Source organism: Salvia splendens, chromosome 16 (genome assembly GCF_004379255.2).
Source record: "Salvia splendens isolate huo1 chromosome 16, SspV2, whole genome shotgun sequence".
In the NCBI taxonomy this organism is placed as follows: Eukaryota; Viridiplantae; Streptophyta; class Magnoliopsida; order Lamiales; family Lamiaceae; genus Salvia; species Salvia splendens.
In genome coordinates, this window is record NC_056047.1 from 30,656,854 (window position 1) to 30,728,942 (window position 72,089).

Here is a 72,089-nt window from a genome sequence, read left to right on the forward strand (position 1 = left end):
CGGGGTCGAACCACAGAGACTAGGGACCTACTCGAGATTGTTTCTACGACACAATCGGAGAAGTGATCGGCTGCTGCCACGCATTCATTAAGGGCTGAGTTTTAACTACTAGACCTGGGAATTTAAACCTAATCTATTGTATCTACTGGATCCAGAGAACTTAAGGTGCTTCAAATGTAATTGCAATCATGATTTGAAACTGAAAATTAACTTTAGATCATTCACCAAATTTCCTAGGTCAAGCAAATAAGTTTCCTAAAACAGCCAGACAGCAGAGCATAAGAAAAGCAACAGAACAGATTTCCCTAAATAGATACTGACAAGAAAGCTGCAACTAACAAATAAAGCATATCTGATTCTAACTACCAGCAAACTTCATCTTCTTCATGAATCCAACGGGAAATACAGAACAAAACAGAGCATTAAACACCATGAAAACAGAGCAATCTCAGATCTAAATTTAAACATGAAATTAAAGCCTAAACTAACAGATCTAAGCTACTGGGTCGAGCAGATGCGAGATCAAACAGTAAACAACCATAATCATGCATAATAGAAACAGAGAACTTCAGATCCAACAACACAGATTCAGATCCATAACTTCCAATCCCCGATTCAACTCCGAATCAAGCCAACAACCAACAAATCAACTAGATCTCTCCGATCTCAGCTTCAAACGAACATTCAATTGCAAAAAGCATCCAAGAAACAAGAGTAAATAGCATCATCAACATGAAATTAAACACCGAAGCTTCATAAAACCAGAAATAGGTCGAGATCCAAAGGGGGAGTCGTCAATTCCACCGTCGAAACCATTGAACTAAGCTAAGAAAGCATTTAACTATCTAAACTAAGCTAAGAAAATAGCAACTCAACTAAACTAAGCTAAGAGAGCAGTGGCGTTAAGCGCTTATGAGAGTTTCCTACCTAAACTAAGAGAATGGTAGCATTAAGCGCTACCGAGAACTTCCTACCTAACTACCATAGCGTTAAGCGCTCCCTTATTCATTCATGTTGGTCCTTTTATATAGGGAGGCTTCAAGCTCGAATCCCTATGGAATGCTCTTCATGATTTGACGTTTGTACCCTTAAAATATTATCTTTTAAATCTGCTCCTTTCTTCACTTTTTCTGCTCCATTTTCCCCGCTCCGGGTAATTTGTGTGCGTTCTTAGGTCCGGCAGATTTTTTACGCACCTGCTCTCCTGATAATTCTCTTCGACCTAGCGGATTTTTGACACTTTTTACTCCTTTTCTGCTCATTTTGAATCTGCTCGGTCAATTTGCAGCATCTACTTGACCCAACAAATATCTGCACACTTAAGCTCAAATTTGATCATTATCTCCCCAAAAAAGCATGTAATATCACCCAAAACCAATGCATGAAACGAGCCTTATCAATAACTAAAGTGGAAAAATAAAATTTAAGATCATGCAATGCAAAAATCATGAATTTACTCATTTTTTTTTAAAAATTAATCCAAAAATAAAGAAGTAATAAATTTTATTTTACATAAATATTTTAAATGAAATGAAATTATAATTATGTTAGATCATCGACTGCACGAAGAATCGTCAAAGCCAGGGGTGGAACTCGCTGTGAAGACCATGCTCTTACACGCTCAAAAGAGCACAGTGGATTTGCCCGGTCGGGCAAATCGTGGGGGCCCAAATTCCGCCCTATCCAGCGCTGGGCGAATGGGAGCATACCTTGCGGATTACAAAGAGTTCGGCCGGGTCGGGCGATTGAACACTGCCCGAATGCCCGACCGGGCGTTTTATCCGATGCTTTTATTTTTAGATTTTTAGGACTCTTTTTCTTGGGAATGAAGCCTTAACTATAAATGCTCTTTTGTATCATTTTGAGAGGGGACTTTGATGATTTGATATTGTATCTCCTTTGTGAGTTTTCCTTTATGGAAGGGTTTATGCAATTCCTACTTTGTAAGCTGCTTGTTTTCTTTCTTTGATTGAATCAAGTAGAAGTATGCATCTATGATAGTGTAACGATTGAGTAGTGGAATCAAAGAGTGATTAGAATTAATGAAAGTTGCCTAGGGTTGTCTCCATCTTTTTGGTTAATGTCATATGGTTTTAATCCTAATTATTCATCATTTACACATTCTTCCATTTCTCATCTTCCATCCAATTCATGTTTTGGGTCTAGTTTTTTAGGCTAGATCCACCTTATCTGTGCTTGATTTTGTCTTTATTTGGTAGATCAACACTTGTGGCATAATCTTGGGTAAATCACATAGATCAAATCACAAGGATCCTTATCAATTATACACACCTTCCAACTTCCCTTCAACACCCAATGTAGGATGGGTTTGTAACCCAACAAACCTCTTCTCAAACCGAGACCACATCGAGAACAGACAGTCGACACATCGAGACACTACGAGCCCGACTCAAACTTGAGTCATCCTGGGCCCAACTCGATCATGGGTCATCCTGGCCCGACCCTTTAGTCATACTAGGCCCGACCCATGACTCCTGGGCTTTGATAACGATTGTTAGGATCGTCGATTGCAATATTAGTTAAAAATTGTCCGCTTTGGGTCAAGCTCAAACAGATTTGTTTTTTAGTCACTCTCAAAAGGCCCCAAACTAATTGCGGTTGGACATGAATTATATACACCTTTTAACTTCCATCTAATACCCGGTGTGATATGATTTTGTAATCCAAAAAATTAAATATTTAAACCGGTAAAATTTTAAATTTAACAACTGATATCTATATCAAAGTCTAATTAGTGGATACCTCGAATATTACAAGCATTATATATGACATTTAGGCCATGTTTGGTTGGCGGGAAAGTAAAGTTGGCAAGGAAAATGATTCCTGGGAAAATGAATCCCGGGAATATGATTTCTAATAACTTTACTTTTCCGTGTTTGGAAAATATCAAGATTTGAAAGTATATATTTGATTTAAACACTAAACTAAAAATATACTTATCATAATATATAATAATAAATAAGATTATTATTATTATCATTATATTTACTTAATTTTTAATTGAATAAATTTTATAATTTAAAATTTCACTACAATTTTATTGTTAATTACTAATTTATAAATTAATAATTATTATATTATTATATCATTATAATTATATTTAGTTATTTAATAAATTATTATTATTATTATTATTATTATAATAAAAATAAAAATAAAAATAAATATTAATAATATAGTTATAATTTTAATAATATAAATTATAGTTATTTATTATCCTGAAATTAAGTATGGTTTATAATTTTAAATTATTTTTAAAACATTGTAATAAATAATAACAATAATAATGACAATAATAATAATAATAATAAAAATAATAATAATAATAATAAAAATAATAATAATAATAATAATAATAATAATAATAATACTAATAATAATAATAATAATAAACTGTACTATATTGCATTAAATATGTAAGAATCCTAAAACTAGGAAAAAGAATACCTAAGAAAAGTTAGGATTCATAATCCTGGAAAGTTGTACTAACTTTCCTTGTTTCAGGATTTTGATTACTTTTCCAGTTTGATTAAAAACGGAAACAAACACAAGAATTTAAAATTTAAGGAATCAGATTACTTTACCAGACAGAATCTTGGCAACGAAATATGGCTTAAAGTGTAAGTTCAGCATAACATTAAAATTTATGCAAAAGGGATTTCTTATATAATTTGATTTCGCATTGTGGTCAATCACCTAGAATTGCTAAAGTATGCGGTGAGAATATAAAGTATACTTGAAATTTAATTCAATTATTTTTCAAGTTAATAAAATGGTCGTTACTTGCTTACTTTCGCACTGTGGCGATGCATAACATGATTTTTGCATGGTGATTATACCAAAGAATTTAATTTCCTCAACCCATTCGTATCATAGCAATACCATAGATTGACCTAGGGGTGTGCATTCGGGTTTCGGTTCGGTTTTTTGTCAAAACCGAACCAAAACCGAAAAAACCGAATTTAGTTCAAAATCCAAACCGAATCGAACCCGAAAAACCGCAAAACCGAAACCGAAAAACCGAAAACCGAACTTAAAAAACCAAAAAACCTGAACAAAACCGAAAAAACCGAAAAACCCGAAAAAATAAATATAATATTAATATATATATATGTATGTAATTTATTTTATTTTATATATACTATTAGAATATTTATATATAATATAAAATTAATAATACATATAATATATATAATATAGTAGAATTTATTAAAATAATATACTATATATTATATATAATATAATATATTAAATTAATAGAATATATATATAATTCGGTTTTTCGGTTTTTTTCTTCGCCCGAACCGAACCGAACCGAACCGAAAAACCAAAATTTTTGTATTTTCAAAACCGAACCGAACCGAACCGAACCGAAAAGCCGAAATAACCGAACCGAATTTCAAAATTTCGGTTTAGTTCGGTTCGGATATTCAGTTTCCAGTTTTTTTGCTCACCCCTAGATTGACCCCATGAACCATTTAGCGGACTTCCAGCGAAATAAATTAACTCAATTATATTAAAATGAACAACAAATAAATTCACGGCATGAAAATCTACAATCCTTAACTTCAACTTGAGAGTTAATGAAGCAACTCATAACTAAATCAACATCCTTAATCACGTCATCTAATTGCATACATTATAATTAAGATTTGTAAATGACTAAATAAACTTAAAATAATAAGCTCTCTTCATAACCGTCTTTCGCAGCTAGTGGTCGAAGCCGTGATCCCCTACTTCGCGTGCACGTGGCTTATTCATCACCTAGGTATGCAAGAGGCGCACGAGTATATTCAGTTCTCATTCACGTACCACATAACATACTCCCTCCGTCTGCCATTAAATTCTTAAAGATGGTAATCGAGAGAGGAGAGATTGGTAGTAGAAGACATTGTATTGTATTTCTTTTTCTTGTTACAATTTGTGTACAATACATCCCCCTTTTATAGGTAAAGATATGAGATAACTAAGGAAAAGATCAATCTATTCTAATTATATCAATTTCCTATTAATCTTGATTCTTCTACCTAAAATAGAATGGTTTATTCATCTTTCCTTTCTTAGTGTGTAGTTTATTCTCTTTTCCTTTCTTGACACACCCCCTCAAGTTGAGTAACGGCATCTTCGATACTTAACTTGGTCAGAACTTCCTTTAAGACATTGGCATGTACCGCCTTAGTTAGAATATCCGTCAGTTGTTCTTCGGACCGAACGAATAGAAGTTCGATGATGCCCCCATCTAACTTTTCTTTGATGAAGTGATGGTCGACTTCCACGTGCTTGGTCCTATCATGTTGGACTGGATTTTCAGAGATACTAATGGCCGCTTTGTTGTCACAAAAAAGTCGACTTTTCTCTTTCGGAGGGAACCCAATCTCTGTGAGTAATCTTCGCAACCATAAGATCTCGGTGATTCCACTCTTTACTCCACGAAACTCTGCTTCTGCACTAGATAATGCCACCACTTTCTGCTTCTTACTTCTCCAAGTGACTAAGTTTCCACCAACGAAGGTGAAATATCCCGCTGTAGATCTTCTGTCGTTCGGGTTACTGGCCCAATCAGCGTCCGTGTACCCCTCTACTTCCAAGTTCGCTTTCCTTTCGAGCAGTATGCCTTAAATTGTTGTCCCCTTTAGGTACTGTACAATTCTGAGGGCAGCTTCCATGTGTTCTTCCTGCGGTTTGTGCATGAACTGACTCACCACTCCTACAGCATATGCAATGTCCGGCCTTGTATGCGCGAGGTAGATCAGTTTCCCTACAAGGCGTTGATACCTTTCTCGATCAGTCATTGTAGCCCCTTCAGTGATTTTCAGTCCGTGATTCATCATGATCGGAGTCTCGGCAGGTTTACATTCGAGTAGTCCAATTTTTGCTAATAAGTCCAAGACATATTTTTTCTGTCTCAGGAAGATTCCCCTTTTCGATCTCAGGACTTCGATACCCAGAAAGTACTTCATTGTCCCAAGGTTTTTCATCTCAAATTCCTGTGACAGACTCTTCTTCAGTCCTTCAATTTCTTTGATGTCGTCACCCGTGATGATCATGTCGTCAACATAGATGATTAGACATGTTATCTTCCCTTCCCTTTTCTTCAAGAACAGAGTATGATCTGCATTACTCTGTTTATAGCCATATTTTGTCATGGCTTGGCAAAATTGCCCCGAACCACACTCTGGGTGACTGTTTTAACCCGTACAGCGTCTTCCTTAGCCTGCAGACTTGTCCTTTTCCAAACTCTTCCGAGAATCCTGGGGGAACTTCCATATACACTTCCTCATTCTTCTTCAACTCTCCATGTAGAAAGGCGTTAGTTACATCAAACTGATGTAATGGCTAGTCTTTACAGGCTGCTACGGCCAACAAGGTCCGAACTGTACTCATTTTAGCTACTGGGGAGAAAGTTTCATCGTAGTCTATCCCATAGGTCTGGGTGTATCCTTTTGCCACCAATCTCGCTTTGTATCTCTCGATTGATCCATCTACTCGTCGTTTGATAGTGAACACCCATTTGCAACCTACAGGTTTCTTTCCCTTTGGCAAGTTACATTTTTACCATGTATCATTTTTCATTAGAGCATCCATTTCTTTCTTCATGGCCTCTCTCCAGTACTTATGCTTCATCGCCTCTTCCCAAGACTGAGGAATATAAACTTCTTCGTATAGCGCTGCTTCGAAGGCCCGGGCCATCTCCGTGTATTGCCCTCGAACAGTGTTTGCTATTGAGCATCTAGATTTCCGCCCCTGCCAATCTGGAGAGTACCGTTTTGGTGGTATACCCCGGGTACTCCTGGGTGGTAAGTATCCACTCGATCTACTCGCTCTTGGATCCTCCTGTGGAGCCTCACTGTTTTCCTGTCTCACACTGTCAGTGCTAACTTGGGAATGTTATGGGTATTGGAGCTTACCTCAGGATTTGAAGACGGAGATGATGGTGGGGTAGAAGCATTGAACCTCTCGGGCTCTACATGGGATGAGGTCGGCTCGGCGGGTATGCTAACCTCCTCTGGCGGGCCGACATCTAGTGCAGATTCTGGCATTGGACTGGGAGGAGTAAGGGCTTGGTTTTGGACTTGGTTTAGGTTTGGGATAGGTAGGGATGATGGTGTATGGATCCAACTTAGCGAGTCTCTGTTCTTATTCTCCCCCTGACTGCTAAGTTGGTGGTAAAAGTATTCGGACTCGACAAAGTCACAATTCAAGGTGGTATGGAGATGTTGTGTTTTGGGGTCATTGCATCGGTATCCCTTTTGGTTTTATTTGTACCCTAAAAACACGCATTTTACAGCATTTGGGGAGAATTTGGACCGGTTTTATTTCGGAATATGGACGTACACTGAGCATCCAAACACTTTTGGTTCGAGGGTAAGAGATGATGGTATATACTTGTATAGGCTGAGAGATAGTCTAAGGGAGTTTTTAAGTGTAAGGCATGGGTCGGGAGTCGATTGAGGTGGTACACTGCAGTGGCTACGACTTCGGGCCAAAAGGAGTTTGGGATATGGGATTCTATGATTAGGGCTCGGGTCATTTCTAAGAGTATCCTATTTTTCCTTTCTGCTACCCTATTTTGTTCAGGTGTATAAGCACAAGTGGTTTGGTGGACAAGGCCTTTTTCAAGGAAGAAGTTTTTCATTTTGGTGTTTACATACTCTCCCCCATTATCTGATCTAAGGATTTGGATATTCTGTTTGTATTGAGTTTGTATGAGGCTATAGAATTGGGTAAATTTGTCAAAAACTTCGGATTTAGAGTTTAAAAAATATACCCATGTCATTCTAGAACAATCATCAACAAATAGCAAGAAATATCGAAAGCCATTATCACTAGTAACAGGTGCGGGACCCCAGACATCAGAGTGGATTAAGGAAAAAACAGATTTCTCACGAGTATTATTGAGTTTATATGAATGTCGATGGCTTTTGGCCAAAAAACATGTCTCACAATTCAAAGGATGTGTAGTGGCTAAATTTGGAATAAGGAAACGTAAATATCCTATGGATGGATGTCCTAACCGACGGTGCCAAAGCCAGGCCTGTCTGTTAGTCAGCCTTTGAGTCAGCATCACGGTACCCTGTTGAGCCATCCTGTCCACGTAATAGAGTTCTCGGTGTTCAGTGCCACGCCCAACTATCTTCCCCGTCCTCGTATCCTGTAAAATGCAAAATCCAGGTTGCATTAGTAAGTTACAGTGATGGTCCCTTGTTGCTTGACTAACATACACCAACTTATAAGACAAGGAAGGGACGTATAAACAATTGGAAAGGCTCAATTTAGGTGAGATGTCAATAGTTCACGCCCCTTGAACATGTGCAATTTCCCCACTAGCAGTTCGAATGTATTTTTTTCGAGTACTAGAAATTTTCTTAAAATCAGAGACATCAAATGACATGGTATCCGTGGCCCCACAATAAAAAAATCCAATGATAGTCTTTTTCTTGGGTTTCGGTGAAGGTGGATGAGAGTGCTAAGGCTTGGAAGGAATTTGTACATGTTATATTGGGCTCAGTATCAAAGTGTGCATTGTCCTGGGCCTTAGATTTCAACATGTGGGTTTTTTTGGGGTTAATTTGGAGTTTTTCGGATTTTTTGGGGTTGTGGAACAATAAGTGGGTAGAGTGGGGCTGATTATATAAATGTGGAACATTGTGGGGGCCGAAACTGAATAAGAAAAAATTATGGGGTGAGAAGGAAGATATTTGAAAATCTGAGGGGTTAAAATCGATTAACCTCTCTTTACCTCCAGATGCCCTAATTGACATCGCCACTCCTTCTTCTCCGGGGTGACTCCCCGCTGGTGGTGCGCCGCTGCTGCTCGCCGGTGTCGCACCAGTCGTGCCGGCGCTGGTGGCGCGGTTCTCGCCTCCCCAGCCCCCAGTCGCTGCCGGCGATAGTCCCTGATTGGCGGCTGTCCAGGCTTGATTCCCGGCGATAGACCGGTGGCCGGTCCTCCTTGCATCGCCGCCTGGCTGTCGTGACTCCACGGGTGGTCAGTGGTGGCGACGGCAGCCTGTCCCCCTTGGCTCCGATTCCGAGCGGCCCTCGCCTTCTTCATCTCATCCCACCACTCGGGATAGCCGATTCGGAGGAAGCATCCTTCTCGGGTGTGCCTCTTTCCCCCACAATGGGAGCAGGTAAGCTTGCTTTTGTCTTCCTCTGGTTTTCGGCCGTTCCAAGATCGATTGGATGTGTGTGGCGGGTGGTTGGGCTGCGGTGATGGTCGGCTTCTGTCGATGGCAGCGAGTCCAGAGCCTATTCCGTTGTTTGGTGGTTCTGTGGCTTCGAGAATGCCGTCGTTACTTGCTTGCCTTCGTACCATTCCGTAAGCTTTCCGGACTGATGGTAATGGGTCCTTATCCATGATTTCCCTCTTGATGTTTGCGTATCTGTCATCTAGAACACTCAGAAATTAGTATAAGCGATGACGCTGTTCTCGCTTGTTATAGTTCCCCACGTCGGTTGGGCTGGGGTCTTGGGTATCGATTGATATCCACAAATCTTGCATCTAGTTCCATAGGCCTTCCAAGGTCGAGTTTCCCTGTTTTATTGTCATAGCTTGTCTGTGCAGATCGTAGATCTGAAATGGATCAGACCCACTTCCGTAGGTGACCGCCAGACCTTCCCAAAGGTCCCTGGCTGTCGCGTATCTTGATACCTCGTTTACAAGTTCTGTCTCGAGGTTGTTGATGATCCAGTTGAATACACAGTGATCCCGTTACTGCCATTTCGTGTATCCGGGATCGTCAATTGGGGGAGGTTTTGAAACTCCAGCAATGTGAGAGGTCAATCCCTTCCCCCCCAATTGCTCGTTCCATGAGATTGACCCATAGGGGGTAATTATCCCCATTGAGTTTGGTTTTGATGGAGATTTCTCCAAAGGATTCAGGTTGGTTTGAGTTTGGTGGTTGGGAGGTCGATGATGAGTCCGGTTTTCGGGATTTCTGAGACTTTGTTTGAGGAATTCTGTGAATTGGGCAGCAAATTCCATTGGAAAGTTTGTGTTGGTTGAATTGACTTTTGGTGTGTTGTGGGGTGACTTCGTGTCAGAGTTTTCGGAATCTGACATGGTGATTTGGTTTTGCAGGGGTTAGTAGCTGAAAAGAAAGGAGATAACCTGCTCTGATACCATCTTACAGATGGTAATCGAGAGAGGAGAGATTGGTAGTAGAAGACATTGTATTGTATTTGTTTTTCTTGTTACAATTTGTGTACAATACATCCTCTTTTATAGGTAAAGATATGAGATAACTAAGGAAAAGATCAATCTATTCTAATTGAATCAATTTCCTATTAATCTTGATTCTTCTACCTAAAATAGAATGGTTTATTCCTCTTTCCTTTCTTAGTGTGTAGTTTATTCTCTTTTCCTTTCTTGACATAAATGTCCCGTTTTTTCCTTTTTCGTTCGTCCGCCAATAAATGTCACATTTCATTTTTACTATTTTTAGTAAGTGTACCCTAATTACACTAACTTATTCTATTCACCTTTTATTAAGACCAATACTCCATTAACTTATACTAATCAATGGAAATATATGGATATTTGCATTCTCAGCCTAGGAGGCGGTAAAATAAAGTTTAATAAAATACTCCCTCCGTCCCTAAAGAATATACACTTTGGGTTCGACACGAGTTTTAATGTAAAATTGGGAAAATAAGAGAGAGGTAGATAGAAAAAGTAATTAAAGTATTGTTAGTGGAGAATTAGGCCCACCTCATTAGAGTCAAAAGAGTTTCCAAAATTAGAAAGTGCATATTCTTGTGGAACGGACTAAAAAGAAAAGAGTGCATATTCTTATATGATGGAGGGAGTAACAAATAATATATTAGAGACTAAACAATAATTTGTTTTTCCAAGTAGATAAAAAAAATGCATCATAACTCCTGTACTGAAAATTCAACTCTTTTTAGACACTAAAACAATAAAAAATGCATCATAACTCATGTACTCAAAACTCAACTCTTTTTAGAGACTAAACAATAGATTGCGTGCTGCATTTTCATATTATTCATACAATAAAAGCTAAATGACTAGTTACATGAAGCAAGATAGATTATTCATTTAATTCATTACACTTACGTTCTCTACAACCTCACTTTGGGTTCGACGCGAATTTTAATAGAAAATTGATAAAGTAAGAAAGAGATAGAGAGAAAAAGTAAAAAAAAAAAATTTTTGTGGAGAATGAGTCTCATCTCATTAGAGAGAAAAGATTTTCAAAGTTAGAAAGTGCATATTCTTGTGGGATGAACTAAAAAAGAAAGAGTGTATATTTTTATGGGACGAATGAAGTATTATAAAATCAATATATAAAAATGAGGTCCACATTCTACTAACTCATTTCTCATTTTTCTTCACAAAGTTAAATGCTTGCACACATATCAAAACAAATGTCAATGCGTTCATAAAAGCAACAAATGTAGATGGATTCAATTAAAGTTAGTTTGTATAATAAACACTGAATAGTATTCCCTTAATTGGTAATGGAGACAGTTTTTTGGGCACGCGGTTTAAGAAAAATTGTGTTAAGTGAGTTAAGTAAAAGAAGAATAATGAAAAGATAGAGAGATGGAGAGAAAATAAAATAGAAAAGAGTAAAATAAAAGTAAATGAAAAAAAATATGTTGATTTTTATTTAAAAAAAAAGAAAATGACTCCACTATTATATAATATATCAAAATGACAAATTGACTAAAATAATATAAAATGGGGGAATAGTGGATCTTATACAAAAGTTAAGTCAAACATATGAATTACCCAACTAAATTAATTAGATTGGCAAGCCGTTGCAGCATTAATTACTTTTTCCCAAAAAGAAAACCAACTTTTTGCAGGAGCGAAACTTCAAAACTGACGAGCATATATTGAATACCGGATCAATAATATAAGCCCGTGGCATTAACACTTGATTCACATATGCGATAGTTACAAAACAAAAGACAAATACAAGTACAAGTTGCCACACCAACAATGAGAATACAAAGTATATCTTGAATTTGGTATTAGGCATGGTTGAAGGGACGAAGTGTATATGGAAGAAGATTATAGTAAATTGTGTTGTATTATTCACTTTGACTACCACTCTTTAAATAGAGTTTTACATCACTTGTACAAGGTAAGATTTACAGAATCATAGGAAATAAATTACCCAATCAATACTAATTGATTTATGATGATTTTATTCTTGTTTCCTTCTTTGGATGATTCTGATATCTTAACGTGATCTTCTTCCTTGCTCAACACTCCCCCTCAAGTTGAGTGGTGGGATCTCCAAAGCTCAACTTGCTCAAAATATTGGATAGACTCTTTTAGTTGACTGCTTTTGTAAGGATGTCAGCCAATTGATCTTCGGATCGTACAAATGGGAGTTCAACAGCTCCATTCTCAATATTCTCCTTGATAAAGTGCCAGTCTACTTCTACATGTTTGGTCCTGTCGTGTTGCACTGGATATCTTATTGCAGCTTTGTTATCGCAAAACAATTGACTTTTTCCTTGTGGTAGTCCGATCTCTTTCATTAGTCTTCTCAACCATAATATTTCCATCAACCCACTTTTGATACCCTGAACTCCGCTTCTGCACTCGATAAGGCAACTACTTTTTATTTCTTGCTTCTCCAAGTGACTAGATTTCCTTCGACGAAGGTGAAGTAGCCTCCTGTTGATTTCCGGTCAATTGAAATGCTTGCCCAGTCTGCATCGGTGTATCCATAGATCCCCTTATTTTACTTCTTTTGAATAGTACCCCATGCCCAACTGTTCCCTTTAGATATCTTACTATTTTCAACGCAGCTTCATAATGATTCTTCTGTGGTCGGTGCATAAATTGACTTACAATGCCTACTGCGTAAGCAATATCTGGTCTTGTATGAGACAGATATATGAGTTTTCCCACTAAGCGTTGATATTTGCCTTGGTTTGCCGGTTCTGCTCCTTCCACAATCTGTAATCCGTGATTCACCAGAATTGGTGTGTCGGCTGGTTTGCAATCTAATAGTCCTGTTTCAGCAAGAATATCTAGGATGTACTTCTTCTGTCTTAAGAAGATACCACTTTCTACTCTCAGTACTTCTATCCCCAAGAAATACTTGAGATCTCCAAGTTCTTCATCTCGAACTCTTGTGATAAACCTTCCTTGAGTTTCTCAATTTCTTCATGGTCGTCACCAGTGATGATCATATCGTCTACGTAGATGATTAGAGATGTTATCCGACCGTCCCTCTTCTTCAAGAATAGTGTATGATCTGAGTTGCTTTGTTTGAACCCATACTTTGCCATAGCTTCGGTGAACCTTCCGAACCAGACTCTAGGAGACTGTTTGAGCCCGTACAAGGTTTTCCGTAGCCGACACCCTTCTCCCTTTCTGTAGCCATCGGAAAAACCTGGGGGAGCCTCCATGTAAACTTCCCTCTTTAATTCTCCATGTAGAAAGGCATTCGTAACGTCGAACTGATGTAAGGGCCAATCTCTGTTTGCAGCTACTGAGAGTAGAACCCGGATGGTATTCATTTTTGCCACTGGGGAAAAAGTTTCATCGTAGTCGATTCCATAGGTCTGCGTGTATCCCTTTGCTACTAGCCGTGCTTTATATCTATCAATAGAGCCATCAGGTCGGCGTTTAATTGTAAATACCCACTTGCATCCGACTGCCTTCTTTCCCTCGGGTATCATGCACTTTTCCCACGTACCATTTCTTTCCAGTGCCCCCATTTCTTTCTGCAGTGCTTCTCTCCAATGTTTGTATCTCCAAGCCTCCTCCACTGTACACGGGATTTCCTCTTCTTCATATAGTGCTGATTCAAATGCCTGAGCCATTTCTGAGAGGTGATTCTTGACCAAGAAGGCTCTTGAGTATTTGGTCTTTGTGTGAATATCGGGGCTGTATCTCTTCGGTGGAACTCCTCTGTTTTCTCTCGAAGGTAATTTATACCCCCCAATCTCTTCACTGATCTGTTCTTCCAACAAAGTACAAATCTCTGTTTCGCCTTGGTTTTCATCGCCTGAATCTGTACTTGTCTCTTGATTCTCATCAGTAACAATGTTAGTGGAATCAAGTGTGGTATTTTTTGGTGTAGTAACATCAGCAGAAGGACTTACAGTGGATATCAGGGAGGGAGAATTCTGGACAGTGGTATTGAGCGTTGGGGGCTGTATATGTGAGATCTTGTCGACCTCCTCTACTCCTTTTGTAAGGTTTGATGGTGTATGATGTAGTGGTACTGATGGCCAACTTAGTGAGTCGATTCTAGTATCATTCTCCCCTTGACCGCTAAGGTGGCTAAAGTAATAGTCTGTGTTGAGGAAATTGCAGTTCATAGTAGTGAACAGACAATTAGATTTGGGATCAAAACACCTATATCTATTTTGGTTTACTCCATACCCGACAAACACACATTTTAGTGCACAAGGGGATAGTTTGGTTCTTTCGTGTTTTGGAATGTGGACGAAAACTGAGCAACTAAATACCCGCGGTCGAAGAGTTAGAGGTAAGGGAATTTGAGCTAGAGTCGAGAGGATCTCTAGAGGTGTTTTTAGGTTTAGTGAGCTTGATGGCAATCTGTTTGAGAGGTAAGCTGATGCGGCTACTGCTTCTGGCCAGAATTTTCTTGGGGTGTTGGATTCAATAAGCATAGCACGGGTCATTTCCAAAAGGGTTCGGTTTTTTCTCTCTGATACTCCGTTTTGTTCTGGTGTATAGGGGCATGTAGTTTGATGTACAAGGCCCTTGTCGTGGCAAAACTGTTTCATATCAGAATTCACAAATTCTCCGCCATTATCTGATCGAAGGGTTTTTATGGCTTTTTGAAATTGAGTTTGGGCTAGGTTGTAAAAATGTGTAAAATTCTGGAAGGTTTCAGATTTTTGTTTAATAAAATATACCCATGTCATACGAGTACAATCATCGATAAAGAGAAGAAAATATTTAAAACCCTGCCCCCTAAAACTGGTGAGGGACCCCAAACATCAGAATGGACTAGATCAAACAAAGAATCAACTCTAGTGTTATTTGATTTGTAGGTTTGTCTGTGGCTTTTGGCCAAAACACAGGTTTCACAATACAAATCTCGACTGAATTTAGGAAAAAGCAGTTTTAAATAACCCGATGAAGGATGTCCTAGGCGGCGATGCCACAACCAAGCTTCCCTGTCCGCTGTCCCATGAGCCACCATCGCATGTCCATGTTGATCTATCTCATCCACATAATACTGCCCATTTCGCTCAGTGCCACGTCCAATAATCTTCCCTGTCCTGATATCCTATAGCAGGCAAAAATTCGGTTGCATTAGGAGAGTACAATTCAGTTCCTTGGTCACATGACTAATAGAGAGTAGTTTATGTGACATAGAGGGAGCATACAGGCAATTAGATAACGTTAAACTTGGTGAAATTCTAAAAGTTCCTGCTCCCACTACCGGTGTCAACTCTCCGTTTGCATTTTGAATATAACTCTTTGGTGCCCTATGCATGCTAGAGACATCAGATTTATCAAAAGTTACGGTATCTGTGGCTCCACAATCAAAAATCCATTTGTTATTTTTTGTACTGGAGGAAACGGACAGAACATATGATTCGGGCAGATTATCAGATAAATTCTCGAGTGGCTGAAATTTATTTTTGCAAACTAATGGGGTAGATTTGGGAATTTTTAAACTCGTAGGGTGCCTTTCGGAATTCATGATTTGTTTGGGTTGAGAATGAGGATATTTAATGGGGTGGGGTGGGGTGCCTTTCCTAATTTCTAAAAAATGATAGGGCTTGGGAATAAAGCCCCAAACCCTAGTTTACCTCCACCATTTCCGCCTCCAATTTGTTGTGCCGTGTCTTCTCGGATTCCTCCGTGAGCGAAGGAGACTGTTCCGAGGGTAATTTCCTCCGGCTGGTTGTTGCCTCGGGATGTCGTGGCCTTAGTGTTGCCCCTGATGGCGGCGGCCACCGGCCCTCCTCTATTCGCGACGGCCACCGGCCCTCCTCCATTCGCGACGGCTGCCATTCCTCTTCCTCGAGGTGATGGTTTTGATTTCCGCTCCTCCCACCATTCTGGTTAGCCGTGGAGTTCGAAGCATGTGTCCCGAGTGTGTTTTTTCTTTCCGCAGTGGGTGCATGTGAGTCGTAGCTTCTCCTCCTCCGTTTTCTTGTTCCAATTCCCGCCTGCGTTGCCACTGCTTCGGTGAGGGGAGGGGCGGTGAGCGGATTGGTTTATCCATGGCTGTCTTGCGATAAGTCCAGCCGCGACTCCCTAGGCAGCCCCGGTATCCCCTGCCTTCAGGATGTTTGCTCTGGTGTCCTCTCGCCGGAGGATTCCGTATGCCACCTCTACTGACGGTAGTGGTTCTAATCTGAGTATTTCCTTCTTAACTCCCTCGTACTTGTCGTTCAGTGCAACGAGTAACTGGTACAGCGTCTGTTATTCCTTCTCAGCATTGTGGATTTCGATATCTTCTGGGTATTTCATTCGACTGGGTTGTTTTTGATCGATTGAAACCCATAGATCATTTAGGATTGTCCATACATCCTCCAACGATTCATCTGTCTGCTTTAACCTGTTTGCTCTTGTGTATAGATCATATACTTGGATTTTATCGCCTCCGCTTACATATGTGACTTCCAAGCTCTTCCACACGTCTCGGGCTGTTGGGTATTGAGACACCCGATTCACCAATTTCTGATCTAGGTTTTGGATTAACCACGTGAACACGCAGTGGTCTCCTTGCTGCCATCTACCGAAGGCTGGATCGGTTTTAGCCGAAGGGGTTGGGACTCCAGTTATGTGAGACATCTTCCCCCTCCCGCTGATTGCCGCCGTCATGTGGATGGCCCAGAGTGAGTAATTCTCGCCATTGAGTTTGGTTCCGATCAGCAATGGTGAGGTATCGACTCTCTGTGTTTCAACTTTATTTTCTGACTGGTTTGGTATTGTGGTTATGACTTGCTGGCTTTGTGCGATGCTGGTGCGCATAAACTCAGCAAATAGTCGAGCGAATTGCTCATTTTCGGTTGGTTTTTGGGGTTGGTTTTTGTCGGAATCCGACATGGTATTGGTTTGAACAGAGGTTGCCGAGTCTTGGCCTTTTTGGTTTGGGTTTGGTTCTGAGACACTGATGAGACTTCTCTGAGTCTCACCCCTGCTCTGATACCATCTTGAATTTGGTATTAGGCATGGTTGAAGGGACGAAGTGTATAGGGAAGAATATTGTGGTAAATTGTGTTGCATTATTCACTTTGACTACCACTCTTTAAATAGAGTTTTACATCACTTGTACAAGGTAAGATTTACAGAATCATAAGAAATAAATTACTCAATCAATACTAATTAATTTATGCTGATTTTATTCTTATTTCCTTCTTTGGATGATTCTGATATCTTAACCTGATCTTCTTCCTTGCTACATACTACACTGACATACTGCACTGACACAAAATGAAAGAAAAGTAACAAATTATTTTTATGCTGATAATTATTAATTCTGTGAATCTGCAGTCTATGATGCTAACTTTAACATTTTCGTTTTAGACAGATTTGTGGGTCAAACCTTTCATTTGATACGCGACTTAAGAATATAATCCCTTTTACAATTATATTCCCTCCTCAGTTCTATAATACTCTACTAGAGACATTTATTTTCTCCAATTAATCTATTTCTATGTAAAACTGAAAACATATACAAGTGTACACGAAGCTCACCTTCTACTGTGTGAAAATTAGTGGAAAACTGAGCATCATTATTATATAAGTAAAATTGGAATTTCTCAGAAAAAGTAGATTCCATCCTAATATATTTAATTAGTAATCCATCTGGGTCTTATATTAACACAAGTTAGAATTGAACACATACACAAATAATTATTCTTTATAATTATCATTCATAATCTCGTCAATAATCATCTTATATATATATTCTTCCAACTCCCACTTAAATCCCACACATCCTTTGTTGGTAATTCTTTAGATAGAGAGAGAGTGATGGAGATTACTACTCAACACAGTCTCTTAGAGGAATTAATGATGGCACCGATAATCGACAATTCATCTTTCTCAACCGAATTCTTCCAAAACACTTGGAACTTCACTCAATCCCCAGATTTTTACATACCATCCACCAATCCTTCATTCGTAGACCTCTTCTCGCCGCAGGAATTCGGCAATCCTTTCCCCTTTTTCGATGCCCTAACTTCGCCGGAGTTGGGCTCCTTGGACGATACTCCCCCAATGTCGTTTCACGAAGACTACGCGGCGACAATGGAAGTGAATACACAAATTAGCGGCGAGAGGAAGAGCAAATCGAAGAAACCGGAGGGGCAGCCGTCGAAGAATCTGATGGCGGAGAGGCGGCGCCGGAAGCGGCTCAACGATCGCCTATCCATGCTCCGGTCGATCGTACCGAAGATTAGCAAGGTAAGTAATCATAATTAAACTTTTTCTTAAATGAAAATACCATATCTCATACTTTTTCATTCTCTTTGCTTTATTTTTTCTTCATAACTTACGAACAACCTTGTCACATGTTGAAAATACTTATGTGTCTACTTTTCTTTCTTATTTTATTCTATTCACCTAATTCACAAACAATGCAATTCACTTCGTCCCTAATAATTTGTCACTATTTTATTCGGCATGAGTTTTAAAAAATGTAATAAAAAATGGTTGAAAAAGTTAGTGGATCGTCCTACTTAATAAAATATGAGTGGATGAGTTAGTAGAACACGTGATCCACTAGCAAAAATAACAAATAGCCTAATTGACAGGTGACAAATATTTAGAAATTGACAAAAATAAAAATAGGTGACAAATTTATAAAATCACGTGCCAAAAAAAATGTTTCATATTTAAATATTGGACTAAAAAGTGTGTAGTGAATCAGATGGATAGGACGTCTATACTGGGAGACTCCATTGATTACATGAGAGAGTTGCTTGATAAGATTAACAAGCTAAGGGAAGAAGGAGTGGATGCGAAAGTGAAGGAGCACCAAATGCAGCTCAGGAACCCTCCCAAGGTTTATTCATACTTCATATTCCAAACTCATTTTTTTTCAGTTGTGAATCGCAAGTTTGACATGATGAATTTATGAATCAAGTTTGAGGTAGAAAGGAGAAGCGAGGATACTCGAATCGAGGTGTGTTGTGCTGCGAAGCCGGGGCTATTGCTGTCTACGCTTGCCACACTCGACACTATAGGCCTCGACTTACAACAATGTGTAATCAGCTGTTTCAGCGATTTTTCTCTCCAAGCTTCTTGTTATGAGGTACCTTCATTCAACAGCCACTATTTTCCTTTTTAGTTTTTAATGGAGAATTGGATGCTTCATTTCAGGATGCTGAGCAACGAGCAATGGTGAGTTCAGAAGATGTAAAGCAGGCATTGTTCACAAATGCAGGCTACAGTGGGAGATGCCTCTAGAGGAATGATTGTGTATTGTTGCGTTTGGGAATTCTTTTTATCTGGATCATTATTTGCTCATCGAATATCAAAGTAATTAATTGCCATCTGGAGTTTGCTCTCTTGCTATCGACACGTTTTAGAATATAATTGGTCTATGGCTAGCAAATCCGTAACATTTGGGAATGACAAATGTTTGCTAGTGTGTGGATATGCTAGAATATAATTGGTCTATCGATATACTGTATTAAATAAAAAATTAGTAAAATAGAAAAGAGGAAAAAGTAGAAATAATAAAATAACAAATAACAATAAGTATAAAAAATGTGTTAGTTTTTATAAAAAGAAAATAACTTTACTACTATAAAAGGCTAAAAAAAATGACTTTATTACTATAACACACGTAATTAGTAGTTTGCTGGTGGCATCCCAACCCATTAATTAGTCAGCCCAATAGGCAATTAGTGAATTACTCTTCAAAAACTTCATTTAACTAATCTAAATAGCAGTACTTGTAAAATGAAGCATTAAATAGGAGTATTTTTATTTTTTTACGAACATTACGAATAATTAAATTCATCAAATATACATACGCAACATGTGCAACAAAAAAATATAAAATAATAAAGGGTATTGAAATATACGTACCCGAAAAAATTCCAGAGTTAGTCCATCGAATTAAGATTGATTCTCATACAGTGTAACTGTTAAGAAACACAAGATGGATCATTCCTTTTTAGTATCAATTGAATAAAGTAGTACTACTTCATTGTCTTTAGCTCTTTTTGTCCCACTAGAATATACACTTTTGATTGGATATGAATTTTAAGTCACAATCTATCCTAATCTAAAGTGCAAGTTTGATGAAAAGTCCTTAATGCCCTTTTCGGAGGGAAAATGAAAAGATGAGGTGTCTTCTATTCAAAAATAATTTTTAAGGCAAAAACAATTGGACAAATAATAGCCCAATAAAATGCTAACTTCTTGAAGAAGTTTAAAAACACATTTAAATAGTGCACTACCATTAAATTTTTTTATAATTAAGTTATTAAATTTATATATTAATTAGACTTATATTTGAGTTAAATTGGAATCGTGCTAGAGAGTTTAGTTTGCCTTCCATTTATTTAGGTTAAAATTGAGATTTAATAATTTATTGCAATACTTTTTCTCCGAATTAATTCACAAGCTAAACGACAACTTATATATGTAATTCTTACAATTTCCATCCTATATTTACTCAATTACAGTTTTTAGTTCTTATATTTTAATTCGCCTCTAATTAAACAATACTACTAAGTTTATAGATTAAACTAAGGAATAAGATGCCATTATATATATTTAAAATTAAATCTAACTTATAAAGTTTGTATAACTTCTTAATATAAAGAGTATTGTAAATTCTCACATTATTCAAAACAAACAAGATGCATAAAATATTATCGTTATTTTAAGTGATAGTAGTAACTTACTTTTTATACGTATTTGTGGTGGGAAGTAAGAAATTTATTCTTTTCAATATAAAAAATTCATTTAGTCTTTGGCAATGTATATCAAGTTATGCTATGGTCTGAAATTAAAAGAAAGAAATAAACAGTCAACTAAAATGTGATTATTGGATAATACAAATTTTCTAACTTGACTTCTCAAAGAAGTTTTAATTTTATATGATTTAAATTATTCATATATTTAATGTGGATATGTTTAATATTCCATATATTTTTTTCAAATTAATTTTTTATAAATTAAGCTATTAAATTTATATATTAATTTGCCTTTTATTTGGATTAATGACTTGCATAGCACTTTCAATAAACATCTTTACTAACACATATTTTCTTTATTTGTATAGCTTATTCTAATTAATTCATACTCTTAGATCATTGGTCACACATCTTATTTTTGTCATTAATTTTATTGCTTTTACTTCACTTAGATTATAAATTAAAATTTCATAAATGTATCATTCACTTGGGAGTAGTAAATTCTTCATTTTGAGTGAGACAAGATAAGTACATTTCTGTTTTTTTAAATCTCCATATTGCTTCCAATTCTTATTTTCTATATATTTATTATATTTTATATTCATTATTTGAAACTCTTATGTCCCGTGCATAGCTCGGGTGTTAATACTAGTTAGCAAAATAAGAGAGAAGTAGAAAGAAAAAGTAACTACAATATTATCAGTGGAGAATGAGTGTCATTTTATTAGAAAGAATTTTTTTTTTCAAATTTAGAAAATATGTATTTTTATGGTACTAACTAAAAAGAACAAAAACATATTTTTGTGAGACTGATGGAGTATTTTTTTATCATATTAATAATATTATACTCTCAAAGAGCTGACAATTAACGCGAAAGAGCACATATTTAAAATTTTAATTATTTTATAAATAGTTGTTATACCGTTTTTATGTTTAAATAAGTTATGCCCAAAACATTTGAGGTTCCTTTTTATGCCTCGGTAAGTTGCACCCAGTAATTCTTTTAGGGCGTGTTTGGATCATACGTTTGCATTTCATAAGAAATGGTTATGAATGGTGTTGGGCAAGAAATGCTAAACCATTTCTTAATTTACAAAAATTGATGCTCCTTGTTTGGTTTTCCATTTATCATTTCTTGATATTTGGTCTATGATGTTTGGTATCCATGATACCAAAAGTGGGATACGGAAAAGACATTTTTACCCATAAATTTTTTTTGTGTTTGCAATTTTATCCTCCAATAAATAAATTAATTCCACTCTTTGTAAATTCATGAATCTGAAGACTAATTACATTCTCCCAAATTTTACTCTTCTCCCATCACAATTTATTTTCTTATGTTATTGAGTACACAAGTAGCTTTCATAGAAATCTACATACATTTCTCATTTATCTGACAAAATTGAAATGAATGGCATACAAAGTAAAAGAAATAGTGTATACAGCCTGATACGACTGCTTAAAGCTTAACACATTATTGATACATTAGAAAGTTATTCGGAGATCTACTAGTGTCCCCGGTAATCAGCTACATTGAATTAATTAAAAGGTCAAGTCCATCAATTCAGATGGCAGTGAAGATAGAGTATTAAAAGATCAAGTCCTTCAATTCAGATGGCAGTGAAGATAAGAGTATAGCAGTTCAAATAAGTTCTCATTCTTGCTTCCATACGCAACAAGTTTTTTTGCCGAATAATTGATAATAATATTTGCAAACCTTCAACGGTGAAGATAAGTAAATAATACAACACCCAAAATCAGAAAGTAACTGTTCATGTGGCTCGCTTGTGTGTGCATTCTGCCAATGATGCTATAAGGTAGTACAATTTGAGCTCTCTTCCTCTTCTTGTGCTGGCCCAATCGTGTGAGTATCAGGTGTATGATACATAGTCGAACAACAAGATAACTCTATATAATCTCCTCCAGCATTTGCACCACATTTTTGTCCTTTTTGGAAGTTCGATCCATCTTACACCAAGAAAATGGAAGATGCATAGAAATTAGGTAAATAAATAGAAACATTCAAACATCATGCTGAAATACAATGTTATTTGCTAGTTAGAAGGTATAAATGCAATAATATAGTATAACCACTTGTCTCCACAATAGCCACTGATATCATGTAAAGCACACACCATGGGAAATACTTGAAAGATGAACTTAAACCGTTAAGTAGAGGTTGATACTTATACACCCAATCTGTTCTGCCTCAACACTCCTAGGCTGGGTGAAATTTCTTAAAATTGAGTTTTTGGTCTCCAACAGACAAAAGCCTTAATTGAAGCATTTCCACTTCTAAATTCAGTCTAATGATTAATGAATAGCGTTTGTTTGTTAATTTCATTAGACTACAACTCATGAATCAAAGCACTGCTACCAAATATCCACACAAGCATGTAACAATCTCATTAATCATGTTGTTGCTATGTTGTAACAATCAAAACATTGGAATGAATGTTAATCAAAATGAAATCAACACCGAGCATCTCCAATGGCGGCGTCGTCACCGGTACGCCGATTTTTCGCGGACGCCGGTGCTGACGCCGAACCATTGCGAGCGGCGTCGGCGAAATCAGCGTCAAAATCGGCGTGCCCACGCCGATTCTTGGGCTGACGCTGATTCTCACGCCGATCCTCACGGCGCCATTATAGGCCCTGGATCGGCGTCAGACCGGCGTCAGATTTTAATTTTTTTTAATTCCGGGCAGGTGTCGACGCTGGCTGACCGAAGAAGCAGAAACTGAACTATACCGGTGATTATAGCGGCAGCAGCGGTGGTTCCCACGACCTCCCCGAGACGGCCCAGGAACCCCCAGAAACTGTACTTTTTAATTTTTGTACTTTTTTTTAAAATTAATGTACTTTTTTTAAAATTATTGAACTTTTTAAAATTTTAATACTATTATTCAATTTTCATGTATTTGTCTCGTAAATTAAATTTCGTATGTTGCTACGATTATAAATTAAATTATATAATTGTTATTAGTGATGTGGATAGGTTATGGGAGGGCTATTGCATGTCCAGTTGCATGTCCATATGATGTGGCAGGAGGATTTTAGTGCTGATTATGTGGCAGTGGCAAGGCTATGGGAGGGCTATTGCATGTCTAGAACCACTGGAGATGCTCTAACAAGACATAATTAGCATATTACTACTACATAAGACAAACAGAATTCTAATATCAAGAAAATAAAAGCTTCATTTTCTCATTCTGCAAGGTAAAATTTCATACAAGTAAATTTTTCGCCACGAATCAGCTTAAACTCCACGCGACTCTCCTAAACTCCCTATAAATATTTCTGTATGAGAAAGATTGGATTTTAAAGGTAATTTTGGGGGTTTATGTTTTCCTCTACAGTTGTTGTAACACCCCGAGTTTTAGTCCACGGATTTTCGGAGTATAAAAAAAAATTAGGATGAAGAGACGGTTGGAAATTAAGGTGCAAGGATATTTAAGTTTTGAATTACAAATTGTTGGAAAAATAGAAATACAAGAGAGTGATACATTTTTTGTGGGGACCTTACTACAATAAAGAACAAGTGACAACTAATCCTACTCTAAGCTTTGAAAGGAGCCAACATCAAGCTAGTGGCTAAATTTGGCCTTGGTCAAGAGCTATGCCAAGCCTAATGTTTAAACAATTGCTAAACTTAGCAATAGGACAAGTGAGTGATGTAGTAAATCTCATCTCTTGTCTTCCTCCACATCTTCTCGATTTCCACCGCCAAAACACTCCAAAAGCAGGCAGCCCTAAACCTGCAAAATCAACACAAAAATGGGGTTAAAAAAATAGGCACACAAGAAAGGGAGAAGGAGAGGCAAGCTCGATTAAGATGGTGGAAGTAATAGGCAAATAGCACAGCCAAGAGGCTGCAGAATTTGATGTGAGATCAGCCACAGTTGCCATCCCTAACTTGCACCAATATGGAATCAACCAAGGCTGCCACAAGGTAAGGGGATCCAACCACAAGCCAAAGAGGATAGAGGAATGGAAACCTCTCATCGAGACCGGAGAAACTGCCAAGGAGGGGCTGTTTTCTCCCAAGAATTTCACCATTCTAGCATAATCACAAAACTCAAAAAGGATGCCAACACTGCAGCCTCAAAATAGAAATTGGAGCTCTCCAATGCCTTACACCAATATAGTAGTGAAGCTTTAAGCCCAAAATCAAAAAGAAGAGAGAATCTTTAACCCAAATTAGACACAAAATGCCAAGGAGTTTTGGCTATAAATACCAGCCCCACCATCATCTCCTTCCTCACACCTCTCTATATTCACAAGACACAAGAAGTGCAACAAAAGAGGAAGGAGCAAGGAGGGCAGCCGCATAAACCAAAGAGGCCATCCAAACTAAGGTAATTCCCTCAACACCCTCCCTTGCATCACAGTAGAACAATCACAGTAGGCAATCGAGAACAAGAACTCAAGAGGACTTAGAATTAGCCTCAACAATCAGTAGAGGAAATTAGCATCACAAGTAGTCCAATAGCAAGTGGAGTTTGGAAAGGTTAAGCTTATTCCAATAAGCAACCAAATAAATTCCAACAAGTTCAGAGAGTTCCCAAATGGTTGAGTAACAATTTCACATAGCCACTGCCCCAAACAATCAATACGAAATAACTAAGAAATAGAAGAAATGAGGACTTAGCTTAGGCCGAGACCCACGGCTGTCCGGAGATGAGCAGGCACCGACGAAACCCTGTGTATCGCTGCAAGGACCGGCTGTCCACGCGCGGCGGAGAGGGAGACGAAGGAGAAAGGCGACGCCTTTCCCCTCAAATTGTGACTCCGCCGAGAGGGGAGCACTCTCCGGAGGAGGGCGTTCGACGGAGGGAGCGAACGCGAGCTCCGGTGTATGTTGTGGCTGCCTCGCGAAGGAGACAACGGCGAACGGAGATGGACGACGGCGGTAGGAGCCGCTGCTCGCGGCGCGAAGTAGTGGTCGGCGCGAGATGCTGGCACGACGGTGGAGCTTCGAGGATTCCGTCGAGATGGCGGCGTTCCGCCGGAGAAGGATGAGGCAAGAGGAGGAGGCAGCTGCTGATTTAGGGCATGAGTGAATTGGGGAATTTTGAGAAGAAGAGTGTTTGGAGGAGGGAGTCCGACGGATGGAGTATGAAATTGGGACTGCCCCATTTTTTTTTTCATTTGGGCCACCTAATAGACTAAGTGGGCTGCTTGGTCTAATAATTTGAATTGGGCCGATGAGGTTGATGAAGGGAATAAGTGGGATTTTAATCAGTTGGACCGAATGGAATTAATTTACGGAGGAGCTTGGGCATAAATTAATTTGGTCTTGTCCAAGAATTCTAATTAAGTTCTTGGGCCATGATTAATTAGGGCATGCATTCTAATTCTAATTCTAATTCTAATTCAAAGTTAAGAATTTTCTTAAGTCTTGTTAGTAAGTGGTGTTGTTTTTTTTTTAAAAAAGGTTATCTCCGCGAGCTAAGGTCGGAGTCAGGAAAAATCAAATTAATGAGTTTTAAGCGAACGAGGTGGGCTTTCATAACTAAGTATTTTACGAGCTTTCTATTTAAGATATGATTGTGGGCTTTCGAACTAAAGTATTTTAGTGAGCTTTAAGTTTAAAGTATGTTTACAGTTTTTATGAAAAATATTTAGTGGGCTTTCTGTTAAGATTTCAACTTTTATGAAAAGTATTTTCGTATGCTTCTATTTAAGATGCGATGTTAAGTGCTATTTACATAAAGTGAAAGTGATGTGATTTATATGATGTTATGTGTTGCTTTACGAGTGCTTATGAAGTGTAGCCTTCGCTGATATTTGAGTTCGGCTTTGACCGATAGAAAAATGAGTTTATGTTTCAAGAGTGTTTTATGAGGAGATGGAAGTTTTGGAAGTTTTGAAAGTTTTGAGTTTGGTTTTGACCGATAGAAGTGAGTTTTGTTGAAAGAGTGTTTACGAGGAAAATGAAGCCTTCATTGATTTTTGAGTTCGTCTTTGACCGATAGAAATGAGTTTTGATCCAAATACGTTTACGAGAAAAGAAGGGCAGTTTTGAAGGTTATGTGTGCGGCTTTTGATGAAAGAAAGATGAGTTATGTCAAAAACGGTTTGCTAGAAAAATAAAGTTGCAAGGTTATGTCAAGCCATGTTTTGTTTTGAACGTATGCCTATCCGACTGGCTAGCAAGGACGATGTCCCTACTAGACCAAGAATTTCAGTTTTTGTGAATTCGGGTTTGTAAGTGGGTTGAGCCCATACATTCCGTTTCACCAGGAGTTTTGTGAATTCGGGTTTGTAAGTGGGTTGAGCCCATACATTCCGTTTCACCAGAAGTTAGTGAATTCGGGTTTGTAAGTGGGGTGAGCCCATACATTCCGTTTCACCAGAAGTTAGTGAATTCGGGTTTGTATGTGGGGTGAGCCCATACATTCCGTTTCACCAGGAGTTAGTGAATTCGGGTTTGTAAGCGGTTGAAGCCCATACATTCCGTTTCACCAAGAGTTTCGTGAATTCTGTTCACTAGCAGGTTAGTGGGCTTCTGTTCCCCAGGAGTTAGTCAGATATGGCATATGTTCCAGGAAAATAGATCGAAAGATCGCTTTTGAAAAAGGAAAAGAAAAATGTTTTAGTGTTCTCGGACTTTTCCTAAAACCCCGAGTTCACTCAAAGAGTGGCTTGACAAAATCAATTTTTATGAAAATATATTTCGGCACGTGTCCACTGAGTACACCAAGTACTCAGCCCTGCATATGTTTTAAAAATGTGCAGGTTGAGCAGTGATGACAGCGGGCAGTGTTGAGCATAGACGATGAAGATCCTTCGATAGAATAGTACTTGGATGCGTCGCGTCTCTATACATGATGTCATCTACTCTTGACTCTTCCGCTGCAAAGTAAAATTTGAGTTTACAATCTTTGTATCAATCACTCTGATATAGATAAATTCGAGTTATTTCAGTTCAAGTTTCAGTTGTGCCACAGTTTTCCCCTTTCTTCCCCGCTTCTTTCATCCTCCCCTAGTCGCGATCAACTGGGCTTTCTATCCTTAGAAAGTGCGGTCGTGACAGTTGTGGAATCTGTTCAGTGATGGCAGACCCCAATCAAAGTATGCTTCCACCAAAACCTGCGTCGGCTATAAATTTGAGAGACAATTCACACAGAGTTGGACAAAGAACACAGTGTAAATTCATGTATCTAGGGTTCACTAAGATTTCATAAAAATTTCAAGTACTGATAAATAGATTCATTTTGCACATATACAAGATGAAGCCAACAAAAATTGGAAACATTAACATCCATATTAACAGATCCAATTAATAAAAATCGACACAATGTTGGATTATGCCAATTTTCGACCTATTTTTGGGTCCATTTCCGGAACATATGGAAAACACGATTATGTCGAGGCTACATTGAGAAAAACCTTACCTCGTCTCATTGATATGGCCGCCCTTGTCTTCTCCGACGCGAAGAAGGAAGTGTTGGTTTCGTATTGTGAATTGAAGGGGAGATAGGGAAGCTTGGGGTTATTTGGGATATTTCCACGGAAGAATCGCGTAACTCATCAAGGCAGAAATGGTAAATGACGTGAACTGCTAAGTTTCCCTAACTCAAGAATTAGGGTTATTTCACCGGCCTTGGCACAAAAGTCGGGCCATCAAGAAACGCTAACAGACAAACCAAACATCAGCTAGGCATAGAAATGGCCCAATTAAGGAGCGTAACAAACCAACCAAACACACCCTTAAAGGACAATTCTTTTTAGGATTACATTTGATGAATAACATCTATGTGTCTTGCTCGGTTGCTCTTACTATTTCATTATTTATGCAATTGTCGTGGATAAAATATTTGTTTTGTTATATTATTTAATTATTATGAATATTTTAAGATATTTTTGTAGTGGTAGCTCGTCACTAAGCGATTTTTACCATGATGTTTATTACTACTTTTCTTTTAGTTCACCTATTATGATGAACAAGTCTCGTTTCATTAAAAACATTGGATTACGGAGGAAATTCATGATTAAAAAAGGCTACATAATCGTACAAAATGACATAAATCTTAAAGTTGGAATCATTTATATTTTAACTTATTTTATTGTGAATAACTTACCACCGAATAGTTTTTAACGAAATACTTTCCACAATGTATATATATTACCAACCTTTTTTTATTACTAAGTTCATAAATTATAACAGAGTGAAATTTAATGAATGTTTAACAAAACATTATAAGATACTAAACGGCAGAAATAAGAAATGATGTCATATGCAAACATCTGGACCAACTCGAGACAATCCAGATCCTAAAATCCAAATTCTCACAATTTTATTCCACAAGCCAATAATTGCTAGATTTTGTTCGAAAAAATAAATAATTCATTCATTGAGAAATAATAAATAAATAATTCTCATTCTTGGTTACGTCGGAAATCGCCCCCTAGCACCTCAACTAGGATTTATCTTCCTTTTGTTCTCATTTGAAACGTATGTGCTCAATCCCGATAGAACAAGGTTCTATCAATTGGCGCTTTCATTGATCTACTCAACCTCCATCACAACTGGTATCTCTCAATTCCTCACCAATAAACCGCCATCACAGCCAATTCTCGATAAACTATCGATTCACAACAAATCAGTGAGATGATCATGGACTTACGTCGTCTAGTCGCTGCTCACGGCGAATTTCTAGCCAAGTTCGAGCAGCAAACATTGACTGAGGAGCCCCCAGACAGCCTCGACGTGCGCTCGATTCAGCTTTCGATGTGGCATAGTCGGCCACCCGATGTGAGCTGTCAGTTTCACACACTTCACTCCGGCAACAGCAACTCGCCAGTCCAGCCGCCACAACCAAAGGTAGCTTCATCAAATCGGACTTGGAGACCTCCGCTATCACGCACCACTGGAGAATTTATTCCCCGTTTTGGACTCCAAGCACCTCTCTTCAACGGAGATGACCCGGTAGGTTAGATTTTCGGAATTCAGGAGTATCTAAATCAATTTTAAGCTACTTATGATGTTCGTTTGGCTGTGATTGATAAACTTATCGAATACTCTGCGACCGATTGGTTTCATCATTATCAACAAAATAATGTTGAGGGCTCGGAGATGGATTTCTTAGTGGCAGTTCGTTACCGTTTCGCGCCTGAATTATCTGTTGAGATTTTAAATATAGTTGATGGCTAGCAACTAGATGCTCCACCTATGAGCACGTTCCATATAGATTCAGAATTTTTGGATGCTCAACTTGAACGAATAGCGATTCACTTGCTTACTTCGGAGTTCTGATGGGATCCGGTGCATTAGTGTGATACGCTCGGATTTTACACTATTTTAAGGCCATTATTTAGTCCGTTTTGAATGTCAAAGTCGTATTACATGTCCATATTTTGCATATTTTATCTATTTTGGTATCTTGATGTGTTTTGTGAGAAATGTGTAAAACAGAGTCCAAAAAGATAGCTAAAAGTCGAAGTTGGAAATTTGGAGCTTTCAAGACGCCAGCAGTCCGCTGCAACACATCCAGCGACCGCTGGCCAACACCGACCGCTGAACAGATAGCGGTCTGCTCCGGGAAAGTTGTACTGAAACGAAGAACATGCCCAACGACTGCTCCAGAAGTTCCAGTAGATACGGGATGATTGCCATCGACCGCTGAACCCTAGTGCAGCGACCGCTGATCAAGGGACAAAGGCTATGGATCACTCGTCAGCGATCGCTGATGATTGTGCAGTGGCCCGCTGGAAAAACGCGGCGCACAGATTTGACCTACTTTCCTCTCAAGATTTACCATACTTTGCTACCTTTTTCCTTAATTAAGGGGGACGAATTTGTAGCTATATATACCCCCTCAAGCTTCATCATTAAGGATCTTATTTTTTCTCCATAATTCCAGAGAGAGAAATATTTGAGAGTTCTACATTGCTCAAGGGTTTTGAAGTAGGAATCGAGAGAAGATCAATGCTACAGGGATTCAACCTTTGAGTTTTATTTGCTTTAGTTCTTATGTTCTTTATGATTTCCCTACAAACTACTCCCTCCGTCCCCTAATAGGAGTCGCTCTTTGACCAGGCACGAGTTTTAAGAAATGTAGAGAAAAGTTGGTTGAAAAAGTTAGTGGAATGTGAGACCCATATTTTTATATTGGTTTTATAATAAAATGTTAGTGGAGTGAGTTAGTGAATTTTGGGGCCTACTACCATTTATGGTAAAAATGAAGAGTGACTCTTAATGGGGGACGACCCAAAATGGAAATTAGCGACTCTTATTCGGGGACGGAGGGAGTATGTTTTTAGATTATTTCTTCATGTGTAACTAAATTCATAGAATTCTAGGGATGTGTTAGTAACGACTTTGGTTATACAATTCCATTTTATTTAATATCCGTTTTGTTCATACTTTGGTTCTATTCTAAGTGTTGGATGGCTGCTTCACGTTTGAGTGAGACATTCTGTGATGATCTATTGACTTGTTACATAATCGCGAGAGGAGGTTGGCGAGTTAGAAGTGCTTAGTTGACACTACAATTAGCTTCCTTTAAAACAACACTTTTAATTGAGAGTGAGGAGTTTTTAAGGGCTTAGGAGATTTATGGAGTTACAAATCCACGATTGACGCCCCTAGTGTCTGTAATCTACGCTTATGCCGCATGAGCAAAACTTATGTGACTCGTTCTATCAAAGTATGAATTGTGCTAGGGTGTTGTAGTTGGAATTTGTATAACCAAAACTGTGAAAGCACATCCCTGGAATTCCCTTATCTTATCTGCTTTATCTCTATGTTTTATCTGCATTAATTGTTTATTTCTGTTTTTATTTTAAAAAATTCCATTCTAAATAGTAAAAGAAGCTTAGTAGAATGTAGACAATTTGTGTCTGTTTTCCTGTGTTCGATATACAATACTAACCTTTAGCTATACTATATATTCTGTACACTTGCAGGTTTATTTAGTGCTAATAAAAAGTGCATCAAGTACCACTTTCGATTCAAACGGACTATTTTACTACTTTGGATTTCATTGCTTTCAGTTTTTAATTTTTGTTTTGTTTTATTTTTGCCTTCTACAGGTTGTGCATGCGAACACGTTCTGGGAAGGACATCTTAGAGCCGCTCGATCTAGAACTTCAGAAGACACGTAGGAGAATAAGAAGAGATCAAGACGATATGGGGGACCACACTAAAGTAGAGATAGAAAGACTGCAGATCTTGGTCATGCAGTTGATGGATGAGAAGGCCGCAGAGAAGGTGGTCAGAGAGGAGTAGGAAAGGAAGAATAAAGAGATAGTACCCTTGATGCACATGTTCAATCATGGGAATACCATAACCTTTCCCGAAGGCCCTCGTATTGATGCTAACAATTTAGAACTGCGAATGCCCCTTATACAAAGGGTAGAGTAGTATCCTTTTGCAGGTAGGGCCACCGAGGATGCCAACCGCCACCTCACCAAGTTTGTGGAGATTGCGAACACCTTGAAGTTGAATGGCGTCGACGACGACATCATAAGGGTAAGACTCTTCCCATTCTCTTTGATTAATTCTGCTAAATAGTGGTCTGAGTGTTTGCCCGTATAGCAAGTCTCCACGTGGAATGATATAGTAGCGGCCTTCCTCGAAAAGTACTATCCGCCAGGCACAATCCTAAAGCTCAAGAGTGAGTTCTTCCAGTTCATACAAGGCCACGACGAGCCACTCTACGAGGTTGTTGCTCGCTTCAAAGGCCTCCTCCGCAAGTGCCCCAACCACGGTTTACCGTGGACCATGAGGTAGGAGTTTTATATAATGGTTTCATTGAAAAGATTTCCGCGAATGGAGGATTTCTGAGGAAGAGTGGACCGGAGGCCATGGCGGTCATAGAGGAGTTCGCCGCCAATAGTAGAGGGTGGTCAAAGGAGAGGCATAACTCGAGAAGGGTGGCAGCCATTGAAGAGGCCGAGGAGAGTTCACTTGCTAAGGAATTGACCGAGCTTAGAGTGAGAGTAGATAAGATGGACACGTCCAAGAGGGAGGATCCAATCCCACCAACTTCTGTCATCGCAGTCAATCCATCAGACATCCCACCTACTGATAAGGCTCGTTTCATGCATGTGTTCTGTGTCAAATCTACGCCCAATTCTGTATTCTAACGTGCAATTATGAGCCATGTGTGTGCAAAGGTCCGCCATATTCGTAGTATGAGCTGATCAGTTGGGCGGACAAGCGGATCAAGGAAGAGAAGTTGTTTGGCTACATAAACGGACCAAGACAAAACAATTGGCAGTAGCAGGAGCACCCGATTGGGAGACGGAGCGAAACACAAGAAAGATCCCCTAAAGCAAGGGCAAGACAGACTTTTCAGAAGACGGTTGGCCTAGGGATCAAGACCTCACGACTTCCTATAATTGAAAATAGAGAAGGAGGAAGGAGGCAACGCTCAACAGACTCAGCTTTCTCCCAGGGTTGAAATGGGGGCTCCCAACACTCCAAATTCCTGATTTCTGCCACACACACTTGGTTCATAGTTTAGTTTTAGTTTTAGTGGGGTTGGGTGTTTGTTTTCATACTTTCATCTTGGTGCTGTAATTCCGTTCCGAGAAGGAACGAAGATACAATCTGTTGTTTTCAAGTTTGTTACGCTTGTTTTATGTTTTCTTGCTGTTATTGACTCTGGTGTTTTTGTGAAGTAAATCCAATGAATCATCTCCGTTTCCCTCATCTTGTTCCATTCCATGCATGAATTCTCTGTCATCTTTGATTTCCGTTTTACGATGAGTCTGTCAGCTATGTTTCTTGTCATTATTAAATCTGTTGGATCTGAGTCGTTACCTTATGAATTCTGCTTGATTGCGAAGAAATCTTGAAGGGAACACGCAAGGATGTTTAGATCTGGTTATTGACAGTATGGTAGAGTAGATTAGCTTGAGTTTACATTGATTAAGTTTTGATTTTTGCATGAGTATGAATCGGTTAGTTTATCTACGTGTTTACAATCGTCTTTTTTCTGCTTACTCTGATTCATGTGTTGGTATTGTAAGTTTGAGTCTTCAGGCGAAGTTGTTACAATGGAATTTTCTGCAGATCTGATGTATTCTGTTTTTTATTTGATTGTATGAGGAAGATGAGTTCGTTAGTGAAGTTTCGCTTTATCGTACATTTTGCAGAGCTCTGACACCAGCTCACTTTTATTCTGTTTGGCTATTTTAGGAAACCGTTGTACAAGTTTATAGATTAGAATGAGCTGATCATTTTAGCTTAGTTAACCTCTCAGTTTGTCACAACCCTCAGTAATCTCAACTTAAACCACTTTAGTGAAGCGTGGTAGTAGCCATTCCCAACTTGTCTCCAACAAATATAGAACACATCTTCCCTATGTGATTCGACCCTTACTTCCCTTTACTCAGTAGTAGTACTGTGGGTTAAGGTTTTGAAACAGCTCTTGAGTTCCTTCTTTCGCACAAGATGAGTCAGAAATAAGTCAAGTTGATCAGTTTAATTGCTCACTGATCCATTCACATGCATCTGCAGTGAAGACATTCATTGATCAGTTGGATCAATTTGAATTTCCGATTTAATCAATCCACAACGACAGGAGTATTAAGGATGAAACACAAAGAGACTGCAATTTCAAATGCACCGTTGCCGGGGAGGATGGCGTTCTTTATACATTTGTTGCAAGATATCTTGGTGTAAATATTGTTGATAATTTACTTTTCTTCCTTTTTGGTTTTAAGTTGGAACAAAGATGGCTCAGGTCACCCAAGAGTGCAAACAACAACTCCTATACATGATGAACAATTGTTGTTTGGTCCAGAGGAAGCTAACCCACTGGTGTGGACCAAGGGTGCGACAGGGGAGACACAACACCTAAATGGGTAGAGCATCTAAGGTTTTTTTTAAAAGGATTAGTGTAAATCTTGTAAATAAACTTTTTGTTGTTTTTTGTTTTCCCTAGTTGGAAGGCACCAGGTTAAGAAGGCGAGAAGAGGAAGAAGTGGTGCAAGACACTGTCCGATCCAAACCCTTTTCCGTCCAGCCGACTGACCCAAGGGACAGCAGTGAAAGAAGTCAAGACATCAGCTTAATGAGTCCGTCTGAGTCAAGGGCCACCTCGAATGAGGAAGAGGCAACCACGGGTTACGAGCAGAAGAATGATCCAGAGATAGGTTCACTGTATACCCACTTGGGAAACGAACCAACAACTGCTATCTCCACCACCTCGGGGCAAGAGGTAATATATGTTAAGTCGGACCTACTGGTCATCTTACCTGTGTTCTTCGGAGCTAGTACCGAAAGTCCAATTAAGTTCCTGAGTGAGTTCAACAAAATTTGTAGAGTGCAGCAAAGACCGACTGGGTCAAGTGAGGATGATTTCAAGCTGAGAGCCGTTCCTCTCTCTTTGAAGGGCGAAACAGATGTTTGGTTTAGGGGGTTACCGCCTAACACAATCAAGACATGGTTAGATTTCAAGAGGGAGTTGTTAGATCAATTCTTTCCAGTGGCAAAGACGAATGTTCTCTGAAGGGAAATCAGAGAAGTTACACAGTGGAATTCCCAGGGGTCTGCTGGACACTCTGCAGTGGCCTGCTGGCCGAGAGTCAGAAACACCCGATTCCAGACAGCCTGTGCAAAACAATGGGACTGTTCTCCCATTCCAGCCAAAGAGGAAGTTTAAGCTTGAAGAACAATTCAAGCATTTTCGTAATATGTTTTGCAAGGTCCACACTAATCTTTTTATTGTCAAAACTTTGCAGGAGATCCCTAGGTACGCTAAACTCCTAAGGGAGGCGGTGATGAATTAACAAAAGCTCAAGAAGGCCAACCTCAAGCTACCCTTGCACTGTAGCAAGATCATCCAAAAGGAGAGGGAAGTCAAGCAAAGAGACCCCGACCAGTTCATCATTAGGTGCTCAATTGGAAAAGGTAAGGCAGATAAAGCTCTCTGCGACTTGGGGGCAAGCATAAACATCATGCCCTTAAAGTACAGCGAGAAGCTCAACATCTGACCACTTTTCGACCTGAAATGCCGTTTTGGGCACTTTTCGACCTGAAATGCTGCTTTTCGGCACGTTTAACGCTGTGGGACCCACTCGTCATCAGCGCGCGAAGAACTTCGTGCCTTCCTTCTTCGCACTGTTCAACCACTAGCAGGTCATCGATTTTCGCACCTCAGTAAGAGCAACTGAAATGATGAAAAAAAAATTGACGTACTCGCAAAAAGGGGTGCAACACGAGGACTTCCCAGGGGGTCACCCATCCTAGTACTACTCTCGCCCAAGCACGCTTAACTTCGGAGTTCTGATGGGATCCGGTGCATTAGTGCTGGTATGATCGCACCCATCAAACCATCCGCACTTTATTCTTTCATATCGTACGCAGGTTCTGATCTCCCACCCTTCAGACGGCCATAACTTTTGATCCGGAAGGAGTTACGGGACCCACAGCATATCATCGCGAAGCTCTCGCCGAGCCCCTCGTCCCCAGCCACGGGCGAAGCCCGCCGCTATAGCCGGGGGCGGAAAAAAGGTCGTTTCGAGCCGTTTTGGGCACTTTTCGACCTTAAATGCTGCTTTTCGGCACGTTTAACGCTGTGGGACCCACTCGTCATCAGCGCGCGAAGAACTTCGTGCCTTCCTTCTTCGCACTGTTCAACCACTAGCAGGTCATCGATTTTCGCACCTCAGTAAGAGCAACTGAAATGATGAAAAAAAAATTGACGTACTCGCAAAAAGGGGTGCAACACGAGGACTTCCCAGGGGGTCACCCATCCTAGTACTACTCTCGCCCAAGCACGCTTAACTTCGGAGTTCTGATGGGATCCGGTGCATTAGTGCTGGTATGATCGCACCCATCAAACCATCCGCACTTTATTCTTTCATATCGTACGCTCCCGTACGCAGGTTCTGATCTCCCACCCTTCAGACGGCCATAACTTTTGAACCGGAAGGAGTTACGGGACCCACAACATATCATCGCGAAGCTCTCGCCGAGCCCCCCTTCCCCAGCCCCGGGCAAAGCCCGCCGCTATTGCCGGGGGCGGAAAAAAGGTCGTTTCGAGCCGTTTTGGGCACTTTTCGACCTTAAATGCTGCTTTTCGGCACGTTTAACGCTGTGGGACCCACTCGTTATCAGTGCGCGAAGAACTTCGTGCCTTCCTACTTCGCACTCTTCAACCACTAGAAGGTCATCGATTTTCGCACCTCAGTAAGAGCAACTGAAATGATGAAAAAAAATTGACGTACTCGCAAAAAGGGGTGAAACACGAGGACTTCCTAGGGGGTCACCCATCCTAGTACTACTCTCGCCCAAGCACGCTTAACTTCGGAGTTCTGATGGGATCTGGTGCATTAGTGCTGGTATGATCGCACCCATCAAACCATCCGCACTTTATTCTTTCATATCGTACGCTCCCGTACGCAGGTTCTGATCTCCCACCCTTCAGACGGCCATAACTTTTGAACCGGAAGGAGTTACGGGACCCACAGCATATCATCGCGAAGCTCTCGCCGAGCCCCCCTTCCCTAGCCCCGGGCAAAATCCCGCCGCTAATGCCGGGGGCGGAAAAAAGGTCGTTTCGAGCCGTTTTGGGCACTTTTCGACCTTAAATGCTGCTTTTCGGCACGTTTAACGCTGTGGGACCCACTCGTTATCAGTGCGCGAAGAACTTCGTGCCTTCCTACTTCGCACTCTTCAACCACTAGAAGGTCATCGATTTTCGCACCTCAGTAAGAGCAACTGAAATGATGAAAAAAAATTGACGTACTCGCAAAAAGGGGTGAAACACGAGGACTTCCCAGGGGGTCACCCATCCTAGTACTACTCTCGCCCAAGCACGCTTAACTTCGGAGTTCTGATGGGATCCGGTGCATTAGTGCTGGTATGATCGCACCCATCAAACCATCCGCACTTTATTCTTTCATATCGTACGCTCCCGTACGCAGGTTCTGATCTCCCACCCTTCAGACGGCCATAACTTTTGAACCGGAAGGAGTTACGGGACCCACAACATATCATCGCGAAGCTCTCGCCGAGCCCCCCTTCCCCAGCCCCGGGCAAAGCCCGCCGCTAATGCCGGGGGCGGAAAAAAGGTCGTTTCGAGCCGTTTTGGGCACTTTTCGACCTTAAATGCTTCTTTTCGGCACGTTTAACGCTGTGGGACCCACTCGTTATCAGTGCGCGAAGAACTTCGTGACTTCCTACTTCGCACTCTTCAACCACTAGAAGGTCATCGATTTTCGCACCTCAGTAAGAGCAACTGAAACGATGAAAAAAAATTGACGTACTCGCAAAAAGGGGTGAAACACGAGGACTTCCCAGTGGGTCACCCATCCTAGTACTACTCTCGCCCAAGCACGCTTAACTTCGGAGTTCTGATGGGATCCGGTGTATTAGTGCTGGTATGATCGCACCCATCAAACCATCCGCACTTTATTCTTTCATATCGTACGCTCCCGTACGCAGGTTCTGATCTCCCACCCTTCAGACGGCCATAACTTTTGAACCGGAAGGAGTTACGGGACCCACAACATATCATCGCGAAGCTCTCGCCGAGCCCCCCTTCCCCAGCCCCGGGCAAAAGCCCGCCGCTATTGCCGGGGGCGGAAAAAAGGTCGTTTCGAGCCGTTTTGGGCACTTTTCGACCTTAAATGCTTCTTTTCGGCACGTTTAACGCTGTGGGACCCACTCGTTATCAGTGCGCGAAGAACTTCGTGCCTTCCTACTTCGCACTCTTCAACCACTAGAAGGTCATCGATTTTCGCACCTCAGTAAGAGCAACTGAAATGATGAAAAAAAATTGACGTACTCGCAAAAAGGGGTGCAACACGAGGACTTCCCAGGGGGTCACCCATCCTAGTACTACTCTCGCCCAAGCACGCTTAACTTCGGAGTTCTGATGGGATCCGGTGCATTAGTGCTGGTATGATCGCACCCATCAAACCATCCGCACTTTATTCTTTCATATCGTACGCTCCCGTACGCAGGTTCTGATCTCCCACCCTTCAGACGGCCATAACTTTTGAACCGGAAGGAGTTACGGGACCCACAGCATATCATCGCGAAGCTCTCGCCGAGCCCCTCGTCCCCAGCCCCGGGCGAAGCCCGCCGCTAATACCGGGGGCGGAAAAAAGGTCGTTTCGAGCCGTTTTGGGCACTTTTCGACCTTAAATGCTGCTTTTTCGGCACGTTTAACGCTGTGGGACCCACTCGTTATCAGCGCGCGAAGAACTTCGTGCCTTCCTACTTCACACTCTTCAACCACTAGCAGGTCATCGATTTTCGCACCTCAGTAAGGGCAACTGAAATGATGAAAAAAAATTGACGTACTCGCAAAAAGTGGTGCAACACGAGGACTTCCCCGGGGGTCACCCATCCTAGTACTACTCTCGCCCAAGCACGCTTAACTTCGGAGTTCTGATGGGATCCGGTGCATTAGTGCTGGTATGATCGCACCCATCAAACCATCCGCACTTTATTCTTTCATATCGTACGCTCCCGTACGCAGGTTCTGATCTCCCACCCTTCAGACGGCCATAACTTTTGATCCGGAAGGAGTTACGGGACCCACAGCATATCATCGCGAAGCTCTCGCCGAGCCCCTCGTCCCCAGCCCTTTTCAAACCTCAAAACGGTTTTAAAATTGTATTTTGAAGTATAAAAGCGCCGATGCAGAATAATATTGTCACAAAATTGTGTGTAATCTTTTTTGTATTCTGTATCAATTTAAATTAGTACTATACTTTATCATAGTCGAGTTTCATTACATTGCAATATAGTGACCCTAATACGCTAAAAACTCAAACCTTGAAACCTAAATCCTAAACCCTTAACGTTAAAATATAATCATCATGACCAACAAATGAGCCAAATATAAATAAAATCCTCCCTCCGTTCCAGTTCAATTTTACTTTGTTAATCACTTTAAAACAAACTTTAATAATAGAAAAAAATAAAAAGAATATCATAACTTCATGTTAAACAATATGAAGAGTATTGGAAAATATGGAGGGAGTGAAAAACGTGATGAAAAAATTATGTGAGTGGATAAATTACCAAATGTCATATATTTATAGACCAAAAAATAGAAGATAACTCCTCATAACTTTTTCACTTTCTTCACCTATTATTAAAAATTTTAAAACCTTTTAATTTCCTAAAAATTAAAAACTAAGCGTTACGTAAATGTTATCAAATTTTGGGAAATGAATGACAATAATTTCCGCCATTGTATTTGTATGAAATGAGTAACGAATAAATGTATAATAAATTTTGGAAAATGAAATGGAAGACCATTGAAGCAATAATCTCATAAGTTACTTTACAACATTTCGGTTAATCCGCATACTCATACAACAAAAGGTCGTTATTCCTCATACTTATAAATACCAATCAATGGCAATATTAAATCTCCGTAAATATCATTATGGATTTTATATAATTGTATAAAATACTTCAACACCAATGTAGAGACTTTAATATCATGGGGATATTGAAACCTCAATCAAAATTCAGTAAAAACCAAAACTTTTCATTTTGTCCACTAATGATTAGAATTAAATAAAACTTTTTAATTTCCTCAATATTAAAACCCCACAAATTGGAAATTTTAAAATTTATATCAATACGTTATTAACTACGGTTAAATTTTATTGGATTGTATTTTATATTTTATTATTAATCAAAGTAATGAAATATGAAAAGATGCTAAAAATGAGAAAGAAAATTAACTGATTGAATTAAATAAATTTGTATTATATTATTAATTTTCTCACAAACTCCATGCTTCATGTTGCGCAAGCAATAGACGTGGAAAGCAATGCATCATTATTAGCAGGTTTTCAAATTCCATGCTGCAATTTAATTGTTTTATGAAATTCAAGTTTTTTTCAATAGCCAATGAAATTCTAATATGCCTAAGAAAAATTGCATATAAGAAAAATTGTAACTTCATAATGTAGTTCTTGAAAGCAAGAATGAAAGCAAGAGAGGTAAACCAGTCTGTCTATATCTTGAATTGTTTATAATTTCATGCATATTGAGTAATCAGTGATGCGATAATTCTACGAGTTAAGTAAGGTAAAACTGAATAGCCGCAAATCTCCAACTAAACTATGTCTTCCCATATGATAATATCTATTTTTTCAAATCAACAGGTTGTGGATTCATATCTTGGTGCAGAATTGTTACTTTTGAAGCTTTCTCAAGGCAAAAGTATACCTGCAAAAATAAGTGAAGATTTTACAAAATAGTTGCCCACATATATTTTTTAATTGTTTGCAATAATATAATAAATAGAATAAAATACAGTAATAAAAAGGAAAGATAAGAAACTAAAATAAGATAAGCATAAAAAGTAAAATAACATAATTAAAAAACACAAATTAGATTAAATAGCTGAGAGAGAAAGATAATACTCCACATGATTTGACGGACATAAGCATATTTACTGAAATAGTATTTTTTTTTATTAATAGAAATGGTATTTATAGAAGATTTGATAGTAACTCAATGGTATAGTATTATTTATTGTAAATTAAATTAATAATAAATATCCTTTATATCTTGTGACCTTTCAAATTATTCAAGTGGAAGTGAAGCGACAAAACACATTTTTTTAAAATTAAATTTGACCGCTTGTAGCGGCACACTACGCACCTTTGTGAGAAAGTTTTTATTCTTCTAGATTGTAGTTGATATAAAAATATGAGGAACCTATTTCAAAACCTTTTCGTTCTACCCCACCTTTCAAAATCTTTTCAGTTTCTAAATTTATTATAAGGGCTCTACGAAACTTTTCATTTCCTTGAATTTATAACACATCTATCGATTTTTTGTATGCATATTATAATTGATAGAAATCCATGGGTTCCATCCTAAAACCAATTGGTGATAGGAGGAGGGGCCCATGAGACTTATATACTAGTTTTAGTTTTATCTTGACACCGATGTGGGACAGTTATATATTATATTTTTAGTTTCAATTGCCAACACCCTCCCTCAAACCCTTCAAGGTGAACCTTGGAGGGGTTGGACTTTTTTTCTAATCGATTGGACAATCGGCCTAATTTTTTTTCGATCGGTTGGACCACTTGGCCCAAATTTTTAAGTCCAGATATACTGCTGGGTCAGTCATTTTTTCGGTTTCGGCCCAGATATACTGCTGGGTCAGTTAAATTGACCCACAGTCGGCGACCCGCTCTGATACCATGAAGAATATTGTGATGAAAAGGTTCTTTGGTTTTATTTACTTGGGTTCTTCAGTACATGATTGATACACCCTTTTATAGGATTAAGAGTGCACCTTTATGGTAGTCTAAATTAAAGTAATTGGGACTCTATCTTAGGAAGGAAATCAATTACACATTATTACAAATTATATGATTGATTCCCGGTATCTTCTGCATGATATCTGAGTATCTTCCAACACTCCCCCTCAAGTTAAGTGATGGGGTTTCCAACACTCAGCTTGTCTAGTGCTTCTCGAAACGACTTTGAATTCACCGCTTTAGTCAATATGTCAGCCAACTGATCTTCAGACTTGACAAATGGTAGCTCGATGATTTTGGCCTCAATGTTCTCTTTTATGAAATGTCGATCCACCTCCACATGTTTAGTTCTGTCATGTTGAACCGGGCTTTCTGAGATGCTAATCGCTGCTTTATTATCACAGAACAACTTACAAGGTTGTGCCTGATGAAGGCCAAGTTCCGTCATGAGTCTCTTTAGCCACAATATCTCTGTGAGGCCACTCTTTATGCCTCGAAATTCCGCCTCTGCACTCGATAACGCAACTACCTTCTGTTTCTTGCTTCTCCAAGTGACAAGGTTCCCTCCCACAAAGGTGAAATACCCGGCAGTTGACTTTCTATCGTTGGGGTTCCCCGCCCAATCTGCATCAGTGAACCCATGTACTTCTAAGTGACCATGTTTTTCAAATAGCACTCCATGATCTGCTGTTCCTTTCAAGTATCGAACGATTCTGATGGCTGCTTCCCAATGGTCTTCCTGCGGTGAGTGCATAAACTGGCTGACGACACCCACCGCGTATGCTATATCTGGACGAGTGTGTGAAAGATAAATAAGTTTTCCCACTAATCTCTGGTATCTCCCCCTGTCGGTGAGCTTTCCTCCTTCTCGTATCTGTAATACATGATTCTGTACCATTGGAGTATCAGCAGGTTTGCAATCTATCATTCCCACCTCTGCGAGCAGATCAAGCACATATTTCTTTTGGTTTATGAAGATTCCTCGATTTGATCTTAAGACTTCAATGCCTAAGAAGTATTTGAGAAGGCCTAGGTCTTTCATCTCGAACTCTGTGAACAGGTTCTTCCTCAATTCACCTATCTCCTCTTCATCGTCCCCCGTGATAATCATATCGTCAACGTAGATGATGAGGCACGTAATCTTTTCACCCCTTTTTTTGAGAAACAATGTATGATCTGAATTACTCTGCTGGTACCCATATTTCTTCATCACTTCAGTGAATCTACCGAACCATGCTCTCGGGGACTATTTTAGCCCATATAGCGTTCTTTTCAGCTTGCAAACTTCTCCAATCTTAAACTCGTCCGTGAACCCTGGGGGAGGAACCATAAACACGGGTTTTGACAGTTCGCCGTGTAGGAATGCGTTCGTGACATCGAACTGATGAAGAGGCCAGTCTCTATTTGCCGCGACTGAGAATAGTACCCGCACGGTGTTGATCTTGGCCACTGGGAAAAGGTTTCGGCATAATCGACTCCATATGTTTGGGTATATCCCTTCGCCACTAGCCGAGCCTTATACCGATCAATCGACCCGTCTGGCCGTCTTTTGATGGTGAACACCCATCTACATCCCACGGCCTTCACTCCTTCCGGCAGTTTTTCTTTCACCCAAGTGTCATTTCTCATTAAGGCTCTCATCTCGGTAAGCATAGCTTCTCTCCAATTTTTGCACTTCATAGCTTCTTCAGCCGTCTGTGGGATCTCCTGTTCTTCATATAATGCAGCCTTAAATGCTCGGGCCATTTTCGTCAGATTTCCCTGGACAAAATTCGCTACTCCATATCGGTTTTTCTTCCCGATCTTTTCAGGAGAATATCTTTTTGGAGGAACACCCCGATTGCTCCTTGGAGGGAGCACATACCTCTCCGTATCACCATCTATAGTGTTTTCTTCAATCTCTGCATTGTTAGCATCATCTGGAGTATTTATTTCAGGAACTGATTCCAGACATACCTCGGATATTGGTTGAGGCGGGTCAGATGGTTGTGGTTGAGGAGACTCTAGAGAGGCCTGCTCGGCGACAGTGACAACTGACTCTGGTGGATCCTCAATCGAGGGGATTGGAGGTGGCACAAACCAACTTAGACAGTCCTCATGATTATTTTGGGGGTTGTTAGGTCTCTCCCCCTGACTGCTAAGGTGGTGAGTGTAGAAAAACTCGGTTTCTAGAAAATCGCAGTTTATGGTGGTGATGATTTTCCTAGTGTTTGGATCGAAGCACCTATACCCCTTTTGGTTGACCCCATAGCCCACGAATGCACATTTGATTGAACACGGAGAGAATTTGGTTCTCTCATGTTTGGGAATGTGGACGTAGACAGTACACCCAAAGACTTTCGGTGACATGCTAAGGGATGTAGGTATTTTGGTTTGCTGGGAAAGGATGTCGAGGGGGGTTTTGGTTTGCAAGATTTTGGTTGGTAGTCAGTTTATTAGGTAGACGGAGGCTGCAACGGCTTCTGGCCAAAGGGATTTTGGTACATTAGACTCAATCATGAGGGCACGGGTGGTTTCCAGGATAGTTCGGTTTTTTCTCTCGGCAACTCCGTTTTGTTCGGGTGTATAAGCACATGATGTCTGGTGTAAAAGACCTTTTTTCTGGAAGAAATCTGACATGGTATTGTTAACAAATTCCCTCCCATTATCAGAACGAAGGATTTTTATGGTAGTTTGGAACTGGGTTTGTATCATGTGAAAGAACAAGATGAATTTGTCAACTACTTCTGATTTATGTTTCAAAAAATAGATCCAGGTCATTCTAGTGCAATCATCAATGAATGTCACAAAATATCGAAACCCGTTTCCCCCAATAAATGGTGCAGGCCCCCACACATCAGCATGTACTAAATCAAACATGAATTTCATACGAGTATCTGAAGGTTTAAAGGATTGTCTGTGGCTTTTAGCCAAAACACAGGTTTCACAAGAAAAATCTCTAGGCAAAGAAAAATTTGGAAACAAAAGTTTAAAATAACCATGGGACGGATGTCCTAGTCTTCTGTGCCACAGCCAAGCCTCCTTTTTTGTGGATCCGTGAGCCAGCATCGCACTGCCATGTTGAGCTACCCCATCCACATAGTAGAGTCCTTGGTCCTCAGTGCCACGCCCAACGATCCTCCTCGTCCGAATATCCTGTAAGATGCAGAAATTTGGATACATTAGGAGTGTACAATTCAATTCTCGTGTCACGTGGCTTACTGACATCAGCCGCTGAGACAATTTAGGGACAAACATGCAATTTGATAGTTGAAGAGTAGGGGAAATTTTTATGATTCCCGCCCCGACTACCGTAATTAATTCCCCATTGGTAGTTCTAATGTAAGTTTTAGTAACCTCTCTAAAATCACTAAAATCAGATCTTTCTGGGGTCATAGTGTCTGTGGCTCCACAATCAAAAATCCTACCCTTCCTATCGATATTATCTATATTTTGCGCAGAAAAAGCAGCGGAAATATTTATCAGAGGTGCAAATCGGTTATAAGTGGATATATGTTGAACAGGAGGGTGCATTTTTAAGTTTTGGGAGTGTATGGGGTGCTTTTTATAATTACGCAAATCTGGAGGGGGGTTTTCGAGTATTTTAGAACTGATGGGGGTTCTTTTGGAGATATTAAAAACTTGAGGACTATTTCGCAAAACATGTAAATTATTAGGGTTTGATGGGTTTGATTTTTGATCAAACCCAATACCTCCGCCGTGACTCCATTTTTGCGATTCTGATCCCATCCGCTCCACAAAGTTTCCGACCCGAGCTCCACCGCCTCCGCCGCCACCGTTGTTATCGCCGGAGTACTCCGAATTGATAGTCTGGTTCGTTCCTCCTCCATTTGAGCCGTCTCGATGTTGATTTTGGGGGTTCCCCTGTCTCTGTCCCGTCTCACTGATTCCGACGGCCGCGAGCTTAGCCTGAGCCCGTGCTTTCTATTTTTTCATCCCACCAATCCGGGAATCCTACACGGAGAAAGCATGTATCCCTCGTGTGTTTGTTTTTCCCGCAATGGGAGCACCACAACTTGCCCTTGTCAATTCTTCCTTCGGTTTGGTGGCTGATTCCAGTCGGTGGTGGTCCTCTGCTGGTCGGCCGTTCTCTCTGTGCTCCGAATCCGTACCCGATTTCTCCCGATGATGCATCGGCGCTTCCAACGCCGGAGTCTTCGGCGGTTTTAGGGGATGCCGGTGGCATGATCTTCAATCGAGCCGCCTCCCTCTGGACCCGTCCGTAAGCCTCTTCAACTGAGGGATAGGGCTCCTCGTCCTTGAGGATTTCCCTTCGGATGGTGTCATATTCTGGGTTGAGTCCAGTGAGAAACTTGAATAACCTTGTGGTGTTGGAAAAATCACAAAACTGCCTGACTCCCTTGTCACAACAGTCAACGGGTTGTTTCCGGCATCGATCTACATTTCCAAAGGCCATGGATTCGTCGATAGTACGTTTCAAGGTCCAGATTTCTTTGTCGGAGTGAAATGGCTTTATCCTCCAGATCGTATATGAGATACAGATCTTTCTTGCCTTCAAAGGTCACGGCGAGATTATTCCATATCGCCTTCGCGGTTTGATGGTGAGCAAAATCAGCGATTATATCGTTTTTGATATTGTCGATGATCCACGAAAAGACCACGAGGTCGGTTTCTTCCCATTCGGCGTATTCGGCGTTCTCTGCATTCGGCGGATGATCTCTGATGTGGGAATATCCCCCACGGCTGCCTATCGCAACCTTCATCAGTCTAGCCCATAAGGGATAGTTTTTACCGTTCAATTTGAATGCGACGGTTACATTCTTGCTGGTTTCATTCTTGAGGATTTGATTGTTGATTTGGTATCTTTTTCTGATTCTGAATCGGACATGGTTTTTGCAGGGATTTGTTTCGGCCTCTTGGCCTTGATGGGTATGGTTTTCTGGTAGGGATTGGTACTCGGCCTCTTGACCGAGATTGGTATCGGGTTGCTTCGGCTATGATGAAGCTTTTCTGAGCTAGATCTTCGTCTGCTCTGATGCCATGATAGAAATCCATGGGTTCCATCCTAAAACCAATTGGTGATAGGAGGAGGGGCCCATGAGACTTATATACTAGTTTCAGTTTTATCTTGACACCGATGTGAGACAGTTATATGTTATATTTTTAGTTTCAATTGCCAACAATAATGAATCATATACAATTGATGTCCTTTGAATTAAATTGTCAACGTATGGGATGAGTTATGAGAATTTATTTATTTAATTGTATTGCACCAAAGTTGCCAAGGCTTATAAGGAGAACAAAATTTGTAAACGTATAAGATGATTATTGTGCATTAAAATGCAATGGTGATAATTTATTTTCGTAATTCATTAAATGTATTGTAAGAATCTTTAAATTACATTCATATGTAAAACTGCTGTTTATCAAACTTAAAATATAGGAATTAATTAGAAAGTTTTTATTCTTAAATGTCTAGATTGTAGTATTTAAATTATATATTTAAGCTTAAATGATAATTCCATAAATACTCCAAAACTCAAGCAAAACATATATGGAGGTTCTTGTACTAATATATTTTGTTTCATTAAGTACTTGTACCAATGCATTTTGTTTCATTAGATTCTTTAACATAAATGTAAGATGCGTTAGGCTAGAGTTTTTTAATGAGAGAATGAAAGTATGAAGAGAGAACTCACCTTCAATAGGCTGAAATCACTACTAAAAAAATAGCCTTTCACGGCACTAAAAAATACAAGTACAAATATTCTATTCTTACATTTGAGTTGTTATGGCATTTGGAGGGTGTGCCATGACAGTAGTTGTAGCAATAGATCATGTGTGTAAAGATGAATCATTTTTACACAAAAAAATGTGATGAAGAATCACATCTAATGGCACTAGAAATTGCCACAATATGCTCTATTAGACTACACCAATAACACGGACGAAAATTTAAAGAATACCCCCCATAAATATATATTATTATAATTCCATCCTGCATAATTTACAATCTAGTCTACAAATTTCTATAATTTATATTTACATCCTTCAAATATTAATAAATTATATTTGAATCCTTCAAATACTTAAAATTATATTTTACCTTTATATATATATATTTATATATATAATATTCTAGTTTCACTTCTAACATATATAATTCATATTAAACTATAAGTATTCATCCAACAAAATTTCATAAACAACAAATTAAAATAAAATGCCATATTTAAATAACAAAAGTTCAAAGTATCTAATGCCAAAATGTAATGTATTTTTAACATGCATACTAAACAATATTAAAAGTGTTGTTCATCTTCTACGTAAAATACACAAAAGATACTAGAACTAGTAAAATCCTATCTATCCAGAAGTGCATTGCTTGTTTCTTCAGATATGTTAGCCTCTTAAATATGTCGAAAGAGCAAATGTTCTCTGCGACACCATCTGAAACATCTGATTTTAAAAATCTTGAGTTATGCATAAACAACAACTATATATGTGTACCATGTACCAGAAGAATTTAAAAAACTGTAACAAATAAATTATCAAAGAATGAAATATAACCAAACGAGAAAGAAAATACACCTATCAGAAAAATGAGGCACAAAACTTTGTAACTATAATTATGGACCAAATTCTAGAATATCCTATATTTTGCAAAATGTCAAAGTATATAAGGCTCTGAGCAAGATACAACAATGTCACTTAGTACAATCAACATCCATGTAAACTATATGATGTATAAAAATGAAGATTAGATATATATGATAAGAAACTATATCTACTGGGGAATTTGAAATGATTAACAACCACAAAGCCATATGGATAACATGAGAAGAAAAAGTAAATGTCAAAATAATCCCTAATACAAGTAGCATAACAAAATGCATATACCAAATTAATCATACAAATATTATAATTCATTTAAACTTTCTAAGTACCTGTCGTCCAAGAGAAACTATCAATATTCAACGGTTGTCACTTAATGGGTGCCACCTGCATACATAAAGGTGGATATGCACTACAAATCAAACTAAAATACATTTGGTAATTATATGTAAATAAATACTAATTTATAAATTAAACCAAAAAACTTATCCTAGCAATCATATGACCAACTGTTTGGGAAAGCTCTTGCAAGTTGTCGTTGGGCCTGATCAATTGCTCCTTAGGTTCAACCACAACTTTAACATTTATTTAACACCAATTCAATCCCAACATTTGTCCGCCAATTTTTGTACTTGGATCTATGCTATTAATACATCCTTTAGCAACGATTTTTTTTGTGAAAATGCTTCTTAGAGACACATATATACCCACCTTCTAAAAATAAAAACAGATCAATCACCATTTTACTAAATTAATATATTTTAAAATGGTATGAAAATAAAAGCAAAGCTACCTGATCAATATGAGTTGCGTAGCATTTACTGAGGGAGGTTCAGAGACTATCACATTTGGCCTTGTGTCTGCTTGTGAAGAACAAGCTCTTTCTTTTGTTGCAAGCATTGCCTCTAGATGTTCAATTTTTCCTCGATACTCCATCAGCAAACGATTTGATGTACTTTTAGAAGTTTCATTCCATAAATCCGATAGGCACACCCCTTTACCCATCATCCTTACATGATTGGGTTTATCCTTCCCCATGATTTGAGAAAAGGTATCGTTTGGAACAATTGCATCGTTAGAACCTTCAAGAGACTAATCACAATAATCTTTCATTGATTACTGTAATTTAAAAAGTCAGTGCATAAATTTTAAAAAGCTAATGCACGAATTTAGATTGCATAATTCATTTCATATAATTGACAAATATACCACATACAATTTTGCTGGACACAACATCACTTGTGTTTCCATTTGAAGAAACAAAACACGTTTAGAAAAGTTGAAGACGAGATGGGCACTGTCCAAGTTCTTTGGTCAAGGAATATGTACATTGTCAGGCTACTAATATATTTTAAAAAGAATGAGAGAGTAAAATATAGAAGAAAGAGAGAAAGAAAACATTACTGTCACAACTGCACTTCCTAAGGATAGAAAGCACGGTGGATCGCGACTAATGGGGGAATTAAGAAGCGGGGAAGAAAGGGGAAACAATCAAAGGGGTACGACATGTCGATTAAAAAAAAATGAAACTTCATTTCCAAATTATAGTCTGAGATCACAAAGCAACATAGTTTGAATAAAAATAAGATAGTCCTACAGATTATAAAGACATAAGAGTTCGTAAAACTTGGCATAGCGGAAGCAATTGAGAGTTAGCTACTACTATGTATGAAGACACAATAGTAACCGGAACATTTATTGAATATGGTCTCGGTCCAATGCTCAACATCCTTCGCCTCCCGTCCACGCTCAACCTGCACATAGGGAAAACATATGCAGGGGCTGAGTACTTGATGCACTCAGTGAACTCATGCCCGAAATACATTTATCGATAAAATTATGTCGAGCCATCATTGAGTGAAACTCGGGTTTTACTTTTAAAGGCCGAGAAACACTAAAATCATTCCTTAAAATGGTGTCTGCGCAGACAATCATCATCCTCCATCATATACCATATTTGAACCATCATGTGAAACGAGAATGTGGCCACAAACTCGATCACTGGACCGGCCGACCTAGAGGACGGCTCACGATCCCCATCAGTGCACTAGCCTAAGTAGGGCTTAGACCCTAGTTAGACCCGAATTCGTTAACCATCAAAGTCTAGTAGAACATTATTCTAGTAGACAATCAGATAGGCAATTCAAAAACATAAAATTCGGCATGACATAATATTTAAAACCACCCTTATTTCACCATAAACATATCATTTCAAATAAAAGAGTTTAAGTAATAAAGCCCACCTCAAAAGCTTAGGGTTTTCCTTAAGTAGCTTCTCGTTCCGACTTTAGCGGCCGTGCGAACCACCTTTTTGGAAAATACATAAAGTTCACATCAAATCTCCGTAACGAAGATATTTAGAATGCATGCACTCTAATTAAAATCTTTTAATTCGTTTTCTCGGTTTTCATGCGTTTTCGATTATTCGGCGGCCACCCAAGGTGTTGCGTGCGACGCCGGTCGGCCGCTTACGCTCGTTCTTTCCTGCGTTGGCTCCTCGTATTTTCCATGACGTCGAATAAACTCCCAAAAATTATTTATGCGTATAATTAAATTATCGCACTATTTCTCTTTGAAACTCTATTAAATTGTCGCCCTCTCTTCTTCCTCCGTCGGAGTCGCCGCCGAAGTAAAGGGGTCTGCTGCCGCTCGCCGCTGCCGCCTCGTCGATCCTCACACCGCAGCCTTCGTCGCTGGGAGCCGGAGTTGCCGTCGCAGCTGCTCGCCAGCCGCCGTTGCGGCGAGAAGGAAGGTCAGTCGCCGCTCGCCGCTGCCCGCTGCCGGGAGACGCCGTCCGACTGCTGCCGGTACCTTCCCTCCCCGGAAACACCCCGAACAAGCCCGGAACCACCCCGAAACGTCCCGCAAGACACGTTTTTACTACAAAGTTGTGTTCTTTCGTGCTTTCGATTAAAAGCGGCGATGTTCGATTGATTTCAAAAATTGAATTGTTTGAACTAAACGTGGGAGGTGGATGTATGAGATAATGTATGGACAAGATGTTAAGACTTCATGCCTTGGAAAAGAGTAGAGATTATACCTCAGTGATTTCGAACTTGGTTGTGGTTGAATCAAAATGGTAGCAAATTTTTCTTCCCCTTCTTCTCGGCGCTCTCTCTCGGCTCCCTCTCTGAAGTGCTTGGAAAAAGGCTAATGAGAATAGAGAAGGAGTGGAGATAAAGGGATATCAAACTTAATTTGTGAGACTCTTGATTTTTTTTTTTTTGCAGAATTAAGTGAGTGAGATGGAAGGTGAAGAAGTGGGGAAAATGGAGAGTCTCCATGGGGAAGGTAACCGGCCAAGGAGAAGAGAAGAGAAGAGAAAAAGAAAAAAAAGTGTTGGGCTTACTCCCATATTCTTGGAATGACTTGGGCTTCCAATTGAATTTAATTGATTCGGGCTCATTTAGCTGCAAGCCCAATTTATATTATTTAATTATTTGTTAGTCTTTAGATTGTTATGGCCAAAAGTCATTTTATGTAAACATTTGGACTCCAATTTTATTTGAGAGGCCCAAATATAAATATACGTACTTTATATTCTCGCATTTCTTTCGATAATTAAAATTCACAGAAGCTTTATTAAATTTCGTTATCTTGTTCTTCCCAAAAAAAATTAAAGAACGCCTAACGTCACAACTTATATTTGGTGTTGTTCCAAATATAATTTCTTCGATCGCTCCTCGATTTACGTGCGTCATCCTCCAAAAAAAATATTCATCTCCCACATCTCATTCATTATGCTAAATATAACAATATCGTCATCATTAACTCAACGAGACTTCCAACATGTCTCCCAAAGTTCCACAATTAAATACAATAAATACGTCCCTTTTCACATCAACACAATAACACGACACTCCATTCCAAAGCACATTAACGAGAAGCATCGTATCCGAAATATTTTTATTACTTATTTCATGACATATTTTAAATTAGTACTTCAAAAAGTACGGGCGTTACAATTACCATTTTAGCTTTAACCCGGGCAAACGACTTCTCTCATGTTATTTCATTCATTAACTTTTTCTCTCGCGCTATTTTGTTTCTTTTACTTGCATTCTAATAGCAAAGGAAAAAGGGAAAGTGAATGCATAGTTCAAATGAATTGACCATTATACATAGAATTGAAGATTAAACTTTTGTATGCTTAGTTCTCCAATAGGCAAGTAGATTGACCCATTGAACTTCCGAAACTCTATCATCCCTATCATCTATTAAAAGCTCGATAGGTACGTCAGCCCAGTATGTTGTTTTAAAGTAATGCTTCCAGTTTCTCCATTTAAGCCTGATAGAGGCAATAATCCAATTCTCAGCAATGACAGGGACATGGAATCGTAACCACGTTAAACATAGCCAGATAATGTTAAATATCTATATATATAATCATCAATCATATAGTAAATAAAAGTGTTACCAGATAGACCAAAAGCATTGAAGGAAACAAAAGGATCTGACAGATTTAAATAACATGAACTACCTTTACTATATCAAGCATCTCAGTTTTTCTCTCCTTTGAAATGCCATGCCAACTTTTAATATCTATAGCACAATAATTACTGCTTCTTGCTATCGAACCTAGGAAATGGCAGAGCGTGCTATTCTCACCACCTATAGCTTGACCGAACTCATTATATTCAACATGAATGGGGGGCAAGTTTACAGGGCAGCCCCAAATGTTTTTCATATACGTAGGGCCTCTACTTTGCTTTTCAACAACTTCAGCTCCAAATGCACTGCCTTGAAGCACGACAAGTGTAATATGATTAGTCGATTATTAAAAATGTTACAAAACTTGTCGCAATGTTTGATTGCTCATTACCTTCATCTTCTTGTTGTTCGACGTCAACACTAAAGTCCTCATTCTCCAATGGTGGCACACTTTCATGGTTGTGGTTCAAAGGTGTGACAATGTCCAAAGCTTTTTGATGTAGATTTCTACTATAAACTCATATGCCTATCGTGGTCTTAGTAGTGAAACCTGTATATCATAATAAAAGAATATATTGAAGCATAGTAAATCATTTCCAACAACAAATCTGAGTCCATGTTAGAATAATCATTTTCATTGTTTGTTACCTTCACTGGTTTTTAACCTTTGTTGTGAAATATTTGGTTCGTCTTGCAAACGAACACTTTTGCTACATTGCCCCCGTCCTTTAGAAGTCATAACTGCTACATTAGAGTAATAAAGTAAGCATAGACAACATGACTATTGTTCATTATAATAGGATAACATTCACCATTGTTCATAACCAGAAAATGCTGTTAGACTTCAATATATAGATGTGCATTCTATAATAAACTCTACATTGTACATAATCAGACAGCTTGAGTACTGGTCACTAATTTGGCTCATAACCAAACTTCAATAAATTAATAATTTAGAACTATTTTCTAGAGAAAAAGAACTTAGGTTGAAAACCCATTCATTAAAGGAATTGAAGGCTAAGCAATTAAAATTTTGGCAGATGATGCTACATGATTTATGCATCCTCTGTTGACTAATATAAGTGCATAAGAGATTATGTTTATATTTCACAAAAAATAATCCTAAACCACTATCAATGTAGTTCCCTCCCTCCGATGCACCCAAGAATGTCAAGAATTGTATTCCAAGCATAAATAATAGTCTTCCCAGAACAAGGATAAAATATATTAACCAATTACAACTAATATTAATCATTATTTCACCTCATCAAAATAATTTCATCTGAGAAACTCTACAATTCAACACGCATACAAAAATTATCGATCAAAATTGTAAAATACTTACCTTGTATTCGAAATAGATGTTCTAGAAGTCAAAGAATGAATCTTCACTGCCAATTGTAGTTTCGAATTTTCTTCGGTCACAACAGAGAGTGAGTTACGCTTTTCGTTGGAAGAATTCTTAATTTGGGAGTTGAGGGAAGAGTGGACGGTTGTGACTTGTGAGATTTGAGATTTAGCGCCTAATATTTTTCTTCTCTCCAAATTTCAGACCTGGCGCTTTAATTTTGAGAAAAATAGTATACGCTTTTCGTTGGAAGAATTTTTAATTTGGGAGTAATATAGTTGGAGTGAATCTATACATATGCATATGCATTCTATGCGTGTGTTAATAAACATGTATATAGGGATATGATCAAATGCAAACCATATATTTAATACAAACTCAAAACTTTAATCCTAGTCATTAATTATAACTGATCTGTGGTTAATATTGCGTAGAATTTCCATCTCAACAAGAGCATGTATTTTGTCAACAGAGGGTATTTTTGTAAGTTAAGTTTCTGAACGGTTCTTGCGTTCCTAATTTTTCTCCCACCTTCCAAAACTAAAAATATTCACATCTTCGAAAGGATCTTAACACCACTGTAATTGACGTCAAAACTTTATTCTGAAGACTTAAATTGAATTCTTTGCTGGTGTATTCAAGAATTTATTTTATGACGGTACCGTCATCGTCGTAATATTATCCGACTGAATCTCATACTTCATAAAATCAATCCCGACGTATTCTGTGTCACAACGGTTTTTTATTATATGGAGGGTTCTAACGCTGATAAAGGTAATTTCATGGTAATGAGAATTATAGGTTAATCTTAATGCCACATAAGACTTTTTATTTTTCATTTCCAGATTCATGTTTTCTATATGTCGAAGATTGACACATTCGTGATTCATAATTTCCATATGTTCAAGATTGACACATTCGTGATTCATGATTTCCATATTTTAAAGATTATTCATTTCCGGATTTGTGATTATCAGATTCTTAGGATGTAGATGTCCGTATGTTGAGTCGATTGCGAATACAATTTGTTATCCAGATTGTGTTTGTTTTTCCGTTGAACCTGTGTTGAAATTATTGGAATTTTTGTTTATATGTCGTATCGCATGGCTGATCCTATGTTGACATTTGTAAGCTACGGTTGATTCTACGTTGCAATTCGATTGACATTTTTGTTGATTCTATATTGTTATATATAGCTGTTGTGCGAGTCCATTTTTTTAATTCTCTGTTGAGATTTGGATGCTTTGTGTATCAGTCTCAATCATTGCAGAAGCGATTCAACACGATTAAAACAATGGAAACAAATTCAACAAAAAAATCACTAAAAATCAACACAGAATTTAGAATCAACATAGAATCAATACGATTTCAACAAAATATTCAACTTCAATAGAACAAAAGAATCGACGCAATTTCCACGCAAAAATTCACCAAAAGCATAACAAAAGAATCATCGAAAATTCAGCGTAAAAATCAACACATATTTCAGAATTCAACAAAAAAGCAACACGGCCGATTCAACACAAATTCAACAAAATCTACAAAAAATCAACACATATTTTAGAATCAATACGATTTCAACAAAATATTCAACATCAGTAGAACAAAAGAATCAACTCAATTTCAACGCAAAAAATCACCAACAGCAGAACAAAAGAATCAACGAAATTTCAGCGAAAAAAATCAATACGGATTTCAGAATTCAACAAAAAACCAACACGGTCGATTTAATACAAATTCAACAAAAAATCTTCATAAAATTAACACAGATTCTAGAATCAACATAGAATCAACACGATTTCAACACAAAATTCAACATCAATAAAGAATCAACGCAATTTCACCGCAAAATTCAAGAAAAATTTTCAACGAAAATGAGAGAGAATGACGAAAAGGCGAAAAGTTGGAATGAAGGGGAGTAATTGAAACGGTTTAATTAACGTGAATAGTGGGAGGAGAGAGAACGCCGAAATTGGGATTACACAATTATTCTATAATTAAATGATTCACCATAAATTGAAAGTGTCTAATATACCCTCTATTGACAGATTCGTAGAAGTTATTGAAATTTTAATATGGAAACATAATAAGCATTGATCTATAATAATTAGTGGCTAGGATTAAAGTTTTGAGTTTGTATTAGATATATGGTTTTCATTATATCACTACCCCATATATAGGGTCTTGTTAGGTTAAGATTTTTTAGCTTAATTGAGACTTGAGATGCATTTTCAGCCACTCATCCACAACTTTTTCGAAATGTCAACTGCAAGTAGATTATGTCAACTCGGGGGTATTATCGTCAATATCCTGCACATCAAATGTCAACAACTTATAGCTGACATTATATGTGTATAGTTGACATGAATTGTATATGTAGTTGACATGGATTGTACACATAATTGACATTATATGTGTGTAGTTGACATGAATTGTATATGTAGATGACAAGAAAAAATAAAAATAAAATAAATTTTAAAAATTTTAAAAAATTAAAATTAAAAAAATATATTTATTGTATAAAATGTACCATGAAATTACCATTCAGCCATTTCATAATTAATTTATCTAAAAATATTTTCCGTGTGGCAAATTCTAGACCACTCATTTAATCAAAATGAGTGGCTGATAATGCATCTCAATTCTCAATTAGGCCAAAAAACTCAATTGATCACAACCCTCTATATATATATACATGATCTTGTTAGGTTGAGATTTTTTGGCTTAATTGAGAACTAAGATGCATTTTCAGCCACTCATTCACAATTTTCGCGCGATGTCAACTACAGAGACATTATGTCAACTAGGGGCATAATTGTCATTTTCATGCGATGTCAACTACGAAGACATTATGTCAACTACGATGTCAACAGCAAACGTTATTTATGTCAACCACGATGTCAACATCAAACGTTATTTATGTCAACCACGATGTCAACATCAAACGTTATTTATGTCAACTACGATATCAACAACAAACGTGATTTATGCCAACTATTATGTAAACAGCAACATTTTACAAATAATTAATATCAACAACAAATATTTTTATGTCAACGACCTATATTATTTATGTCAATAACAACTTTTTACATATAATTCATGTCAACAACAATGTTTTACATATAATTTATGTCAACAACATTTTTTGTAAAATTTATGTCAACGATCTATATAATTCATGTCAACGAGCTATATAATTCATGTCAGGAATAAACAATTTCATGTCAACGACCTATATAATTAATGTCAACAACAACGTTTTACATATAATTAATGTAAACAACAACATTTTACATATAAATCATGTCAATAACAACATTTTACATATAATTGACATTGTATATATGTAGTTGACATGGATTATATATGTAATTGACATGAATTGTACATATAGTTGACATTACATATGTGTAGTTGATATAAATTTTATATGTGGTTGACATGGATTATATATATAGTTGACATTATTTTCGTACTCAACAACAAACTTTTCATGTCAACAACTTATATAATTTATGTCAACAATAATATTTTAGGCAATATCACAAACACCTTATCTATACAAGTCACAAATTCCAGCAACACAATCGAATTAAAAACTGCATCCATATATTTCACAAATTAATCGTGATTGTTGGACGTCAAATAAATCGCCTTCTCAAATTCATCTACATATTTCACAAATTCATCTACAAGTTCAAAGCGGGACCCACAAACCTAAAACTGAGAAGAAATAGGAGAGATTTTGATTTGAATTAGAGAGAAAATCGTGTGAATGCTGAGGAATCGTTGAAATCCGAGAGAAATCTTACAGAAATTGCCCAAATCGTCAAACACAAAAGGGTGAAATAAAATGAAAAATTAAAGGGCTACCATGAGTTAGCACATCAACAGAGGCTTTAGATTGGGACGGAAGTAATGCCACAACGCTAAATTTTCTGTGAAGAGATTGGAGGTGTGAGCCGACGACACGAGATCCGCCGTCGGAAGATGACTAGCGGCGAGCAAGCATGACGGTGGATCACGATCTCACGGCATACAGTGACAGCAACGGCGTGGGGAAGGCAGCGGCGGAGCAGCAATGTCAGTTCAGCGACAATGATTGATGGATCGAACAGCGACGGGGCGGCACAAAAGCCTTCGTGATTCGGGCAGAGTGATGTGAATCCAGGTGTCATAATAATGAATCAAAGAACCGGATTTAAGGACAAATCCTTTCATAAAGAAGGAGAGGATGATGTGAATCCATGTATTCACAATCATAGAATACAACGATGTCGAGGGCCATGGGTTGATTGGGGCCCGAGAAGAGGGTGGAGACATGACAAGGAGTCAAGCCGAATGTGGAGGTCTGTTCAAACGTCAATATGCCTAATGATACGGTGTCCAAATGCTGATTCAAGACCACCATCGTCTTCATCGTCGAAATACCTTTGCGTGGGTACCTCACACGCCCCAAACGGAGTTCCGATGAGAGAGATACGGCCGTTTGACTGAAGTCGCGCAATGCAAAACGAAACGCGCGGGCGAGCGTTATTCCTCATGCAAAATGCCCGGTCGGGCGTTTTTGTCGAGAGATCAATTTTTGCCCAGAAACTTCGCCTGGGCCGGCGAAATGAGCCTGGGGAAATGCCCGGTCGGGCGTTTTATCCGGGATGTGTCTTTGTGACCAAGAATTGTTTTATTTTGCACCTTTTTCACTCCTAGTATAAATACACATGTCTAGGGTTTTTGTCATCAGTTTTGGAATGATATTGTAAGAACAAAGACTCCATTTGTGAGCACTCATCTTCATTTTTTGAAGATTTATCAAAATCCCTTGTGGTTGCATTCCAATCTATTGCCAGACTTAGGTTGAATGTTAAGGTATGTAATTCTAGTTCTTGTGTTGCTAGTTTTGTTGAGCCATTAGATTCTTGCTTCGGTGAAAATTGCCTTGGGTTGTCTTCATTGTTTTGTAGAAGGTCCATAGGTTCCAAGCATCTATCTAAATCATAACACCTTCATCTTCTCCCTTTTCCACCATTTTTATTGTTTCATTTCTTGATGGGTTTGTTTAGGTTATTGAAATATTTACAAGAGCAAGTCCGGAGCAAACATATGTGTCTTGAATCCCTAAGATTCACATTATTTGGTATCAAGAGCCATTGGTTCTTGTTCTTCTAAGTTTGAACAAAAAAAAAGAAATTGTCAAAAAAAAAGTCATACTTCAAAATATATCCATTGGCTTTAGCTATAAATTGGTATATGTATTGTTAGGTATGTCAAATTGATTGTTACAAAGTTGTAGGCCGAAATTACATCAATTGTTAGGTCTATTGTTGTTGGGTGAAATTGTGCACACAAAGTATTTGTTGATTTGTCCCATTGGCCTAGCACCTTACTTTCACTAATCTTGTGGCTTCTTGAACTAGTTTCACTTGCCTAGTTGTGTATCTTGTTTGTGCTATTTGTGCAACCCTTGGGACTACATCATCGAGAGCAAGTGAGGGAGAGTATCTAGCCACTAAATCTCTCAGCCTTCCAAGAGATTTTGGGTGTGAGTTTGGGGAATTGGGGACATGCTTTGTGGGTTGGGAAGTGAGCTCCTCACTAAAATCTCTATTCTTGGGTGTGTGCGTTGTTTGTGTTACTAACAAAAGGGACGTGTCCCTAGTCCTTTTTATCTTCTTTGTAGGTACCTGAAAATGCCACCACATACGAGGAATTCTAGGCACAATTCGCTTAGAAGTCATCGCGTCCACATACGACGACACCCTCAAAGAGATGATGACAAAACTTATGGGAGAGGTGGCGGGGATGCGTGGTGACCTTACCACTATGCAAGGGGGCTTTACAACTTTTCATGAGGATATAGCCCTCCTCAGAGATCGAGTTAGGCATAACCATTCCATAGCACCTAGTGACCGAGAGAGACATGATAGGAGTGGCTACAAGTCAAGGTACCATGATGATGGACTTGATAGAGGGAATAGAAGGGAACGAGTTCCAAAGTTCCATGTAGAGTCACACTCTAGGAGGATGAGGGATCATGGTCATCATAAGGTGCATGAGTGGTTAATGGGGGAGGAAACCTCAAGTAAAGCAAGGAAGAGCTCAAACTCTCGACATTATGGTTGTGGCACAAGCGAAAGAAGTGTCCCACCAAAGAAGGTGGACTTATCTCATCCTAGCTATCACCTGAAGGTTTTGTCATGGTTGTCATCCAACTTCCCTCCTTCAAAGAGCTTGATTCAAAGTAAGTGTGACAATGTTAACCACATTGTTAAAGAGCGTGTCAAGCATATGGTGGATTTTGTTTCCGATAATGATGAAGAGCAATGTGATGATGAAACAGAATCCACAACCTTACATGAAGAAGACTCACGACCAACTTTTAATGATGGCGTGTCTAGCATAGTGGAAGATGAAGACGAGCGTGAGCCATTAAAATTCCTTCAAGTCTTGAGCATGGAAACGAAGCAAAATGAAATTGCAAAAGTAATTGAACACTTAAGGAATGATCAAGAGAGAGATGAAAATATAGAGTGTGAGAAAAGGCTAAAATGTGAGATGCAAAAGCCAAGAGAGAGTGGTGGGGGTGAGTGTGAATCAAAGCTATCAAGAGAGGAAAACTACAAGCAGGTGAGAAAAAAAAGTGGCTTGTTAGATTATAAGGTCAACCTTGGGTGGGCACTAGATAATCCTTTGCCTTTTGCCCTTGGTGAGAAATATAAACTTTTACCCACTAACACTTCTTATATTTCTTTTTGTGTTGATGAGAATTTTATAGTGAGTAAAATTGAAGACATGGAAGTGAGACATCATGATGCAAATGGCTTGGAAACTACCTCACCGAAAAAATGATCAAGAGGAACAAGAGCAAGTTGAAGAACTCATTGCCCAAGGTTCAAGTACACTATCCTTGCTTCCTTGTGATGTTTCTTTGAAGTGCTTAGATAAGATTGATGTGTTGGACAATAAATTGCTTTGCAAAATTGATTTGAACCATGTTGAGCCTATCTTGTACTTAAAGACCGAGTTTGTAAATTCAAGAGTGACTCATGTGAATAAGATTGATTTTGCAAAGCTGACTTGTGATGATAGCTTTGTCATTGGTGCTTTGTGGTATCAAGAGCTTGAATCTTTGAATGCTAAGTCTATCTTTGCATCATATGTTGACTCTTTCTTGATAAATCCATACATTGATAGGAATGTCACTTTTCTTAAGGATTTTAGCTTGAATGTTGGAATGAGCTCCTTACATACTAAGATACCTAAACTTTCTTTTGTTGGAAATTTTGAGTTTCTTAAGTGTGTCAATGGAACTAGTAGACCCAAGATGAGTACGTACATTATTGATTTTATTCCTTGGTTTACTACATGCTTTTATTGGAAACTGGTAAAACCCTTCAATGGGATTGGAATATTCTATGGTCGTTTTGTGAAAGACTTTTCCACTCACATGTCTTTTGTGGGTTATGTTGTGACTAAATTCATAATAATGCCTTGTTCCCATGTGTGTGCCCATGTCTTGAAATTGTTAGAGCAATTACAATGGGCTTGTTTCGATAAGTTCCTTATGTTAATTGATGTTAAGTTTTACAAGATTCATGTGGTGTTTTACAAGGTTCACATGTCTTGTGTTGAACATACCCTACATGCTATGCATAATAATTTTTGGTCACATTCTTCTCATAATAATGATTACTTTTTCAAAGTGTTGGAGAAATTAAGTGAGCATCACGCTGACAACCTTTATTCTTTACTTGGTATGGTTCCTTGTAAGCATCAAGAAAATGATCTTAAGATTGAGGTCTCCTTTGGTCACATTGCTAAATTCGATTTTGAATGTGATAGTGGAAGTTGGTTTGTTGATTGTGATTGTGAGAACCATCTCCTTGTTAGTGAAATTTCTTTTTGGTTCCAAAGTGAAATCAATCTCTTGTACGGTACTATGATATTTGATTTGGACTCGCTCGATTTCGTAGGTGTACTTGATCGGGATTTGAGGATAAATCCTTCAAAAGAAGGAGGGGATGATGTGAATCCGGGTGTCATAATAATGAATCAAAGAACCGGATTTGAGGACAAATCCTTTCACAAAGAAAGAGAGTATGATGTGAATCCATGTATTTACAATCATAGAATACAACGATGTCGAGGGCCATGGGTTGATTGGGGCCCGAGAAGAGGGTGGAGACATGACAAGGAGTCAAGCCGAATGTGAAGGTCTGTTCAAACGTCAATACGCCTACTGATACGGTGCCCAAATTCTGATTCAAGACCACCATCGTCTTCATCGTTGAAATATCTTTGAGTGGGTACCTCACACGCCCCAAACGGAGTTCGGATGAGAGAGACATGGTCGTTTGACTAAAGTCGCGCAATGCAGAACGAAACGCGCGGGCGAACGTTTTTCCTCATGCAAAACGCCCCGTCGGGCGTTTTTGTCGAGAGATCAATTTTTGTCCAGAAACTTCGCCTGGGCCGGCGAAATGAGCCTAGGAAACGCCCGGTCGGGCGTTTTATCCGGGATGTGTCTTTGTGACCAAGAATTGTTTTATTTTGCTCCTTTTTCACTCCTAGTATAAATACACATGTCTAGGGTTTTTGTCATCAGTTTTGGAATGATATTGTAAGAACAAAGACTCCATTTGTGAGCACCCATCTTCATTTTTTGAAGATTTATAAAAATCCCTTGTGGTGCATTCCAATCTATTGCCGAGCTTAGGTCGAATGTTAAGGTATGCAATTCTAGTTCTTGTGTTGCTAGTTTTGTGGAGCCATTAGATTCTTACTTTTGGTGAAAGTTGCCTTGGGTTGTCTTCATTGTTTTGTAGAAGGTCCACAGGTTCCAAGCATCTATCTAAATCATAACACCTTCACCTTCTCCCTTTTCCACCATTTTTATTGTTTCATTTCTTGTTGGGTTTGTTTAGTTTATTGAAATATTTACAAGAGCAAGTCCGGAGCTAACATATGTGTCTTGAATCCCTAAGATTCACATTATTTGGTATCAAGAGCCATTGGTTCTTGTTCTTCTAAGTTTGAACAAAAAAAAAGAAATTGTCAAAAAAAAAGTCATACTTCAAAATATATCCATTGGCTTTAGCTATAAATTGGTATATTTATTGTTAGGTATGTCAAATTGATTATTACAAAGTTGTAGGCCGAAATTACATCAATTGTTGGGTCTATTGTTGTTGGGTGAAATTGTGCACACAAAGTGTTTGTTGATTTGTCCCATTGGCCTAGCACCTTACTTTCACTAATCTTGTGGCTTCTTGAACTAGTTTTCAATTGCCTAGTTGTGTATCTTGTTTGTGCTATTTGTGCAACCCTTGGGATTACATCATTGAGAGCAAGTAAGGGAGAGTATCTAGCCACTAAATCTCTCAGCCTTCCGAGAGATTTTGGGTGTGAGTTTGGGGAATTGGGAACATGCTTTGTGGGTTGGGAAGTGAGCTCCTCACTAAAATCTCCATTCTTGGGTGTGTGCGTTGTTTGTGTTACTAACAAAAGGGACGTGTCCCTAGTCCTTTTTATCTTCTTTGTAGGTACCTGAAAATGCCACCACATACGAGGAATTCTAGGCACAATTCGCTTAGAAGGCATCACGTCCACATACGACGACACCCTCAAAGAGATGATGACAAAACTTATGGGAGAGGTGGCGGGGATGCGTGGTGACCTTACCACTTTGCAAGGGGGCTTTACGACTTTTCATGAGGATATAGCCCTCCTCAGAGTTCGAGTTAGGCATAACCATTCCATAGCACCTAGTGACCGAGAGAGACATGATAGGAGTGGCTACAAGTCAAGGTACCATGATGATGGACTTGATAGAGGGAATAGAAGGGAACGAGTTCCAAAGTTCCATGTAGAGTCACACTCTAGGAGGATGGGGGATCATGGTCATCATAAGGTGCATGAGTGGTTAATGGGGGAGGAAACCTCAAGTAAAGCAAGGAAGAGCTCAAACTCTCGACATTATGGTTGTGGCACAAGCGAAAGAAGTGTCCCACCAAAGAAGGTGGACTTATCTCATCCTAACTATCACCCGAAGGTTTTGTCATGGTTGTCATCCAACTTCCCTCCTTCAAAGAGCTTGATTCAAAGTAAGTGTGACAATGTTAACCACATTGTTAAAGAGCGTGTCAAGCATATGGTGGATTTTGTTTCCGATAATGATGAAGAGCAATGTGATGATGAAACAGAATCCACAACCTTACATGAAGAAGACTCACGACCAACTTTTAATGATGGCGTGTCTAGCATAGAGGAAGACGAGCGTGAGCCATTAAAATTCCTTCAAGTCTTGAGCATGGAAACGAAGCCAAATGAAATTGCAAAAGTAAATGAACACTTAAGGAATGATCAAGAGAGAGAAGAAAATATAGAGTGTGAGAAAAGGCTAAAATTTGAGATGCAAAAGCCAAGATAGAGTGGTGGGGGTGAGTGTGAATCAAAGCTATCAAGAGAGAAAAACTACAAGCATGTGAGAGAAAAAGTGGCTTGTTAGATTATAAGGTCAACCTTGGGTGGGCACTAGGTAATCCTTTGTCTTTTGCCCTTGGTGAGAAATATAAACTTTTACCCACTAACACTTCTTATATTTGTTTTTGTGTTGATGAGCCTTTTATAGTGAGTAAAATTGAAGGCATGGAAGTGAGACATCATGATGCAAATGGCTTGGAAACTACCTCACCGAAAAATGATCAAGAGGAACAAGAGCAAGTCGAAGAACTCATTGCCCAAGGTTCAAGTACACTATCCTTGCTTCCTTGTGATGTTTCTTTGAAGTGCTTAGATAAGACTGATGTGTTGGACAATAACTTGCTTTGCAAAATTGATTTGAACCATGTTGAGCCTATCTTGTACTTAAAGCATGAGTTTGTAAATTCAAGAGTGACACATGTGAATAAGATTGATTTTGCAAAGCCGACTTGTGATGATAGCTTTGTCATTGGTGCTTTGTGGCATCAAGAGCTTGAATCTTTGAATGCTAAGTCTATCTTTGCATCATATGTTGACCCTTTCTTGATAAATCCATACATTGATAGGAATGTCACTTCTCTTAAGGATTTTAGCTTGAATTTTGGAATGAGCTCCTTACATACTAAGATACCTAAACTTTCTTTTGTTGAAAATTTTGAGTTTCTTAAGTGTGTCAATGGAACTAGTAGACCCAAGATGAGTACATACATTGTTGATTTTATTCCTTGGTTTACTACATGCTTTATTGGAAACTGGTAAAACCCTTCAATGGGATTGGAATATTCTATGGTCGTTTTGTGAAGGACTTTTCCACTCACATGTCTTTAGTGGGTTATGTTGTGACTAAATTCATAATAATGCCTTGTTCCCATGTGTGTGCTCATGTCTTGAAATTGTTAGAGCAATTACGATGGGCTTATTTTGATAAGTTCCTTATGTTAATTGATGTTATGTTTTACAATATTCATGTGGTGTTTTACAAGGTTCACATGTCTTGTGTTGAACATACCCTACATGCTATGCATAATAATTTTTGGTCACATTCTTCTCATAATAATGATTACTTTTTCAAAGTGTTGGAGAAATTAAGTGAGCATCACGTTGACAACCTTGATTCTTTACTTGGTATGGTTCCTTGTAAGCTTCAAGAAAATGATCTTAAGATTGAGGTCTCCTTTGTTCTCATTGCTAAATTCGATTTTGAATGTGATAGTGGAAGTTGGTTTGTTGATTGTGATTGTGAGAACCATCTCCTTGTTAGTGAAATGTCATTTTGGTTCCTGATAGTGTTTTTTGCTTACAGGTATGCACGTGTCGTGTAAAGGAAGGATGTATCCTATTGATCAGGATAGAAACCCCAGCAAAGCCTGAACCTGGCTATCAAAGAAATTCCTCAACCCACTTCTACTGATTGGTATAGTAGAGGTAAGGGTCGAATCCCACAGATATGATGCATTTGGTAATTGTGGTGATATTCTAGAAGGGTTGGTTAGCTACCACGCTTGGGTTGAGATTCTACCTAGACAGGAATTAAAAGGGTGTACTCTACTGACTGGGTGGTGTGGGATAAAGTGTTTCAGGGCCATGTGGAAAGCACGGTGTTACTATAAAAAGCTAAACGGAATTTCAGAGAATAAAAGGTAGTTAGGTGCCTGCGCTGACAGATATGTAGGGTACAAGCATGAAAAGCAAAGGATAAAAACAAAAAGTAACTAGAAGGTAAAAGTGGTCCCAAACCTAGATGTGGATGTTATCTTCTTCAACAAAAATGCAGAAATCAAACAAACTCAGATTCCATGAATAACATTTGCAGATTAACAACTTCACAATTCAGATCCACAAATTAACTCACTAAAATTCGAAGATTAATAAAGCGAAATTAAGAACTACACATACTGGACGACATGCAAGGTGGCAGAATCACGTAAACTCAGATCTTGTACTTGAAAACTTCGGAATTTTGAATCTAAACAGCAACTTTGCTAACAATCACAGATCCAGCAACTCCAAATGAAATCATGCCTTTAACACCTTGAAAACACCACAACAACTAGATCTAAGCTACCTAGGCAGAATGAAACAGATTCGAACCGAAGAAATGCATAAAAACAACTTCATTGCATAAAAGGCATGTGGATCTAAACGAAACACTTTAAAAGCAAACAGGGACTGAAATTGTAACAAATCCACGTAAGGAAACAAGAAAAGATTAACTAAGAAAGCAAATAAAGATTGTTTTGCCACTCCGGGCGATGGAACTGCTACGACTACGAAATAGTCTGGTTGGAACGATAGAAAGTGAATATCCGGCGAACTGATGGAACTTCAGGTGACCTGGCTGTGGCGAGGAATGAGAAAATGTAGGACAATGCTGAAGGAAATGATCTACCGAGAGAGGATACTCTAACTAAGTGTGGATGTTGATGATGCCCCTTCTCTCTCCAAGTGACTTCCTTTTATAGGGAGGCCTGCCCTTGATTTTTAGGGTAGACCCTCTTCGTGAAATGACTCTTTTTCCCTTGTTTATAGTTGATCCTTCCCAGAAATCCTTCTTCTCCATCTCGAGCCTTTTTGGCATGCATCCTGGTCAGTATTGCACCCTTTTGGCGCTCTTTTTCACCTGAGTTGTCCGAACCTTTTAATACTGACTAGAACCCTTTCCCTGCACACTTTAGCAACTGTTTTGCAGATATAATCCAATTAAGCACGTTATACTGACCAGTAACCAAGGCCTAGAATGCGACTTATCAAACTGCTCACACTTACCACATGCTTGTCCTCAAGCGTGAAGAACAAACAAAAAGAAATAAGTCAAATTCTAGCCTGGTTACACCCCTGACCGACTCTATCCTAAACTAGACTCTAAACTTTGACGCAAGTAAAAAGAAAACACATAAGCGACGGACAATCACATATAACAGACACACAAAATACTTAAACACATTGATCGGGCTATATTCTCAACCATCCCTCCCCTTGGGATCAGGTGCAATCCGGCCTTAGACAGCCTTGAACTTCTGTCGCCCCCTTTTCCTTCCCAGTCAGTATATCTGCTCGTCAAGATGACCCAAACTCTCGGCCAAACACCAGATTCGCTCAGTCACTCATTCCTCACCTGGGATATTAGGACTGTATTCCCTCATAATGCTAAACCACAGATGTTTCAGATTCAGATCTCACGTGCGGTTCCTGAAGGGCTTAAAGGCTTGTAACGGGGCTATTGGTTTGTAGAGTATGGGGTAGATGTTCCTAAGGCTCTAAGGTTTAAAAACTGCTACTTTATTTCGTTGTGGGGGAACTGTGTGCATTTGGGCTCTTGGCTGTTACTTCTTTTTGGCTGGACGTTTCCTGATATTGGTCTCCAACTGGTCAGTAGCTTCCTTGTGGCTTCGCCACCCTTATTCCTTCTTCCTTCTTTTTGTGGTCAAGTGTTTTCGACCATTTTCTTAAACATTTTTTATGTGGCTTCGCCACCCTTATTCCTTCTCATTTTTTTGGACCTGGGATTTTCCTGGTCGATTTTCTCCTTTTCTCTCGATTTCTGTCTCCAGTTGGCATTATTTGTACGTCCTCGTGGCCAGTTACCTTCTTGCCTTATGCCTCACACACACACAGTCCCAGTGGCTAGTGGGTTATATCTGGGTATAGAATTGGCTAGAAAGAGGGGTTCTAAGGGTGGTTTTTTTTTTGGGCGGGGGTTTCTTACTGCCTTCAGGACTTGCTACACGCGGTCACCTTACCCTAGGCATCATGTGGCAGCTACTCTTTTCTTTTCTAATTTGGTGGAAAGTGGTTCCACTTAGGCTTATATCTCACCATTTAAGAGGGCTTTTGCATCTGGCTCTAAGGATGGGTATTTCTCTCATACTTGCATCATCTATACTGACTAGGAGATACTAAGGGGGTGGTTTCCATTGTCCAGCATGCCTTATCTCCCTCAATTCCCCTCACCGTCAGTTCGAGGCAGTTGGGTTTTAAGCCCATTAATAAACACATATATACAAATCCTAGACCCTAACAAACACTATCACACACAGTTAACACAAACCACACATATATACATGTCATACTGGCCATTGTATCCCCCCTCCCACTTCACAAGTGTCTGCCCTCGGATACGGCTGTGAAGTGGAAAATTGGAATGGCTAGTATGACCAATGAACAGACACATGAATAAAAAAAGAACAAAACATACTTAGACTAAACTTCTCACACTTAGACTATGCAATATGCTAAATGGGAGGGTTGAAAACCTAAACAGAGTTAAACAAACACAAACACATATATACACAAACTCCTCACTCTTAGGCTATGCAAGAGGCTAAGTGTGAGTTAACATGCATACGACAAGAAAATAAACACACACGCATGCGCCAAAATTGCAAACCCTGTACTTCTCACACTTAGACTATTGCATAGTCTAAGTGTTGTAAATGGGGTTTGCAACACACATACTACACAGAAATTATTCTACCTAAAAAAACAACAGAACAACAAATAAAACTAAAACTGAAAAAAATAAAGAAAAACTAACTGGTCAGGGGGGTGGTCACATATTCCTTCTGCTCCTTCGCGGGGCAGGGCTGGGTGCAGGTGGTTCTTCTAGTTCCTCTTCCTCGGATTCAGATTGATTCTCCTCAGATTCTGCCGGTTCATCAGCACCTTCCTCCTTTGATTCTTCTACCTCTCTCCCGGTTCCTTGTGGTTCATCATTCCGGCCCCCATGGCCGCTTGTTCCCGTTCCTTTAACTGTCTTTCCTTTCTCCAACTCCTTCAGAATTTTTCCATCACATTGATCAGCCGTGTCAATTCCGCTTTGGCTTGTCGGTTTTCCTCCGCCAACTCTGTCACTACTCTTTCCAAATTTGCTTGCCTTTGAGCTTGCCTCCGTTCTCCTTGGCCTGTTGTCGCCCGTCCGGTAGGGATAACCTCTTATCCCATATCGTAGAAACGCGAGACTCCCTCCCTGATGTAGACAATATTCGTGCGGACGAAGAAGGGTATATCAAACGGGCCAGGAGGATCCACCATATTCAGGGGGGACAAATCGTCAGCCTCCACAATGATGACATTGTTCCTCACAAAGACTCCCAGCAGGTGGCATAGGGAAAGATTTCTAGCAGGATGTGTAGCGATGAGATGGCACTGATAGGTGGTCCAAAAACCCAGATGTAATCTCCTTCCGCGCTTGGCGCACCAAAGGAGGTAAAGTTCTGTCATCGACGTCCGGACGGCTGAATTTGACTGCCCTAGCAGGTTGAAATCAAGATAGAGTTGAACCAGGCGCAGGATGGGGTTGTTGAAGTGAATGGAGCGGGATATGGTGGATAAAAACTGCCCAGCGGCTGGGTGAGCGAGTTCCTCCCATGCCTCCTGGGGTTCAAAGTCAATGTGCCTGCGGGGAATCCCCCTTTCTCTATTCCTCCAATCCGGCCCTATGGCCTCCTCTAAACTAGACCTCCCCAATCTGACCGTCCATTCAACCAAACTCATGCTCACCTCTCCTCCGAACAACCTAAAGCTTATTGACTCCTCGTCCAAATCGGTAGTAACCTTGAATCTGAAAGTTGTGAAAAATTCCTTCGCTAGCCTAACAGGGATATTCGTATCCCTATTCTCCAATAACCAATCAAATCCCAACGCACGCACATAAGATATAAATGGTTCACGAGCATCCAACTCATCGAGGGAAGGAAAATGGAGTACCTTTCCACACTTAACTTGTTTACTTCCGTCATCCTTATCAGCAAAAGCATCTCGGAGCTTTTTGGAGTCGAACAGCTTCATCTCTTCCACCACTTCATCTGTGAGTTCTACTAACCAGCGCCTGTATCTCAGCCTATCCATCGGAGGGTGTGTTAACTCCCGATGGTCATGTGGGAGATGCCTCTCGCTAAGTTCATCGTCTTCTAACGAGATGTTGCTTTCTGACCCTGACTCCTCGCTGGCTATGTACTCGCTGTCACTTGTCTCTTGACGGTGTGGTGGGATTCCTTGCTCTGGCTCTCTGATCTCAATGCCAGTGTTTTTTTTTCAAACACCTTCACGGTGAGGGGTTAGGCGGACCCCCAACCTGTCTATATCAAAACCAAGAAAATGTCATACATTGGCCAAGCCCAAAAGTGACTTGGCCCACAAAGTAATGCATATCAAGAACTCTAACTAAACAACATGGATGTCCCCACAAGCCGGGTATTATCCATCTAGCAAGAGAACAAAAAACCAACAAGACAACATGGGAGGTGGCTAAGGGATAGCCAAGCCCAAGGGAAGTACAAAGCATACAAATCAAAAACCAGAACCAAGTGTACAAAAAATCATCCATCTCGATATCTGAATCTGCAGTTCGGGTAACCTAACTGGTCCATCCTCACAAGTGACTTCAAGTATCGAGGCGTTGTGTCTGCATCAAAGAAAATGGTGGCAGGGGTCTGAGCCCCCTACTTGTGAGAAAATCTGCAGCCCGGTTTCCCTCTCGGTGGATGTGAGAGAACCGAACCTGCACCTGTGAGAGCAAGATGCGAATGCGAGCCATGTGATGTCTCACGTCCGCCGCTCCCCCACGACCGGAAATGAACACTGCGACCACTGCTACTGCGTCCATCTCGACCCAAACCTGTGATGAGAACTCCATAGCCATCGTCAACCCATGTAGAAGAGCAAGAAGCTCCGCCTCGAAGGCCGACGCAGCTACTAGGGGCGTGCAAAAGGCCCTCAACAGAGAACCGTCTGAAGCACGAACCACTCCCCCACCACCAGCCTGTCCCGTCGAGGTAGAGAAGGCCCCATCTGTGTTCAGCTTCACCCAAGGATCGTCAGGTGGATGCCAAAGCACGCTTAAGGACCTCAGAACTCGCCGGCGAGGAGGAACCGAAGGCATGAAGTCGACAGTCGGGGTGCAACCGCGCCAATGAAGGGGGACTAGTACACCCGCCGCCACCAAAATCCGCAAATGCTGAATGACCTGCCAAATAACATGGGAAGAACGAAAGGAAATGCCGCGGTGCTTGCAGCTATTCCTCTCCGTCCAAATGAACCAATATACAAGGCAAGGAACGATAAAACAGATGTGCAAGGTGGGAGCCCTGTGAGAGGACCTCCACCAAAACCCTAATCTAAGTGCAATGTCAGTGCACGTGTGAATGTGTGTGCCAATGTA

General features: G+C 39.3%; 1 protein-coding gene, 1 long non-coding RNA gene and 7 other non-coding genes across 9 annotated transcripts; 2 read left to right on the top strand and 7 right to left on the bottom strand.

Annotated features, from left to right (window-relative positions):
* The first annotated feature begins 17,891 nt into the window (after window positions 1-17,891).
* On the top strand, window positions 17,892-19,508 carry LOC121770670 (transcription factor bHLH93-like). Its single transcript, XM_042167435.1, has 4 exons — window positions 17,892-18,415; window positions 18,882-19,016; window positions 19,098-19,265; window positions 19,334-19,508. The coding sequence occupies exons 1-4, from the start codon at window positions 17,984-17,986 to the stop codon at window positions 19,418-19,420; spliced, it is 822 nt and encodes a 273-aa protein (XP_042023369.1). The 5' UTR covers window positions 17,892-17,983; the 3' UTR covers window positions 19,421-19,508.
* Window positions 19,509-24,310: 4,802 nt separating this feature from the next.
* LOC121771704 lies at window positions 24,311-33,547 on the top strand. The gene is made up of 2 exons (XR_006044200.1): window positions 24,311-25,241; window positions 31,924-33,547. It is a non-coding gene; the product is annotated as an uncharacterized LOC121771704 (long non-coding RNA).
* Window positions 33,548-36,049: 2,502 nt separating this feature from the next.
* LOC121772897 lies at window positions 36,050-36,168 on the bottom strand. The gene has a single exon (XR_006044509.1). It is a non-coding gene; the product is annotated as a 5S ribosomal RNA (ribosomal RNA).
* A 392-nt stretch (window positions 36,169-36,560) lies between these two features.
* Window positions 36,561-36,679, bottom strand: LOC121773013. Its single transcript, XR_006044620.1, has one exon. It is a non-coding gene; the product is annotated as a 5S ribosomal RNA (ribosomal RNA).
* Window positions 36,680-37,080: 401 nt separating this feature from the next.
* LOC121772918 lies at window positions 37,081-37,199 on the bottom strand. Its single transcript, XR_006044529.1, has one exon. It is a non-coding gene; the product is annotated as a 5S ribosomal RNA (ribosomal RNA).
* Window positions 37,200-37,601: 402 nt separating this feature from the next.
* Window positions 37,602-37,720, bottom strand: LOC121772863. Its single transcript, XR_006044475.1, has one exon. It is a non-coding gene; the product is annotated as a 5S ribosomal RNA (ribosomal RNA).
* Window positions 37,721-38,121: 401 nt separating this feature from the next.
* Window positions 38,122-38,240, bottom strand: LOC121772901. The gene has a single exon (XR_006044512.1). It is a non-coding gene; the product is annotated as a 5S ribosomal RNA (ribosomal RNA).
* A 402-nt stretch (window positions 38,241-38,642) lies between these two features.
* LOC121773122 lies at window positions 38,643-38,761 on the bottom strand. Its single transcript, XR_006044694.1, has one exon. It is a non-coding gene; the product is annotated as a 5S ribosomal RNA (ribosomal RNA).
* A 402-nt stretch (window positions 38,762-39,163) lies between these two features.
* LOC121772874 lies at window positions 39,164-39,282 on the bottom strand. Its single transcript, XR_006044486.1, has one exon. It is a non-coding gene; the product is annotated as a 5S ribosomal RNA (ribosomal RNA).
* Between the last annotated feature and the right edge of the window lie 32,807 nt (window positions 39,283-72,089).

Excerpts from the sequence above, each read along its gene's own strand:
- LOC121770670 (XM_042167435.1), top strand. The coding sequence starts at position 17,984 with ATGGAGATTACTACTCAACACAGTCTCTTAGAGGAATTAATGATGGCA. Across the intron at positions 19,017-19,097 it reads AGCTCAGGAACCCTCCCAAG|TTTGAGGTAGAAAGGAGAAG; the intron begins GTTTATTCATAC and ends TTATGAATCAAG. Across the intron at positions 19,266-19,333 it reads TCCAAGCTTCTTGTTATGAG|GATGCTGAGCAACGAGCAAT; the intron begins GTACCTTCATTC and ends GCTTCATTTCAG.